The sequence below is a fragment of the Loxodonta africana genome, chromosome 14 (assembly GCF_030014295.1).
Source record: "Loxodonta africana isolate mLoxAfr1 chromosome 14, mLoxAfr1.hap2, whole genome shotgun sequence".
Classification (NCBI taxonomy): Eukaryota; Metazoa; Chordata; class Mammalia; order Proboscidea; family Elephantidae; genus Loxodonta; species Loxodonta africana.
This window is the reverse complement of record NC_087355.1, coordinates 7,305,940-7,378,028: the sequence shown is the minus strand read 5'-3', so window position 1 is coordinate 7,378,028 and position 72,089 is coordinate 7,305,940.

The following is a 72,089-nucleotide window of genomic DNA, read 5'->3' as shown; positions in this document are numbered from 1 at the left end:
TCGGTTCCCCCACTCCCTCTCTGACCTCATGTCCTACTGCTCCCTCTCTTGCTCCCTCAGCTGTAGCCACAGTGGCTGCCTTGCAGTTCCTCATTCACCCCAGGGCTGTTCACTCCTAACTGCCATTAGGGACATGACCTTGGGACCAATTGTTTCACCCCACTGAGCATCCATTCCCTCTTCTGCAAAGTGGGGGCAGTTATAACTCCTGCATGGCAGTGTGATTGACATCACAGGCAATAACATGTGTGGAACACCTGGCACGTAATATATTCTCAACAAGTATTATAATATTGGGAGTGCCCTGTTGGCACAATGGTTAAGCGCTCGGCTGCTAATTGAAAAGTCGGCTTTTGAACCCAGGAATCTTTCTACAGAAGAAAAATGTGGCCGTCTGCTTCTGTAAAGATTTACAGCTATGGAAGCCCTCTGGGGCAGTTCTACTCTGGCCTATAGGATTGCTGTTGAGTCTGCATCAACTCGATGGCAGTGGGTTTGGTTGTTTGGTTTATCATAATATTTATTTAAAAAAAACTGTCTTTTCTCCATTTGATGGACTTTGGGCCCTTGTCAAAGGTCAGGTGACCATAGGTGGATGTATTTACATCTCGGTTCTCAATTCTGTTCCATTGGTCAGTGTATCTGTCGTTGCACCGGTACCAGGCTGTTTTGACTACCATGTCTGTACATTAAGTTCTGAGGTCAGGTACTGGGAGTTCTCCTACTTCAATAAAAAAAAAAAAAAAAAATTTTTTTTTTTTTTTTTTCTATTGATAGTGCTTTATTTATCCGGAGCTTCTTCCCTTTCCATATAAAGTTAATGATTAGTTTTTTCAGTCTCTTTAAAGAATGTTGTTGGTATTTGGATCAGGATTGCATTGTATTTATAAATCGTTTCGGGTAGAACTGTCATTTTCACTATGCTGAATCTACCTACCAGGAGCATGGTATGTTTTTCCATTTATGTAGATCTCTTTTGGTTTCTTGCAGTAGTGTTTTGTAGTTTTCTTTGTATAGGTCTTTCACATCCCTGGTTAGATTTATTCCTAAGTATTTTATTTTTTAAGGGACTATTATAAATGGTACTGTTTTTCTGATTTCCTTTCCATCATTCTCTTTATTGGTGTATAGGAATCCAAGTGATTTTTATGTTTCTCTTGTATCCTGCTACTCTGCTGAATCTTTCTGTTAGTTCCAGTAGTTTTCTTGGGGAGTCTTTTGGGTTTTCTATGTATAGTATCATATCATCCACAAATAGGAACAGTTTTACTTCTTCATTACCAACTTGGCTGCCGTTCATTTGTATTTCTTGCCTTATCGTTCTAGCTAGGACTTCCAGCACAATGTTAAATCAGAGTGGTGATAAAGGGCATCCTTGTCTTGTTCCTGTTCTCAAGGGGAATGTTTTCAGCTTCTCTCCATTAAGAATGATGCTGGTTGTTGGTTTTGTATAGATGCCCTTTATTATGTTGTGAAAGTTCCCTTCTATACCTATTTTATTGAGAGATTTTATCAGGAATGAGTGTTGGACTTTGTCAAATGCCTTTTCTGCATCAATCAAGATGATCATGTGATTCTTTTATTTCTGTGGTGAATTACATTGATTGATTTTCTAGTGCATACCCGGTATGAATCTTGGTCATGGTGTATTATTTTTTTGATACGATGCTCAATTCTATTGGCTAGTTTTGTTGAGAATTTTTACATCTATATTCATGAGAGGTATTGGTCTGCAATTTTCTTTTTTTGTGGTGACTTTGCTTGGTTTTGGTATCAGGGTTATGCTAGCTTCATAGAATGAATTTGGAAGTATCGCTTCCTTTTCTATATTCTAAAATAGTTTGAGTAGTACTGGTGTAAGGTCTTCTCTGAATGTTTGGTAGAATTCTCCAGTGAAGCCATCTGGGCCAGGGCTTTTTTTGCTTGGGAATTTTTTTTTTTACTACCTTTTCAGTGTCTTCTGTCATGGGTCTCTTCAGATTTTCAGCACTGTTTTGTGTTAGTTGGGTAGGTAGTGTGTTTCTTGAAATTCATTCATTTCCTCTAGGTTTTCAAATTTGTTGGAGTATAGGTTTTCAAAATACTCTGTTATGATCCTTTTTATTTCAGTTGGTTCTGTTGTAATGACTCCCATTTCATTTCTTATTTGGTTTATTTGCATTCTCTCCTGTTTTTCTTTTGTCATTTTGGCCAGTGGTTTGTGGATATTGTTAATCCTTTCAAAGAACCAACTTTTGGTTTTGTTGATTCTTTCTATTGTTTTTCTATTCTCTATTTCATTTATTTCTGCTTTGATCTTTATTATTTCCTGTCTTCTGGTGGCTGTCGATTTCTTTTGCTGTTCTCTATTTGCTGAAGTTTGTAGCTAATGTTTTAATTTTGTCCCTTTTTTCTTTTTTGATGCATGCATCTATTGCTATAAATTGACCTTTCAGGGCTGCTTTTGTTGTTTCTCAAAGGTTTTCGTATGACTTGTTTTCGTTCTTGTTTGATCTAGGAATTTTTAGATTCCATCTCTGATTTCTTCTATTACCCAGTGGTTTTTAAGCAGGGTATTATATTCAGTTTCCATGTAATTGAATTTTTTCCTTGTGCTTCCTGTTGTTAATTTCTATTTTGTGTTGTGGTCAGAGAGGATACTTTGTATTTTCTCAATGTTTTGGATTTTGTTGAGGGTTGCTCTGTGGCCTATAATGTGGTCTATTATGGAGAATGTTTCATGTGCATTGGTAAAGAATGTGTACTTTGAAGCTGTTGAGTGGAGTGTTCTATATATGTCTATGAGGTCAAGTTGGCTGATTGTCTCCTTTAGATATTCTGTATCTTTGCTGATTTTCTTTCCAGATGTTGTCTCTTACCAAGAGTGGTGTGTTGAAGCCTCCTACTGTTGCTGTGGAACAGTTAATTTCTCTTTTCAGTGCTGTTAGAGTTTCTTTTATGTATTTTGGAGCCCTGTCATTGGGTGTGAAGATATTTATTATGGTTATGTCTTCATGATGGGTCATCCCTTTAATCATTATATAGTGCCTTTGTCTTTTATGTTGGATTTTGTTTCAAGGTGTATTTTTACATGAGATTAGTATTGCCACTCCTGCTCTTTTTTGGTAGCTTTTTGCTTGAGTTTTTAAAAAAGAAATTTACATCTTTGTTTCTAAGGTGTGTCTTTTGTAAACAGCATATTGATGGATTCTGTTTTTTTTAATCCATCTGTCACTCTGTCTCTTTATTGGGTGCATTTAGGCCATTTATGTTCAGTGCAGTTATAGATAGGTGTGAGTTTATTGCTGCCATTTCGTAGTGCTTTTCTTGTGGTGCAGTTATTTTCTCCTCTTACTCTGCTGTATTGAATTCTTTTTGTTTCTTGGTTTTCTTTTTTTATTTTTGTTAATTTCATTTTCACTGAGAGTTTGTTTTTCTTCTTTATTTTGATGAGTAGATTTGTTAACTTTCTTTGTGGCTACCTTGAAATTTTGTTATCTTGCTAGGTTTCAACCAGTCTTTTATTACTTTGTATCTCTTTGCCTTCCTCTCCATTAGAGAATTCTATACTTACACCATTTATTCCCTCTTTTATTGTTCTGATGTTGTTGTCATTTACAGATTAAACTCTCTGGTTCAATGTTGCAAACCTTTTGGTTTTGAATAGTCCTTGAGAGTTCATTTAGTAGGTTGGGATCTGGCTGGCGTGCTTTTGCATCCTAGATTCAGGCTGTCATCTGATATTTGCTCTCAAAACGGAGGACTCCCTTTAATAATTCTTATAAGTTTGGCTTGTTTTTTACATTATTCCCTTAATTTCTGTTTATCTTGAAATGTCATAATTTCACCATCATATTTGAATGAGAATTTTGCGGGATATAATATTCTTGGTTTGTATTTTTTTTTCAAGGTTTTATATGACATTCCATTGCCTTCTTACCTTCATGGTTTCTGTTCAGTAATCAGAGCTTTGTCTCATTGTTTACCTTCTGTATGTGACTTTTCATTTTTCTTGAGCTGCTCTCATAATTCTTTCTTTGTCTTTGGTTTTGGCAAGCGTGATTATGATATGCCTTGGTGATTTTCTTTTGGGATCTATCCTATATGGGCTTCATTGAGCTTCTTGGATGGTCAGCCTTTCATATTTTATGATATTTTTGAAGTTTTCTGTCAACAATTCTTAAATGATCCTCTCTGTGTTTCTTGTTTTCTCCCCCTGTTCTGAAACTCTGATCACTTGCAAATTTTTGCTTTTGATTGTATACCACATCCTTTTCAGGGTTTCTTCATTATTTCTTCTGATTTTTCTTCAAACAAATTTGTATCCAATTATGTTTTCAATTTTGCTGATCCTGTCTTCCACTGTTTCAAACCTGCTCCTCAGACCTTCTATGACACTATTTCTGAAATCTTATTAATCCTCTAACAAGGATCTCTAATTGTTGTTTTTGTATGATTTCTATTTATTTTGACATTTTGTTCCTGTATTATTTTCTCAAATTCTTTCATTGTTTTGTCTGTATTTTTCCTGAATTTGTCTTGTTTTTCCTCACCTCATTTTTGTCTGCTTTTTACTTGAACTCTTGGGTAACTGTTAATATTAGAGATTTGAATTCCCTATCAGGTAGCTCTAGTCCTTTTCTCCTACTGGAAAGTCATCTGGTATTTTATTTTGGACGCCTACTGGAACCATCTTGTCCTGCTTTTTTAAATATGTTTTGATATTGTCTGCTGTCTTCAAGACACTGAGTACTTCTTTTCTCTGTTTATTGATTGTAGGTCTGTTTGCTTCATCCTGCATTTTTGTTTTATTTGGTTATGTCTGAGCAGGCAGGCTGTGCATTCTTTGTTGTTTGCTCATCTGTGGACATGATACTTTTTATCTGCTTTTCCAATGGGCAGGGCCAGTTGCTCAGCTATGGTGCAGTAGGGTAGGTCCAGCTGAAGGGGAAGGGCTGGGAAGGATTGTTTGTGGTATGTACGGGCCTGACAGGGCAGGCTGAGGACCAGTGCAGGGCAGGTTCTGGTAGGCTGTGCCTATGCTGCTCAGGGGTGTGATGTTAAGCACATGGTACAGGAAGGAGGAAGGGGGGAGGTTGTGATGTGTGGAGCTGAGATGGGTACAGATAAGAAAAGGGAGAGAAATAGAATCCAAAAAAACTTTAAAAAGTGCTGAGGAAGCTAGCCATTGGAGTGGAGAGATGAGAAACCAAGAAGTGGAGAAAAACAAAGAGAAAAGTGTAAATAAATAAAATTTTTTTAAAAAGAATGAAGAGGCAGGGCAAAGATGGCTGACTAGGTAGAAGCTACCTCGGATCCCTCTTGCAACAAAGACTCGGAAAAACAAGTGAATTGATCACATACATGACAATCTACGAACTCTGACCATCAAACACAGATCTAAAGAGTTGACCTGAGTGACAGAGACTGAGAACGAACAACCACAGGGAAGCAGCGACTGTTTTCGGAGCCTGGAGCCAGCATCCCAGGCAGGAAACCTTGGCGCCGGGCTTTGGACTGGGTGCAGGGCAGCTGAGCACGGCATCCTGAGACGGTGCAAACACGGGACGCAGCCCTAGCCCCCAGAAGTGACCTCGGGGGAAGCCCAGCCAGTGCACGCAGGCAGTGCAGCGACGCGGCTGACAGGAGGAGAAGTCACTGGGAAGCGGCAACTGGTTTTGGAGCCTGGAGTGCGGTCTCCCAGCTGAGGAACCTTGGCACTGGGGGCTTTGGACTGGGAGCGGAGGAACTGACCGTGGCTTCTGAGACAGCGCAAGCACGGGACGCGGGCCTGACCCTCGGGGACAATCTCGACCCAGCCAAAGCACGCATGCTACACACCCCTCAGGAATCTCAGATAAAACAGTCATCGCCAAACAAGATAAGTAACTTTGTCTATATTCTGGGGTGCTACTCTCTCCTATTTATCTGAACCCTCCCCTCCCCTTCCCAGGCGGCTTCATTAACATTGGAATTTCCTGAGACAGAGAGTGAAGTGCACTGCGGGTTTTCTTTTCTTCTTTTTTTTTTGGTCTTTTCCTAACCCATTCTCCTGGCCTGAGAGAAGCAGCTACAAAAAACCCAGGGACCAAAAATCATTCCCTAATTGGACTAAAAATACAGAACCAGATCCAGCCAAACGTATGTGATCCACAGTCTTGGGCTTTCAACCCTACAGGGAACAAGGTGCCTATTTTAATGCAAAGGCAATTCTGATAGGGATCTGACTGTAATTGTTTTAGTGGATTACTGGAAAGACAAGTTTATCAGGTCTGATATCTCTGCATATTCAACAGAGCCCTCACTGACCCACAACAGGGAACTGAGGGCTGAAGCTCCCCCCAGACCACCTAGCCTCCTGCCTTAGGGGTCTAATGAGGGTGACACCTACCAATCTGTAGAGGTACATGCATTGGGGGCCTAACGTATAGCTGCAGAGCCCACCCACCAAAGTGCTTTAGGAATAAAGACACACCTACCTCACTGGCACTTGGGGGAAGCCTGTCAGGATCCTGCCCCCCTGCAGTGTGAACCCCTGCTGCTACTAGAATCTGGTGCACACAACTATCACCACTACTCCTCTAAGTGAATAGGTGACAGTCTACACCCCACACTTGGTGACCCAAAATCAGATTATACTCAAGAATAGTGAATAGACTCTTAGGCTTATATATCTGGTAACAGCCCAAACCAGCTGGTAATAGGACATAAGTGATTCAAGGGCTAAAACAATCAAGACAGCATAATCTAGTAGCCCATCTATGTATATTGAAAGAAAACAAAACAAGATAAGACTCAGTGAGCAAATATAGAACACTACAATATCTTAGAGATGGCTCGGAGACAGCAGTTGATATCAAACCACATAAAGAAGCAGACCATGATTGCTTCTACAACTCCCCAAACTAAAGAATCAAAATCTTTCCCAAATGAAGATACAATCCTGGAATTGCCAGATGCAGAATATAAAAAACTAATTTACAGAATGCTTCAAGACATCAGGGATGACCTCAGAAATGAAATAAGGCAAACTGTAGAAAAAGCCAAGGAACACACTGATAAAGCAGTTCAAGAAATCAAAAAGATTATTCAAGAACATAGTGGAAAAATTAATAAGCTGCAAGAATCCATAGAGAGACAGCATTCAGAAATCCAAAAGATTAACAGTAAAATTACAGAATTAGACAACTCAATAGGAAGTCAGAGGAGCAGACTCGAGCAATTGGAATGCAGTGTGGGGGATCTGGAGGACAAGGGAATTGACACTAATATAGCTGAAAAAAAAAATCAGATAAAAGAACTTAAAAAAATGAAGAAACCCTAAGAATCATGTGCGACTCTATCAACAAGGATAACTTGCGTGTGATTGGAGTTCCAGAACAGGGAGGGATAACAGAAAATACAGAGACAATAGTTGAAGATCTGCTGGCAGAAAACTTCCCTGACATCATGAAAGACGAAAGGATATCTATCCAAGATGCTCATCAAACCCCATATAAGACTGATTGAAAAAGAAAATCACTAAGACATATTATCATCAAACTTGCCAAAACCAAAGATAAAGAGAAAATTTTAAAAGCAGCTGGGGATAAAAGAAAGGTCTCCTACAAAGGAGAATCAATAAGTTCAGACTACTCAGCAGAAACCATGCAGTCAACAAGGCAATGGGATGACATATATAGAGCACTGAAGGAGAAAAACTGCGAGCCAAGGATCATATATCCAGCAAAACTCTTTCTCAAATACGAAGGTGAAATTAAAACCTTTACAGATAAACACAAGCTTAGGAAATTTGCAAAAACCTAACCAAAGCTACAAGAAATACTAAAGGAAATTGTTTGGTCAGAAAACCGATAATATCAGATACCAGCACAACACAAGGTCACAGAATAGAACATCCTGATATCAACTCAAATAGGGAAATCACAAAAACAAATTAAGATTAATTGTAAAAAAAAAAAAACACTCAAAACGGAATCACTGAAGTCAATATGTAAAAGATCACAATAATCAAAAAGAGGGACTAAATACAGGAGGCATAGAACTGCCATATGGAGAGGGAAACAAGGCAATATAGGACAATACAAGTTAGGTTTTTACTTAGAAAAATAGCGGTAAATATTAAGGTAACCACAAAGAGGTCTAACAACTCCATAACTCAAAATAAAAACCAAGAAAAACATAATGACTCAGGAAACATAAAGTCAACTACTATGAAAATAAGGAACACACAATTTACAAAGAAAACGTCTCAGGACAAAAAAGTAAGTGGAAAAATGAAATTGTCAACAACACACATAAAAAGGCATCAAAATGACAGCACTAAACACATACTTATCTATAATTATGCTGAATGTAAATGGACTAAATGCACCAATAAAGAGACAGAGAGTCTCAGACTTGATAAAGAAACACGATCTGTGTATATGCTGCCTACAAGGGACACACCTTAGACTTAGAGACACAAACTAAAACTCAAAGGATGGAAAAAAATATATCAAGCAAACAATAAGCAAAAAACAAGAGGAGTAGCAATATTAATTTCTGACAAAATAGACTTTAAACTTGAATCCACCGCAAAGGATAAAGAAGGACACTACATAATGATTAAAGGGACAATAGACCAGGAAGATATAACCATATTAAATATTTATGCACCCAATGATAGGGCTGCCAGATACATAAAACAAACTTTAACAGAACTGAAAAGTGAGATAGACACCTCCACAATTATAGTAGGAGACTTCAACACACCACTTTCGGAGAAGGATAGGACATCCAGTAAGAAGCTCAATAGAGACACGGAAGACCTAATTGCTACAATCAACCAACTTGATCTCATAGACTTATACAGAACACTCCACCCAACAGCTAAAAGTATACTTTTTTTGCTAGCGCACATGGAACATTCTCTACAATAGACCACATATTAGGTCATAAACAAACCTTTGCAGAATCCAAAACATCGAAATATTACAAAGCATCTTCTCAGACCACAAGGCCATAAAAGTGGAAATCAATAACAGAAAAATTATGGAAAAGAAATCAAATACTTGGAAACTGAACAATACCATCCTGAAAAAAGACTGGGTTATAGAAGACGTTACGGAGGGAATTAAGAAATTCATAGAATGCAATGATAATGAAAACACTTCCTATCAAAACCTCTGAGACACAGCAAAAGCAGCGCTCAGAGGTCAATTTATATCCATAAATGCACATATACGTAAAGAAATAAGAGCCAAAATCAGAGAACTGTCCCTACAACTTGAACAAATAGAAAGTGAGCAACAAAAGAAACCTTCAGGCACCAGAAGAAAACAAATAATAAAAATTAGAGCTGAACTAAATGAATTAGAGAACAGAAAAACAATTGAAAGAACGAACAAAGCCAAAAGCTGGTTCTTTGAAAAAATTAACAAAATTGATAAACCATTGGCAAGACTGACTAAAGAAATACAGGAAAGGAAACAAATAACCTGAATAAGAAACAAGATGGGCCACATCACAACAGACCCAACTGAAATTAAAAGAATCATATCAGATTATTATGAAAAATTGTACTCTAACAAATTTGCAAACCTAGAAGAAATGGATGGATTCTTAGAAAAACACTACCTACCTAAACTAACACAATCAGAAGTAGAACAACTAAATAGACCCATAACAAAAAAAGAGATTGAAAAGGTAATAAAAAAAAGTCCCCCCACCAAAAAGCCCTGGCCTGGAGGGCTTTACTGCAGAGTTCTACCAAACTTTCAGAGAAGAGTTAACACTACTACTACTAAAGGTATTTCAAAGCATAGAAAATGACGGAATACTACCTAACCCATTCTATGAAGCCACCATATCCCTGATACCAAAACCAGGTATAAAAAAAAATAGACACCACAAAAAAAGAAAATTACAGACCTATATGCCTCACGAACATAGATGCAAAAATCCTCAACAAAATTCTAGCCAATAGAATTCAACAACATATCAAAAAAATAATATACCACGACTAAATGGGATTTATACCAGGTATGTAAGGCTGGTTTAATATTAGAAAAACCATTAATGTAATCCACCATATAAATAAAACGAAAGACAAAAACAACATGATCTTATCAACTGATACAGAAAAGGCATTTGACAAAGTCCACCACCCATTTATGATAAAAACTCTCAGCAAAATAGGAATTGAACGAAAATTCCTCAAGATAATAAAGGGCACTATACAAAGCAAAGCCAACAGCCAAAAAAAAATCTAAATGGAGAGAGCCTGAAAGCATTTCCCTTGAGAACGGGAACCAGACAAGGATGCCCTTTATCACCGCTCTTATTCAACATTGTGCTAGAGGTCCTAGCCAGAGCAATTAGGCTAGACAAAGAAATAAAGGGCATCTGGATTGGAAAGGAGGAAGTAAAATTATCTCTATTTGCAGATGACATGATCTTATACACAGAAAACACTAAGGAATCCTCCAGAAAACTACTGAAACTAATAGAAGAGTTTGGCAGAGTCTCAGGTTATAAGATAAACATACAAAAATCACTTGGATTCCTCTACATCAACAAAAAGAACATCAAAGAGGAAATCACCAAATCAATAGCATTCACAGTAGCCCCCAAGAAGATAAAATACTTAGGAATAAATCTTACCAAAGATGTAAAAGACCTATACAAAGAAAACTACAAAGTACTAGTGCAAGAAACTAAAAAGGACCTACGTAAGTGGAAAAACATACCCTGCTCACGGATAGGAAGACTTAACATAGTAAAAACATCTCTTCTACCAAAAGCCATCTATACATACAATGCACTTCCGATCCAAATTCCAATGACGTTTTTTAATGTGATGGAGAAACAAATCACCAACTTCATATGGAAGGGAAAGAAGCCTCGGATAAGTAAAGCATTACTGAAAAAGAAGAAAGAGGGAGGCCTCACTCTACCTGATTTTAGAACATATTATACAGCCACAGTAGTCAAGAGAACCTGGTACTGGTACAACAACAGGCACATAGACCAATGGAACAGAATTGAGAACCCAGATATAAATCCATCCACATATGAGCAGCTGATATTTGACAAAGGCCCAGTGTCAGTTAATCGGGGAAAAGATAGTCTTTTTAACAAATGGTGCTGGCATAACTGGATATCCATTTGCAAAAAAATGAAACAGGACCCATACCTCACACCATGCACAAAAACTAACTCCAAGTGGATCAAAGACCTAAACATAAAGACTAAAACGATAAAGATCATGGAAGAAAAAATAGGGACGACCTTAGGAGCCCTAATACAGGGCATAAACAGAATACAAAACATTACCAAAAATGACGAGGAGAAACCAGATAACTGGGAGCTCCTAAAAATCAAACACCTATGCTCATCTAAAGACTTCACGAAAAGAGTAAAAAGACCACCCACAGACTGGGAAAGAATTTTCAGCCATGACATCTCCGACCAGCGCCTGATCTCTAAAATCTATATGATTCTGTTAAAACTGAACCACAAAAAGAGAACCCAATCAAAAAGTGGGCAAAGGATATGAACACGCACTTCACTAAAGAAGATATTCAGGCAGTGAGAAAATGCTCTCGATCGTTAGCCATTAGAGAAATGCAAATTAAAACTACAATGAGATTCCATCTCACTCCATCAAGGCTGGCATTAATCCAAAAAACACAAAATAATAAATGTTGGAGAGGCTGTGGAGAGATTGGAACTCTTATACACTGCTGGTGGGAATGTAAAATGGTACAACCACTTTGGAAATCTATCTGCCGTTTTCTCAAAAAGTTAGAAATAGAACTACCATGCAACCCAGAAATCCCACTCCTCGGAATATACCCTAGAGAAATAAGAGCCTTTACGCCAACAGATATATGCACACCCATGTTTATTGCAGCTCTGTTTACAATAGCAAAAAGCTGGAAGCAACCAAGGTGTCCATCAACGAATGAATGGTTAAATAAATTATGGTATATTCACACAATGGAATGCTACCCATCAATAAAGAACAGTGACGAATCTGTGAAACATTTCATAACATGGAGAAACCTGGAAGGCATTATGCTGAGTGAAATTAGTCAGTGGCAAAAGGACAAATATTGTATAAGACCACTATTATAAGATCTTGAGAAATAGTATAAACTGAGAAGAACACATACTTTTGTGGTTACGAGGGGGGGAGGGAGGGTGGGAGAGGGGGTATTTACTCATTAGTTAGTAGATAAGAACTACTTTAGGTGAAGGGAAGGACAATACTCAATACACGGAAGGTCAGCTCAACTGGACTGGACAAAAAGCAAAGAAGTGTCCGGGATAAAATGAATGCTTCAAAGGTCAGCGGAGCAAGGGCGGGGGTTTGGGGACTATGGCTTAAGGGGACTTCTAAGTCAATTGGCAAAATAATTCTATTATGAAAACATTCTGCATCCCACTTTGAAATGTGGCGTCTGGGGTCTTAAATGCTAACAAGCGGCCATCTAAGATGCATCAATTGGTCTCACCCCCCTGGATCAAAGGAGAATGAAGAACACCAAGGTCACACGATAACTATGAGCCCAAGAGACAGAAAGGGCCACATGAACCGGAGACTTACATCATCCTGAGACCAGAAGAACTAGATGCTGCCCGGCCACAACCGATGACTGCCCTAACAGGGAGCACAACAGAGAACCCCCTGAGGGAGCAGGAGAACAGTGGGATGCAGACCCCAAATTCTCATAAAAAGACCAGACTTAATGGTCTGACTGAGACTAGAGGAATCCCGGTGGCCACGGTCCCCAAACCTTCTGTTGGCCCAGGACAGGAGCCATTCCCGAAGACAATTTATCAGACACGGAAGGGACTGGACAATGGGTTGGAGAGAGATGCTGATGAAGAGTGAGCTACTTGTATCAGGTGGACACTTGAGACTGTGTTGGCATCTCCTGTCTGGAGGGGAGATAGGAGAGTAGAGAGGGTTAGAAACTGGCAAAATCATCACGAAAGGAGGGAGCGGGCTGACTCATTAGGGGGAGAGTAAGTGGGAGTATGGAGTAAGGTGTATATAAGCTTATATGTGACAGACTGACTTGTAAACTTTCACTTAAAGCACAATAAAAATTATTTTAAAAAAACAAAAAGAGAAAGGATGAAATGCCCCCTGGGATCCCACCAGTGACTGGGAGGTGGCTGCAAAGCCACGCAGTACAGCCCGGCTAGAAGGGGCAGAGTTGGCATGTAGCAACAGGTATTCAGGAGACAGGAAAGAAAGGAAGTAGAGGGAGATGAGAAACGAGGAAAGACAATAATAATAATAATAATAATTTTTCTTTTAAGAAAGGAGAAGAAAAAGAAAAGTCCCCAGGGGTCCCACTGGCACGGTTGTGAAGATCTGGGAAGTGGCTCCAAAGCTGTGCAGTACAGCCCAGCTAGAAGGGGCAGAGATGTTGCACAGCGCCAGGTATTCAGGAGACAGGAAAAGAATGTAAGTAGAGAGATGAGAAACAGAACTGAAGAAAGACAAAAAGGAACAATGACAAAAAAAAAAAAAAAAGAAAATACGCCCCCAGGGATCCCAACAGCTCATTTGTGCAGTCTGAGAAAGTGGCTCACAAGCCACGTAATACAGGCTGGCTAGAATGGGCTCCCCAGCCTTAAATAGAAAAAGCAAACAAACAAACAAAGGCCCCGGGGATCCCACCAATATGGCAGCGTGGAACCGGCAGCAGCTCCTCAGCTAAGGGGGCGCTTCACAGCCTATCAAGAAAAAACGTAGATGGTACATGGAGCCAGGTGTTAGAGAGAAAGGAGGGAGAGGAGGTGAGAGGCAGGGAACAAGCCAAAAGAAGCAAAAAAAAGCAACAAGTATGAACTTCCGATCCAAATTCCAACTACATTTTTTAATTTGTTGGAGAAACAAATCACCAACTTCATATGGAAGGGAAAAAAGCCCCGGATAAGTAAAGCATTACTGAAAAAATACAAAGTGGGAGGCCTCACTGTTCCCGATTTTAGAACATATTATACAGCCACAGTAGTCAAAACAGCCTGGTACTGGTACAACAACAGACACATAGACCAATGGAACAGAATTGAGAACTCAGATATAAATCCATCCACATATGAGCAGCTGATATTTCACGAAGACCCAGTGTCAGATAATTGGGGAAAGATAGTCTTTTTAATAAATGGTGCTGGCATAACTGGATATCTATCTACAAAAAAATGAAACAGGACCCATACCTCACACCATGCACAAAAACTAACTCCAAATAGATCAAAGACATAAACAGAAAGTCTAAAACAGTAAATATCATGGAAGAAAAAATAGGGACAATGTTAGGAGTGCTAATACAAGGCATAAATAGAATAAAAAGCATTACTAAAAATGACGAAGAGAAACCAGATAACTGGGAGCTCCTAAAAATCAAACACCTATGCTCATCTAAAGACTTCACCAAAAGAGTAAAAAGACCACCTACAGATTGGGAAAGAATTTTCAGCTACGATATCTCTGACCAGTACCTGATATCTAAAATCTACATGATTCTGCTAAAACTCAACCATAAAAAGACAAACAACCCAATTTAAAATTGGGCAAAAGATATGAAGAGGCACTTCACTAAATACGACATTCAGGAGGCTAACAGATACCTGAGGAGATGCTCTCGAGCATTAGCCATTAGAGAAATGCAAATTAAAACTACAATGAGATTCCATCTCACTCCAACAAGGCTGGCATTAATCCAAAAAAACACAAAGTAATAAATGTTGGAGAGGCTGTGGAGAGATTGGAACACTTCTGCACTGCTGGTGGGAATGCCAAATGGTACAACCACTTTGGAAATTGATTTGGCTCTTCCTTAAAAAGCTGAAATAGAACTACCATACGATCCAGCAATCCCACTCCTTGGAATATATCCTAGAGAAATAAGAGCCTTTACACGAACAGATATAAGCACACCCATGTTTATTGCAGCACTGTTTACAATAGCAAAAAGATGGAAGCAACCAAGGTGCCCATCAACGGATGAGTGTATAAATAAATTATGATATATTCACACAATGGAATACTACCCATCGATAAAGAACAGTGATGAATCTGTTAAACATTTCATAACATGGAGGAACCTGGAAGGCATTATGCTGAGTGAAATTAGTCAGTTGCAAAAGGACAAATATTGTATAAGACCACTATTATAAGAAGTTGAGAAATAGTTTAAACTGAGAAGGACACATTCTTTTGTGGTTACGAGAGGGGGGAGGGAGGGAAGGTGGGAGAGGGTTTTTTACTGATTAGATAGTAGCTAAGTCCTGCTTTAGGTGAAGGGAAGGACAACACTCAATACAGGGGAGGTCAACAGAACTGGACTAAAGCAAAAGCAAAGAAGTTCCCTGAGTAAACTAAATGCTTCCAAGGTCAGCAAAGGAGGGGCAGGGGTTTGGGGACTATGGCTTCAGGGGACATCTAAGTAAACTGGCAAAATAAAATCTATTAAGAAAACATTCTGCATCCCACTTTGAAGTGTGGCATCTGGGGTCTTAAACACTAGACAGCAGCCATCTGAGATGCATCAATTGGTCTCAACCCACCTGGACCAAAGAAGAATGAACACCAAGGACACAAGGCTACATGAACTAGAGACTGCATCATCCTGAGACCAGAAGAACTAGATGGTGCCCAGCCACAACTGATGACTGCTCTGACAGAGAACCCCTGAGGGAGCAGGAGAACAGTGGGATGCAGACCCAAATTCTCATAAAAAGGCCAGACTCAATGGTCCGACTGAGACTAGAAGGACCCCGGCGGTAATGGCCCCCAGACCTTCTGTTGGCGCAGGACAGGACCCATTCCCCAAGCCAACTCTTCAGACATGGATTGGACTGGACAATGGGATGGAGAGGGATGCTGGTGAGGAGTGAGCTTCTTGGATCAGGTGGACACTTGAGACTGTGTTGGCATCTCCTGCCTGGAGGGGAGATGAGAGGGTGGAGGGGGTTAGAAGCTGGCGAAATGGTCATGAAAGGAGAGACTGGAAGGAGGGAGTGGGCGGACTCATTAGGGGGAGAGTAAATGGGAGTATGTAGTAAGGTGTATGTAAGTTTATATGGGAGAGACTGACTCGATATGTAAACTTTCACTTAAAGCACAGTAAAAATAATTAAAAAAAAAAAAAAAAAGAATACTGCTTTAGATACCAGAGATCTAAGTGCCATGCCTAAATTTTGCCAACTGGATGACTTTGAAGTGAGGCTTTCCCCTCTCAGGATCTCAGTTTTCCCATAAGTAAAATGAGACGTTTGGGCTGTGTGACTGCGAAGGACCTCACAGCTCTGATGATCAGTCAGCCACCACATTACTGTACCATGGCATTCCCTTGCCCCTAGGGTGTCTTATAGTGCTTTCTAGTGTTGCAGTGAGATATGGAGGGCGATGTTGGACAGTGTTCTAACCTCTGGAGTGGGGCCTAGCAGCTGCCTCAGACGTAAATCGCTTTGCCGTGGCTTCTTTATTGCTGATGCTGGAAGCTCCTGACAGCTGAAGTTACGCTCCTGAAGGAATGTGCAATGCTGCCCCTCCTTGATCATCTGGATGGGGGGATTTGAAGAGAATCACAGAGATTGCTCCTCACCACTGATAACCTGTGAAGTACTCCCTGCCTTGCCTAGGAATCATTCTGCCTACGGTTCTAGGTTTGGAAACTCACACTTTAGGTTAAGCGTTGTCCTTTCCCTACATTGCTGGAATAAATTGCAAATGTCTCTAGTGGAGATAATATAGTTCGTTGCTATTTTGTTGTTGTTGGGTGCCTTCGAGTCGATTCCAACTTGTAGCAACCCCGTGTGACGGGTCAGAACTGCCACATAGAGTGTCTTGTGTGTGTGTGTGTGGGAAACCCTGGTTGCGTAGTGGTGAAGAGCTATGGCTGTTAACTAAAAGGCTGGCAGTTTGAATCCACCAGGCACTGCTTGGAAACTGTATGGGGCAGTTCTACTCTATTTTATAAGGTCGCCATGAGTCAGAATCAACTCATCCGCAAGGGGTTTGGTGGTGTGTGTGCATGTGCATTAGGTAAAAGTTTACAGAGCCATTTAGATTCCCATTTGATAGTTTGTACATAAAGTATTTCATGGCCTCGGTTTCATTCCCCACAATGTGTCAGCACTCTCCCCATTTCCGCCCTGGTTTCCCTGTTTCCTTTCATCCTGATTTTCTACCCCTTCCTGCCTTCTTATCTTTGCTTTGGGGCAAATATTGCCCTTTCGATCTCATATAATTGATTGTTCTAAGGAGCACATTCCTCTCGAGTGTCATTGTTCACAAAAAAAAAAAAAAAAAAAGGGCAACAAGCAACACCAAAGTGGCACTGAAGGAGCCATCCAGTGTGGGCAGTGAATCCATGCAGCACAGAGCCGGTGCCTCCCAGGCTGCGGTCACTCAGCCCGCCGGGAAGCAGTGGTGGCCGAGCAGGGGGAAGAAGAGAGGGTGGCGGGAAAGCATATATCTCTGGTTACCAGGTACTCTGTCTCTGACTGGGAGCTGTGTGACACTGCTTTTCTGTACACTGTCTGCTGATCTCGACAGGATTCCAAGATGGCGAATCTATCCGGCGTTAGTTAATAGGGGACCTGCACTCATATCTCTCTTCACTCTCTGTCAGTTTTTAGTCCATTCTGTTCTTGGTTGAGTTCTTTATCTCCTCATTTGACACTGTGGATTCCAGGATTGATGTTTTTCTCTGTTTTACTTAGTTGCTTCTGTCTGTAGTGCCATGTTGGCTCCCCTCCCTGTCATATTTATTTATTGTAAAATTATTAGTTCTCTTCATATTGGGAATAAAACACTGCTCACTCACATTGATAGTTTGAGAAGCCAAAAAAATTTGAAATTAGATAAAAAAATAATTTAAATGATTTGCTTTGGCAGATTTTTGAATCCTCTTCTGTAATAATTCAGATTATATCATTTTCCTCCTAAGATATACTTTAGTTGCTCCTTCCAAGCCCCCTCAAAATTTCCATATGCAAAAATGTGAAGGCACCATTTATAGGGTGTGCCAAGTAACCTTCCTGAATCTGACTCATACATTCTGTGATTGTAGTACCTGTAGATACATGTACTACACTTGCCTTCACTTCTGGGGAGGAGCCCTGGTGGTGCAGTGGTTAAAGCATTTGACTGCTAAAGGAAAGGTTGCTGGTTTTGAACCACCAGAGGCTCTGTGGGAGAAAGGTGTGGCAGTCAGCTTCCATGGAGATTTACAACCTTCGATAACCTATGGGGTTGCTATGAGTTGGAACTGATAGAAGGGGAATTTTTTGGTTTTTGTTTCACTTCTACGCTTTCATACATAAAAAAAAAAAATACACGTGATAAAGGTAGCCTAAACTTACTTATGAGTCCTATAGACAATTCCTAATAAAACTGATTATTAAGTACTAATTCCATGAATATGTTGGGTTAACAGATAATTACTGTTGCTGATGATTAATTTTAGCTTTGCTTCTTTCATGTATTGAAAGACATATTTAAGGAAGTTATAAAAAGTCATTGAGGTTTTATTTAAATAATTTTAATCCTCAAGTTTGGTTTTCATTACACCATTAAATATTTAAAGTCAGCTAATAAATGCTTGTATTACGACCACTAGCACCTAAGTAAGTTGGACTCATTTGTCAAGCAAAGTTTCTAAAAGTCACATGGGAGCAGTACAGTAAAGCATATAATCAATAGCAAGAATATTTTCATAATTATGACTGTCTGTATATGGAAGGAATTTATATCACTGTTCCTATTTTGCCAATTCACATGAACCATGCAGTTTAGTTGTGCCTGAAAACTCTTCAGAAGAATTCTGTGAGGAGAGCAGTCCTACTGACACAAAAGTTCCACCTGAATCAAAGAAGCAACTCTGCACTAACAAGAATTTTTTTTTTTAATTTTTATTCTGGTTTAAGTGAAAGTTTACAAATCAAGTCAGTTTCTCACACAAAAACCCATACACACCTTGCTACACACTGCCAATACTCTCCCCCTAATGAGACGGCCGCTCTCTCCCTCCACTCTCTCTTTTCCTGTCCATTTCGCCAGCTTCTAACCCCCTCCACCCTCTCATCTCCCCTCCAGGCAGGAGATGCCAACACAGTCTCAAGTGTCCACCTGATCCAAGAAGCTCACTCCTCGCCAGCATCCTTCTCCATCCCATTGTCCAGTCCAATCCATGTCTGAAGAGTTGGCATCAGGAATGGGTCCTGTCCTGGGCCAACAGAAGGTCTGGGGGCCATGACCTCCGGGGTCCTTCTAGTCTCAGTCGGACCATTGAGTCTGGCCTTTTTATGAGAATTTGGGTCTGCATCCCACTGTTCTCCTGCTCCCTCAGGGGTTCTCTGTCAGAGCAGTCATCAGTTGTGGCTGGGCACCATCTAGTTCTTCTGGTCTCAGGATGATGCAGTCTCTAGTTCATGTAGCCTTGTGTCCTTGGTGTTCATTCTTCTTTGGTCCAGGTGGGTTGAGACCAATTGATGCATCTCAGATGGCTGCTGTCTAGTGTTTAAGACCCCAGATGCCACACTTCAAAGTGGGATGCAGAATGTTTTCTTAATAGATTTTATTTTGCCAGTTTACTTAGATGTCCCCTGAAGCCATAGTCCCCAAACCCCTGCCCCTGCTTTGCTGACCTTCGAAGCATTCAGTTTACTCAGGGAACTTCTTTGCTTTTGCTTTAGTCCAGTTCTGTTGACCTCCCCTTTATTGAGTGTTATCCTTCCCTTCACCTAAAGCAGGCCTTAGCTACTATCTAATCAGTAAAAAACCCTCTCCCACCTTCCCTCCCTCCCCCCTCTCGTAACCACAAAAGAATGTGTCTTTCTCAGTTTAAACTATTTCTCAACTTCTTATAATAGTGGTCTTATACAATATTTGTCCTTTTGCAACTGACTAATTTCACTCAGCATAATGCCTTCCAGGTTCCTCCATGTTATGAAATGTTTAACAGATTCCTCACTGTTCTTTATCGATGGATAGTATTCCATTGTGTGAATATATCATAATTTATTTATACATTGATCCGTTGATGGGCACCTTGGTTGCTTCCATCTTTTTGCTATTGTAGACAGTGCTGCAATAAACATGGGTGTGCTTATATCTGTTCGTGTAAAGGCTCTTATTTCTCTAGGATATATTCCAAGGAGTGGGATTGCTGGATCGAATGGTAGTTCTATTTCTAGCTTTTTTTTTTTTACGAAATCGATTTCCAAAGTGGTTGTACCATTTGGCATTCCCACCAGCAGTGCAGAAGTGTTCCAATCTCTCCACAGCCTCTCCAACATTTATTATTTTGTGTTTTTTGGATTAATGCCAGCCTTGTTGGAGTGAGAAGAAATCTCATTGTAGTTTTGATCTGCATTTCTCTAATGAGTAATGATTGTGAACATCTCCTCAGGTATCTGTTAGCTACCTGAATGTCTTCTTTAGTGAAGTGCCTCTTCATATCTTTTGCCCATTTTTTAATTGGGTTATTTGTCTTTTTGTAGTTGAGTTTTTGCAGTATCATGTAGATTTTAGAGATCAGGTGCTGATCAGAAATGTCATAGCTAAAAACTTTCTCCAGTCTGTAGCTAGTCTTTTTACTCTTTTGATGAAGTCTTTGGATGAGCATAGGTGTTTGATTTTTAGGAGCTCCCAGTTATCTAGTTTTTCTTCTGCATTCTTAATAATGTTTTATATACTGTTTATGCCATGTATTAGGGATCCTAATGTTGTCCCTATGTTTTCTTCCATGATCTTTATCACTTTATATTTTATATTTAGGTCTTTGATCCATTTTGAGTTAGTTTTTGTGCATGGAGTGAGGTATGGGTCTTGTTTCATTTTTTTGCAGATGGATATCCAGTTATGCCAGCACCATTTGTTAAAAAGACTGTCTTTTCCCCATTTAACTGTTTTGGGGCCTTTGTCAAATACCAACTGTTCATATGTGGATGGATTTACGTCTGGATTGTCAATTCTGTTCCCCTGGTCCATGTATCTGTTGTTGTACCAGTACCAGGCTGTTTTGACTGCTGTGGTGGTATAATAGGTTCTAAAATCAGGTAAAGTAAGGCCTCCCACTTTGTTCTTTTTCAGTAATGCCTTATTTATCCGTGGCCTCTTTTCCTTCCATATGAAGTTGGTTATTTGTTTCTCCATCTCATTAAAGAATGTCATTGGGATTTGGATTGGAATTGCATTAAATGTATAAATCGCTTTTGGTAGAATAGACATTTTTATAATGTTAAGTCTTCCTATCCATGAGCAAGGTATGTTTTTCCCTTACGTAAGTCTCTTTTGGTTTCTTGCAGAAGTGTACTGTAGTTTTCTTTGTATAAGCCTTTTACATCTCTGGTAAGATTTATTCCTAAGTATTTTATCTCCTTGGGGGCTACTGTAAATGGCATTGATTTGGTGATTTCCTCTTCGATGTTCTTTTTGTTGGTGTAGAGGAATCCAACTGATTTTTTTATGTTTATCTTGTATCCCCATACTCTGCTGAACTCTTCTATTAGTTTCAGTAGTTTTCTGGAGGATTCCTTAGGGTTTTCTGTGTATAAGATCACATCATCTGCAAATAGAGATACTTTTACTTCTTCCTTGCCAATCTGGATGCCCTGTATTTCTTTATCTACTCTAATTGCTCTGGCTATGACCTCCAACATAATGTTGAATAAGAGCAGCGATAAAGGGCATCCTTGTGTGGTTCCCGATCTCAATGGGAATGCTTTCAGGCTCTCTCCATTTATGGTGATGTTGGCTGTTGGCTTTGTATAAATGCCTTTTATTATGTTGAGGAATTTTCCTTCTATGTTGCTTCTATTTTTCCTTCCTATTTTGCTCAGAGTTTTTATCATGAATGAGTGTTGAACTTTGTCAAATGCCTTTTCTGCATCAATTGATAAAATCATGTGATTCTTGTCTTTTGTTTTATTTATGTGGTGGATTACATTAATTGTTTTTCTAATGTTTAAGCATCCCTGCATACCTGGTATGAATCCTACTTGGTCATGGTGAATTATTTTTTTGATATGTTTTTGAATTCTATTGGCTAGAATTTTGTTGAGGATTTTTGCATCTATGTTCGTGAGGGATATAGGTGTATAATTTTCTTTTCTTGTGGTGTCTGCACCTGGTTTTGGTATCAGGGATATGGTGGCTTCATAGAATGAGTTAGGTAGTATTCCGTCCTTTTCTATGTTCTGAAATACCTTTACTAGTAGTGGTGTTAACTCTTCTCTGAAAGTTTGGTAGAGCTCTGCAGTGAAGCCGTCTGGACCACGGCTTTTTTTTTGGTTTGTACCAACAAGAATTGATAACGAAATTACTAGCAAAGACTGACCAAAAATTAACAATGCTTCTCTGCAGAAGTCTGTGATGAGCTTTGGATCTCCTAATATCAGTTTAGCTGATATTAGAAGCTCTTATGAGTCTTCATTAGGCATTATTAAGTTCATTTCACTGTAAATGTATTTTTCCCAAAACTTTACACATCTACCTTATATACAGACATGAATTAAAAAAATACCTTAATTAATTCAGTAAGCCTTTGCTGTGTGTTAGACATCAAGGGTACATCATCATTGTTTACACTGATAGATTATTAGTGAAGACCTGGATAATTATAATCAGGTGTCATTGAGGAAGTGTAGGTAATTAGGGAAGTACACAGCAGGAAATATCTAGGGAGATGGAAAAAAAGAACCGTGTTGTTGAATCAATTCCAACTCATAGTGACCCTATAGGACAGAGTAGAGCTGCCCCATAGGGTTTCCAAGCAGTGGCTGGTGAGTTTGAACTGCAGACCTTTTTGATTATCAGCTGAACTCCTGACCATTAGGCCACCAGGGCTCTCATCCATCTACAAAAAAAGCAGAAAGGAGAATAAGCATATAATATTTTCTGCAAATAATGAATGCCTTATATGTTTGTTTGCCAACTGCTCCCTCCCCCAGGAGGTATTTTCATAACCCCTGATATGCCAATTTATTTCACATGTTGTTGTAAAAAATTAGCAGAGTATGTGCTTATTAAAATGTCTTCTGGGGGGAAGGAGCAGTTTCCAGACAAACGCAAAGGGTGGGTGTTATTTTAATAAAAACATGGTAATTGCTTTTCAAAGGGGATTTTAATCTGAACAACAAAGCACCCATATCATGGGAGTTTAATCCTCTGGATCAAGTGAAAGGAAATCCATTGTGAATCTTTGAATTTATGTGTGGTTCTTGGGTTTTTAATATTTCTCAGGCTCTCCAATAAATGGTTTCTTAAAAAACAGTGAATTACCTATGTGTCAGGGTTGTATCCTCTCACCATACATAGCTGTATGCTGAACAAATAATCTGAGAAGCTGGACTATATGAAGAAGAATGGGGCATCAGGATTGGAGGGAGACTCATTAACAACCTGCGTTATGCAGAAGACACAACCTTGCTTGCTGAAAGTGAAGAGGACTTGAAGCACTTACTAATGAAGATCAAATACCACAGCCTTCAGTATGGATTACACCTCAACATAAAGAAAAGTCCTCACAACTCTACCACTAAGCAACATCATGATAAATGGAGAAAAGACTGAAGTTGTCAAGGATTTCGTTTTACTTGGATCCACAATCAACAGCCACGGAAGCAGCAGTCAAGAAATCAAAAGACACATTGCATTGGGCAAATCTGCTACAAAGGACCTCTTTAAAGTGTTGAAAAGCAGAGATGTCACCTTGAAGACTAAGGTGCGCCTGTCCGAAACCAGGGTATTTTTAATTGCATCATATGCATGAGAAAGCTGGACAATGAATAAGGAAGACCGAAGAAGAGTTGACGCCTTTGAATTGCGATGTTGGCGAAGAATATTGAAAACACCATGGACTGCCAAAGAACGAACAAAGCTGTCTTGGAAGAAGTACAGCCAGAATGCTCCTTAGAAGCAAGAATGGCAAGAGTGTGTCTTATATACGTTGGACATGTTGTCAGGAGGGATCAGTCCCTGGAGAGGTACATCATTCTTGGCAAAGTATAGGGTCAGCGGAAAAGAGGAAGACCCTCAATAAAGTGGATTGACACAGTGGCTCCAACAGTGGGCTCAAGCATAACAACAATTTTAAGAATGGCTCAGGACCAGGTAGTGTTTCGTTCTGTTGTGCATAGGTCGCTGTGTCGGAAATGATTCGACGGCACCTAACAACAACAACAACAACCATGGTATATCATGGATACTTTCAATTTAAATAAGAGATAAGCCTTACACAGTGATAACTATGTGCTAGGCATTGTTCCACATGCTTTACAACATGAACCTTTTTTTTTCTTTTTTTAATTTTTATTAAGCTTCAAGTGAACATTTAGCATTCCAATCAGTCTGTCACATGTAGGTTTACATACATCTTACTCCCTTCTCCCACTTGCTCTCCCCCTATTGAGTCAGCCCTTACAGTCTCTCGTTTCGTGCCAATTTTGCCATCTTCTCTCTCTCTCTATCTTCCCATCCCCCCTCCAGTCAAGAGTTGCCAACACACTCTCCCGTGTCCACCTGATTTAATTAGCTCACTCTTCATCAGCATCTCTCTCCCCCCCACTGACCAGTCCTTTTCATGCCTGATGATTTGTCTTCGGGGATGGTTCCTGTCCTGTGCCATCAGAAGTTCTGGGGAGCATTGTCTCTGAGATTCCTCTAGTCGCGATCATACCATTAGGTGTGGTCTTTTAATAAGAATTTGGGGTCTGTATCCCATTGGTCTCCTGCTCCCTCAGGAGTTGTCTGTTGTGCTCCCTGACAGGACAGACATCGGTTGTGGCCGGGCACCAACTAGTTCTTCTGGTCTCAGGATAATGTAGGTCTCTGGTTCATGTGGCCCTTTCTGTCTCTTGGGTTCTTAGTTGTCGTGTGACCTTGGTGTTCTTCCTTTGCCTTTGCTCCAGGTGGGTTGAGACCAATTAATGTATTTTAGATGGCCGCTTATTGGCATTTAGGACCCCAGGCGCCACAATTCAAAGTGGGATGCAGAGTGTTTTCATAATAGAATTGTTTTGCCCATTGACTTAGAAGTCCCCTCAAACCAAGTTCCCCAGACCCCAGCCCCTGCTTCGCTGACCTTTGAAGCTTTCATTTTATCCCGGAAACCTCTTTACTTTTAATCCAGTCCAATTAGGCTGACCTTCCTTGTTTTGAGTGTTGTCTTTCCCTTCACCCAAAGCAGTTCTTATCTACAGATTGATCAATAAAAAGCCCTCTCCCTCCCTCCCTCCCTCCCCCCTTTGTAACCACATAAGTATGTGTTCTTCTCCGTTTTTTCTATTTCTCAAGATCTTATAATAGTGGTCTTATACAATATTTGTCCTTTTGCAACTGACTCATTTCGCTCAGCATAATGCCTTCCAGATTCCTCCATGTTATGAAATGTTTCAGAGATTCGTCACTGTTCTTTATCTATGTGTAGCATTCCATTGTGTGAATATACCACAATTTATTTACCCATTCATCCGTTGATGGACATCTTGGTTGTTTCCAGCTTTTTGCTATTGTAAACAGAGCTGCAATAAACATGGGTGTGCATATATCTGTTTGTGTGAAGGCTCTTGTATCTCTAGGGTATATTCCGAGGAGTGGGATTTCTGGGTGGTATGGTAGTTCTATTTCTAACTGTTTAAGATAACGCCAGATGGATTTCCAAAGTGGTTGTACCATTTTACAATCCCACCAGCAGTGTATGAGAGTTCCAATCTCTCCGCAGCCTCTCCAACATTTATTATTTTGTGTTTTTTGAATTAATGCCAGTCTAGTTGGTGTGAGATGGAATCTCATCGTAGTTTTAATTTGCATTTCTCTAATGGCTAATGATCGAGAGCATTTTCTCATGTATCTGTGGGCTGCCTGAATATCTTCTTTAGTGAAATGTGTGTTCATATCCTTTGCCCACTTCTTCATTGGGTTGTTTGTCTTTTTGTGGTTGAGTTTTGACAGAATCATGTAGATTTTAGAGATCAGGCGCTGGTCTGAGATGTCATAGCTGAATATTCTTTCCCAGTCTGTAGGTGGTCTTTTTACTCTTTTGGTGAAGTCTTTAGATGAGCATAGGTGTTTGATTTTTAGGAGCTCCCAGTTATCTGGTTTCTCTTCATCATTTTTGGTAATGTTTTGTATTCTGTTTATGCCCTGTATTAGGGCTCCTAGGGTAGATCCTATTTTTTCTTCCATGATTTTTATCGTTTTAGTCTTTATGTTTAGGTCTTTGATCCACTTGGAGTTAGTTTTTGTGCATGGTGTGAGGTATGGGTCCTGTTTCATTCTTTTGCAAATGGATATCCAGGTATGCCAGCACCATTTGTTAAAAAGACTATTATTTCCCCAATTGACTGACACTGGTCCTTTGTCAAATATCAGCTGCTCATACGTGGATGGATTTATAACTGGATTCTCAATTCTGTTCCATTGGTCTATGTGCCTGTTGTTGTACCAGTACCAGGCTGTTTTGACTACTGTAGCTATATAATAGGTTCTGAAATCAGGTAGGGTGAGGCCTCCCACTTTCTTCTTCTTTTTCAGTAATGTTTTGCTTATCCGGGGGTTCTTTCCTTTCCATATGAAATTAGTGATTTGTTTCTCTATCCCCTTAAAGTATGACATTGGTATTTGGATTGGAAGTGCGTTATATGTATAAATGGCTTTTGGTAGAATAGACATTTTTACTATGTTAAGTCTTCCTATCCATGAGCAGGGTATGTTTTTCCACTTAAGTATGTCCTTTTGAATTTCTTGTAGCAGAGTTTTATAGTTTTCTTTGTATAGGTCTTTTACATCCTTGGTAAGATTTATTCCTAAGTATTTTATCTTCTTGGGGGCTACTGTGAATGGTATTGATTTGGTTATTTCCTCTTCGGTGTTCTTTTTGTTGATGTAGAGGAATCCAAGTGATTTTTGTATGTTTATTTTATATCCTGAGACTCTTCCAAACTCTTCTATTAGTTTCAGTAGTTTTCTGAAGGATTCCTTAGGGTTTTCCATGTATACGATCATGTCATCTGCAAATAGTGGTAGCTTTACTTCCTCCTTACCAATCTGGATACCCTTTATTTCTTTGTCTAGCCTAATTGCCCTGCCTAGGACTTCAAGTACGATGTTGAATAAGAGCGGTGATAAAGGGCATCCTTGTCTGGTTCCCATTCTCAAGGGAAATGCTTTCAGGTTCTCTCCATTTAGGGTGATATTGGCCGTTGGCTTTGCATATATGCCCTTTATTATGTTGAGGAATTTTCCTTCAATTCCTATTTTGGTTAGAGTTTTTATCATAAATGGGTGTTGAACTTTGTCGAATGCCTTTTCTGCATCTATTGATAAGATCATGTGGTTTTTATCTTTTGTTTTATTTATGTGATGGATTACATTAATGGTTTTTCTGATATTAAACCAGCCTTGCATACCTGGTATAAATCCCACTTGATCAGGGTGTATTATTTTTTTGATGTGTTGTTGGATTCTATTGGCTAGAATTTTGTTGAGGATTTTTGCATCTATGTTCATGAGGGATATAGGTCTAAAATTTTCTTTTTTTGTAATGTCTTTACCTGGTTTTGGTATCAGGGAGATGGTAGCTTCATAGAATGAGTTGGGTAGTATTCCGTCTTTTTCTATACTTTGAAATACCTTCAATAGTAATGGTGTTAAGTCTTCTCTGAAGGTTTGGTAGAACTCTGCAGTGAAGCCATCTGGGCCAGGACTTTTTTTTGTTGGAAGTTTTTTGATTACCGTTTCAATCTCTTTTTTTGTTATGGGTCTATTTAGTTGTTCTACTTCTGAATGTGTTAGTTTAGGTAGGTAGTATTGTTCCAAGAATTTATCCATTTCTTCTAGGTTTTCAAATTTGTTAGAGTACAATTTTATGTAGTAATCTGATATGATTCTTTTGATTTCATTTGGTTCTGTTGTGATGTGGTCCTTCTCGTTTCTTATTCGGGTTATTTGTTTCCTTTCCTGTTTTTCTTTAGTCAGTCTAGCCAGTGGTTTATTAAATTTGTTAATTTTTTCAAAGAACCAGCTTTTGGCTTTGTTAATTCTTTCAATTGTTTTTCTGTTCTCTAATTCATTTAGTTCAGCTCTAATTTTTATTATTTGTTTTCTTCTGGTGGCTGATGGGTTCTTTTGTTGCTCACTTTCTATTTGTTCAAGTTGTCGGGACAGTTCTCTGGTTTTGGCTCTTTCTTCTTTTTGTATGTGTGCATTTATCGATATAAATTGGCCTCTGAGCACTGCTTTTGCTGTGTCCCAGAGGTTTTGATAGGAAGTATTTTCATTCTCGTTGCATTCTAAGAATTTCCTTATTCCCTCCTTGATGTCTTCTATAACCCAGTCTTTTTTCAGGAGGGTATTGTTCATTTTCCAAGTATTTGATTTCTTTTCCCTAGTTTTTCTGTTATTGATTTCTAGCTTCATTGCCTTGTGGTCTGAGAAGATGCTTTGTAATATTTCGATGTTTTGGATTCTGGAAAGATTTGTTTTATGACCTAATATGTGGTCTATTCTAGAGAATGTTCCATGTGCGCTAGAAAAAAAAGTATATTTTGCAGCAGTTGGGTGGAGAGTTCTGTATAAGTCAATGAGGTCAAGTTGGTTGATTGTTGTAAGTAGGTCTTCCGTGTCTCTATTGAGCTTCTTACTGGATGTCCTGTCCTTCTCCAAAAGTGGTGTGTTGAAGTTTCCTACTATATATGTGGAGGTGTCTATCTCACTTTTCAATTCTGTTAAAATTTGATTTATGTATCTTGCAGCCCTGTCATTAGGTGCGTAAATATTTAATATGGTTATGTCTTCCTGATCAATTGTCCCTTTTATCATTATATAGTGTCCTTCTTTATCCTTTGTGGTGGATTTAAGTCTAAAGTCTATTTTGTCAGAAATTAATATTGCTACTCCTCTTCTTTTTTGCTTATTGTTTGCTTGATACATTTTTTTCCATCCTTTGAGTTTTAGTTTGTTTGTGTCTCTAAGTCTAAGGTGTGTCTCTTGTAGGCAGCATATAGATGGATCGTGTTTTTTTATCCAGTCCGTGACTCTCTGTCTCTTTATTGGTGCATTTAGTCCATTTACATTCAGCGTAATTATAGATAAATAAGTTTTTAGTGCTGTCATTTTGATGCCTTTTCATGTGTGTTGTTGGCCATTTCATTTTTCCACATGCTTTTTTGTGCTGAGACGTTTTTCTTAGTAGCTTGTGAGATCCTCATTTTCATAATGTTTAACTTTGTGTTTATTGAGTCGTTACATTTTTCTTGAGTTATGGAATTGATATTCCTTTTTGTGGTTACCTTTTTATTTACCCCTATTTTTCTAAGTAAAAACCTAACTTGTATCCTTCTATTTCGCCTTGTATCACTCTCCATCTGGCAGTTCAATGCCTCCTATATTTAGTCCCTCTTTTTGATTATTGTGATCGTTTATCTATTGATTTCCATGACTTCCTGTTGTGTGTATTATTTTGTTTATTTATTTATTTTTTAGAATTAGTCTTAATTTGTTTGTTTTTGTGCTTTCCCTATTTGAGTTGCGTTGATATCAGGACGTTCTGTTTTGTGACCTTGTATTGTGCTGGTACCTGATATTATTGGTCATCAGGCCAAACAATCTCCTTTAGCATTTCTTGCAGTCTTGGTTTAGTTTTTGCAAATTCTCTAAACTTGTGTTTATCTGTAAATATCTTAATTTCTCCTTCATATTTCAGAGAGAGTTTTGCTGGATATATGATCCCTGGTTGGCAGTTTTTCTCGTTCAGTGCTCTGTATACGTCGTCCCATTCCCTTCTTGCCTGCATGGTTTCTGCTGAGTAGTCTGAACTTATTCTTATTGATTCTCCCTTGAAGGAAACCTTTCTTTTCTCCCTGGCTGCTTTTAAAATTTTCTGTTTGTCTTTGGTTTTGGCAAGTTTGATGATAATATGTCTTGGTGTTTTTCTTTTTGGATCAATCTTAAATGGGGTTCGATGAGCATCTTGGATAGATATCCTTTCGTCTTTCATGATGTCAGGGAAGTTTTGTGTCAGGATTTCTTCAACTATTTTCTCTGTGTTTTCTGTCCCCCCTCCCTGTTCTGGGACTCCAATCACTCGCAAGTTATCCTTCTTGATAGAGTCCCACATGATTCTTAGGGCTTCTTCATTTTTTTTCATTCTTTTATCTGATTTTTTTTCAGCTATGTTGGTGTTGTTTCCCTGGTCCTCCAGAAGTCCCAGTCTACATTCTAATTGCTCGAGTCTGCTCCTCTGACTTTCTATTGCGTTGTCAAATTCTGTAATTTTATTGTTAATCTTTTGGGTTTCTACATGCTGTCTCTCTATGGATTCTTGCAACTTGTTAATTTTTCCACTATGTTCTTGAATAATCTTTTTGAGTTCTTCAACAGTTTTATCAGTGTGTTCCTTGGCTTTTTCTGCATTTATCCTAATTTCATTTGTGATATCTTTAAGCATTCTGTAAATTAGTTTTTTATATTCTGTATCTGATAATTCCAGGATTGTATCTTCATTTGGGAAAGATGTTGATTCTTTTGTTTGGGGGGTTGGAGAAGCTGTCATGGTCTGTTTCTTTATGTGGTTTGATATGGACTGCTGTCTCCGAGCCATCACTGGGAAACTAGATTTTCCAAGTAGTCGGCTAAAAAAAAAAATGCAGTCAGATCCGTATCTGAATTCTCCCTCTGGCTCCGGGTATTCGGATGTTAATGGGGCCCCCTGGGGAGGGTCGGGGACGGATCTGAGAGCTAGGAGTGTAGCACCACAGAATATAGAGCTGAACACCGCGTTCACGCTCCGCCCCCCTTCGCCAAAATCCGGGCGGGACGGGTCCCCGGCTAGGACACTGCTTTCCTTGCTCGGAAACCAGTCACTTCCTCCTGGGGACTTCTCCCTCCGGTGCGCGGCACCGCTCGTGGGCACTGGGTGGGCGTTTCCCACACGAACGGGTGGGCCCGCCCCCAGGGTCTATTCAGGCGATTATAATTGGGCCCCACGGTCACGCCCCACCCATGCGCGCGCCCAAATCCCAGCGGGACGACTTCCGGGTTGGGACGCTGCTTTCCCCATTCTGGAACCAGTCACTTCCTCCCGGGGACTTCTCCTTCCGCTGCGCCACACCTCTCGCGCAAACTGGGTGGGCATCACCCGCACGGTCAGGTGGGCCCGCCCCCTGGGTCAATTCAGGGTAATAAAAATGGACCCTGCGCTCACGCCCTGCCCGCGCGTGCGCCCAAATCCCAGCAGGACGGCACCCCGTCTGGGATGCTGCTTTCCCCGCTTCGGGACCAATCACTTCTTCCCGGGGACTTCTCCTTCCGGTGCGCCACACCTCTCGCGCGAACTGGGTGGGCGTCACTCGCACGACCAGGTGGGCCCGCCCCCTGGGTCAATTCAGGGTAATAAAAATGGACCCCGCGCTCACGCCCCGCCCGCGTGCGCCCAGATCCCCGCAGAATGGCTCCCCGTCTGGGATGCTGCTTTCCCTGCTTTGAGACCAGTCACTTCCGGGGATTTCTTCCTCCAGTGTGCCGCGCCGCACGCACGGACTGGGTGTGCGTCCTTCCGCACGAACGTGTGGGCCCCGCCCCGGGGTCACTTTAGGGAAATATAGTTGACCCCCCCCCGGCTCGTGCCCGTCGGCTTCTCGCCTAACTCCTGGCGGGATGGCACCCCAGCTGGGACGCTGTTCTCCCCACTCCCAGATCAGTCACTGCCTCCCGGGTGCTTCTCCCTCCGGCTGCGCCTCTACGCCACCTGCGCCAACCAGCTAGACTTCCTCCCGGGATGGGTTCGGGGGGGAAGGGGTGGGCCCCCTTTCTGTGCCGTCTGCCCCCCTGGGCTCTGCCCCAGATCGGGCTCTGAAGGTCACCTGCCTGGTACGCTGGCTCCTGGTTCTGAAAACGGTCGCTGTCTGCCCGTATTTGTTCGTTTTCCGTCTCTAAGTCTGTGCTTGTTCAGAGTTCGTAGATTGTTATGTATGTGATCGATTCCCTTGTTTTTCCGAGTCTTTGTTGCAAGAGGGATCTGCGGTAGCATCCACCTAGTCCGCCTTCTTGGCCTCGCCCTCCAACATGAACCTTTTTGATCCTCAGTGTAAAAATAACTATCATGTGGTAAAAAAAAAAAAAAATCCTGTCTGTGGTAGGTATTGTATTTATCTCCATGTTACAAATGGGGAAACTGACAACTCAAGGTCACACAGTAAGTGGCAGTGATATGACCTTTACAGCAGCCCTAGTAGCTCCTTGACATCTGTTGTATTTATCAGGATAGCAACAATGAGCTCAAACATAAACAATGAATGTGAGCACGACACTGGACCTGGAAGTGTTTCATTCTGTTATACACGAGGTCACTATGAGTCGGAGCCTTCTAGATTGGCACCTAACAATGACAACAGCTTTTAGAAAGGAAAATCTCCAGTCATCCCGGTGTAATACTCCCAACATTTTCCCCTGGTTCCCCAGAAGGGCCAGTACTTAGAAGACATGTAGTTATCTATCAGGTTAGACAAGTACATGGCAAGGTTTTCCTACTAGTCTTCAACAGGAAGCATCACTTAGACAAGGGATTTATGCTGACCACTGCTTCACCAAGATAATATGGTGGGGCTGTGGTTGTATGAGGTACCTGTCAGAGTCATCTGGAGAACTTTTCACAGGTCATAAATTTTACTCACTGAAGGAGCCCTGGTGGCCCAGTGGTTAAAGCATCTGGTTGCTAATCAAAAGATTGGTGGTTTGAACCCATCAGCTGCTCCTCAGGAGAAAGATGTGGCAGTCCGCTTCCATAAAGATTTCAGCCTTGGAAACCCTATGGGGTTGTCCTACTGTGTCCTATACGTAGGATTGCTATGAGTTAGAATTGACTCAATGGCAAACGGTTTAGTTTTTTGGGTTTGGTTAGAGAGGATTGGGGTGAGGCCCAACTACATATCTTTTTCAAAAGCTCTCTGAGGTCACTTCTAAAGCAGGCATCTTCATCTTCCTCCTTCCTCCAAGGTGAAAGCTACTGCTTTGGATAATCAGTTTATTAAATTATGTCTATATAGCATGTTTCAGTATTCTGTCCAAAATCATTGTCCTGTCTAGTTGGGACTGAACTTTTAGTAGCTTGTCCTCAGATCCCTCATGAACTCTTAAAGCAGTTTTACCTCCACCAACATTACTAGAGAGTGAAGCTGTGCTATTGATTTTAGGTTTTAATAAATTTTAAATAGAATAGTTTTGAATATTTTTTGTAATTCTTGTAATGTTTTAATTAGCACAATATGTCCCACTTTTTTGATAAGTAATCGTGATAAAAATTGTTTTGATACTTGTTTTAAATTTTTTATTGTGGTAAAATACATAACAAAAAAGCTTGTCATTTTAACCATTTCTAAGTGTACAATTCAGTGACATTAATGACATGCACCATATTGTACTACCAGTCATTAATAGTAATTTGGTATAAAATTGTAAGTTTATAAATTAAAGGAGCCCTGGTGCCCCTAACGGTTAAGCACTTGTCTGCTAACTGAAAGGCTGGCGATTGAAACCGACTTTGGCTCCACAGACAAAGTCCTGGCATCCTGCTTCTGTAAATAAAGATTACAACCACGAAAACCCTATGGAGCAATTATACTCTCTCACATGGGGACACTGTGTGTGAAAAATCGACTGGACAGTACCTAGCAACAACAGCAACAAGTATTGGATTAGTATATTCATTGCATTTTTCATGTTTTTTTTCCTCCATTATTTAAGAAGAAAAGAACAAATACCTTTAAAAATAAAGAGGGTCTCTTTTGGTGGCATGCTTAGATCAGAAGTATTTAAGAAAATGCCAGGAAATCTACCTCTGACAGGAGGAGAAACACCTAAAAAACACAAATTTCTTGGGGCCCGACTTCCACCTGTTCTAAAGAAGACCATTAATATAAATTTTCCTATAGTTTTGCCCATAGTTCATGTGTATTCACTGGGTACATAGTCCTTCCAAAGTCCTAACACAGTGAGGATTTCAGTTAAAGAGTTTTTTTTTTTTTTTGACAAAACAAAAAAGTTATGAAAAGTCTAAAGGAAAGCTTGTTGATTTGGACACTGGAAAATAAAAATCTATGTTGTTAACTATGGTTCTAATACAGCCCAGGCACAGATAAGCCATGGAGCCTTTCCATTAAATAACAAAGCTTTTTTAGGTTCCCTGCCAGCCACTTGCACAGGGACACATAAGTGACCCTGCAATTACAGTAAAAACTTACCACTAAAAATAATTTGGGTGTATCTAAAAACAAAACCCATTTCCTTTTAATCAATTCTGACTCATAGTGATCCTATAGGACAGAGTAGATCTGCCTCATAGGGTTTTCAAAGAGTGGCTGGTGGATTTGAATGGCCAACCGTTTGGTTAGAAGCCAAGCTCTTATCCACTGCGCCACCAGGGCGCCAAAACAAAACCATATAGGCTTTTGCATTATTTTGCTTTAGAGTTATGAGACTATTTTAAAGTCTAAGTGTTGGGTGAAAAAGAGAAACCTTGTATGACAGAACACCTCTATAATACATCATCAGCTATTTAGAACCTTTTATTACCTATGTCTAGGTTATGTTGTCCTCTCTTGTTTTTAGATAGACTTCTCTAAAGGTCTGGCTCCATAGCTCACCTTTGTCTAGGGCCTGTGAAGTCTCTGCTTCCTTTTCACATCAAAGGAATGGTGAGGGATGGGTAGTTTCCCTCCATTGTCCAGGGACTTAGAAGTGAACAGTCCACCTTCCATACAGACTAAAGGAGGTTGGACACCCACTAGAGATATTTCTTCTGATTGGGACCAGAGCATGCTTGCCCCTCACTCATCAGGAGGCTCCTTCCGTCCTCCTCTCTGAAGTTCCTCTATTAGAACCTGCTTGCTGCTTTTCTTTTCTTTCTTTTTTCTCTAATAAGTGGGAATGACAACCATCTCTACCTTAGTCTTCACATACAAGGAAGCATGGCTAAAGCATTTGTTCCTTCATGATTTGAAAAAAAGAAATTCGCCTTAATTAACTAAAAAAAAACAAATTTTAATTAACTAGGCAGTAAAAAACCACACAATAAAGTTGAAAAACAGGACTTTCAAAGACACATAAGGAAAAAACAAGAACTCATACTCCACAGATATGAGGTTACACTATGAATGGCTCTGACTTGTTAACGACATTATTATTTAACGTAATATTATGCGTGCTTTTATGTTCTGAAGTGTTGTTAATTTTGTTTTTTGTCTTTTTTCTACAGCTGCCAATGGACCAGGTTCCACATGTATCCAGTAAAGGCCATGGAAACACTCACTCCCTGTACAACAACAACAGGGACAGCTCCTGTGGAAAATCTAAGAGTCCCTGAAGATTTTTTCAGGTAACGTCCTCCCTGCCCCATTTCTGTTGTTATGACATCAGATACATCATTACACATTTTATATCCATTAGAATAAGTGTGTACTTAGTTTTTTTTTTTTTTTAGTTTTTATGCATTTGATGTTGTATTGCTTGTGGAACTTAACTACGAAGTTTGTTGTTGTTGAGTGCTGTTGAGTCAATTTTGATTCATAGATATCCTATAAGACAGAGTAGAACTGACCCAGAGGGTCTCCTAGGGAGCAGATCACCAGGTCTTTTCTCCCACAGAGCTACTGGCAGGTTCAAATTGGTGATCATTTGGTTAACAGCTGAGCACTTAACTGTTGCACCACCAGGGCTCCTTTTAATGCTAAGCTTACCCCCTGAGAATACACACAACTTGCCCTGATATTTGCCTATACCATCAACTTTATTTATGCCAAGAAATATGGAAGACAGCTTCCTGGCCAACTGACTGGAAAAGATCCATATTTATGCCTATTCCCAAGAAAGGTGATCCAACCAAATGCGGAAATTATAGAACAATATCATTAATATCACACACAAGCAACATTTTGCTGAAGATCATTGAAAAACAGCTACAGCAGTGTATCAACAGGGAACTGCCAGAAATTCAGGCTGGTTTCAGAAGAGGATGTGGAAGCAGGGATATCACTGCTGATGTCAGATGGATCCTGGCTGAAAGCAGAGAATACCAGAAGGATTTTTACCTGTGTTTTATTGTCTATGCAAAGGCATTTGACTGTGTGGATCATAACAAATTATGGATAACATTGCAAAGAATGGGAATTCCAGAACACTTAATTATGCTCATGAGGAACCTTTACATGGATCAAGAGGCAGTTGTTTGGACAGAATAAGGGGATACTGATTGGTTTAAAGTCATGAAAGGTGTGTGTCAGGGTTGTATCCTTTCACCATACCTATTCAATCTGTATGCTGAGCAAATAATCCGAGAAGCTGGACTATATGAAGAAGAATGGGGCATCAGGATTGGAGGAAAACTCATTAACAACCTGTGTTATGCAGACGACACAACCTTGCTTGCTGAAAATGAAAAGCACTTGAAGCAGTTACTAACAAAGATCGATCACCACAGCCTTCAGTATGGATTGCACCTCAACATAAAGAAAACAAAAATCCTCACAACTGGACCAATGAGGAACGTCATGATAAACGGAGATAAAATTGAAGTTGTCAAGGATTTCATTTTACTTGGATCCACAATCAACAGCCATGGAAGCAGCAGCCAAGAAATCAAACGACACATTGCATTGGGGAAATCTGCTGCAAAAGACCTCTTTAAAGTGTTGAAAAGCAAAGATGTCACATTGAAGATTAAGGTGGGCCTGACCTAAGCCACGATATTTTCAATCGCTTCATATGCATGTGAAAGCTGGACAATGAACAAGGGAGACCAAAGAAGAATTAACACCTTTGAATCGTGGTGTTGGTGAAGAATATTGAATATACCATGGACTGCCAAAAGAATGAACAAATCTGTCTTGGAAGAAGTACAGCCAGAATGCTCCTTAAAAGCAAGGATGGCGAGACTGCATCTTACATACTTTGGACATGTTGTCAGGAGGGACTAGTCCCTGGAGAAGGACATCATGCTTGGCAAAGTACAGGGTCAGCGGAAAAGAGGAAGACCCTCAACGAGGTGGATTGACACAGTAGCTACAAGCATAACAATGATTGTAAGGATGGTGCAGGCAGAACTGGGCAGTGTTTCATTCTGTTGTGCACAGGGTCGCTATGAGTTGGAACCAACTCGATGGCACCTAGCAACAACAACAACAACATCAACTTTATTGAGATACCTCTTTTTCTTTTACTTCTTTTTCTTCTTCTTTCCCACGTGCAGAAGAGTAGCTGTCTAGTGTTCTTTCTCTTCCATCTTAAAAACTCCCTTAAGTAATTTTTTTTTTTCAGAGAAGGTGTGGTGTTTATGAATTCCCACAACTTTGCTTATTTGGAAAGGTATTGATTTCATTGTAATTTTGAATGACAGCTTTGCTGAGTAAAGAATTCTTGGTTGATAAATCTTTTCCTTCAATGCTTTATATATGTCATTCCATCCTGATGGTGCTGTGTTAAGAGGTTACCTGCTAACCCAAAGTTTAGCAGTTCGACCCCACTCCATGGAAATCCTTTGGGATTTCCACAGTGTTCTGTAGGATCGCTGTGAGTCGGAATCAACTAAATGGCAATCAGTTTGATTTAGGTTTCCTCCTGGCCTCCAGGGAATCTGAGGAGAAATCTGCACTAATTCTTATCAAGGAACCTTATAAGTTATATTGTGCTTTTCTTGTGTTGCTTTCAGACTGTCTCCTTGTCTTTGCTTTTCAAAAATTTTATTAAAAATATATATTTGTGTAGACTTCTTTTTGGGGTTCACCTGGTGTGATGGATTTAATTTTGTCCCCACCAAAATGTGTTTGTCAGTTTGGCTTGGCCATGATTCCTAGTATTGTGTGGTCATCTCCCATTTGTGATTGTAATTTTATACTAAATGGGATTATGGTGGGACTGAAACACACTTACTAAGGTAGCATCCTTGATCCAATGTAAAGGGAGTTTCCCTGGGCTGTGGCCTGTACCACCTTTTATTTTATAAGAGATAAAAGGAAAGGGAAGCAAGCAGAGAGTCGGGGACCTCATACCACCAAGAACGCAGTAGTGGAAGTAAAGCGAGTTCTTTGGACCCAGTGTCCCAGCATAGAAAAATCTCCCAGTCCTGGGGAAGACTGATAAGAAGGCCGAGAGAGAGAAACCTTCTCCCGGAGCCGATGCCCTGAATTTGGACTTTTAGCCTACTTTGCTGTGAAGAAATATATTTCTCTTTGTTAAAGCCATCCACTTGTGGTGTTTCTGTTATAGCAGCTCTAGATGACTAAAACACAATTTGGTACCTGGAGTGTACCTGCTCTAACAGATACGTAAAATGTGGAGTGGTTTTGCAACTGTGAATGGATAGGGGAGCAGCACCAGCAGAGGACCAGCAGCAGCAGAGAACCTGCAGTGACAAGAAAAGCAGCAGTAGTGGAGAACTAGAAGCAGCAGAACCAGGAGACCATCGCGAGACAGTGGTGGAGTCAACCCATGGAGAGAGAAAGCTGAGTGCCTGTGTGCAGGAGGCTTCCTTGCAGAGTGAGATGCCTCTGGATACTTATCGGTAGAACTACGGAACTTTGCAACACTTGCACCAGCACGGCAGATGTGGGCATGGGTCCTGAGGAGCCAAGAAGCCAAGAAACAAGGAAGCAAAGATGAAGAGACAAGGAACACAAGAAGTCGAGCTGCCTCTGTCTCAAAATGTACGGTCAGGACCTCTGGAGCTTCAAAGGGTGGAGCCGTGGCTTCTGGTGTTTCTAAAGGTGGAGTTGCCTCTCAGATGGACTAGGAGAATGGTGTACATAAAGTTGAGGGAGTAGAGTTGCTGTCCCATTGGGCCTGGAATGTGGAGCTGAAGCCCAGGGGCGAAGGTGCTCCACTCAGAATCTCTAGAGTGTGGCCAACACTTAGAGTCTAGAGCGCAGGGCCATTGTGGAAATTGTCTCAGATAACAGAGGATTATTTTCAAAGCCTCAAGGGCTAATGTAATGTGTTCTGCTGACTCCCTTGGTGCCTGTTATCCCTTCTTTCCTCCAGATTCTCCCATTTATAATGGAAATGTCTAGCTTGTACCTGTTCTGCCACGTATCTTTGGAAGCAGAAAACTTGTATTCTAGATTTCACAGATGAAGAGGAATTTTTGGATTTGGGACTTGAAATTAAGACCTTTGCTACGATATGATGGAATGAATAAGTTTTGCATGGTGCAAGGATGTGATTTTTGGGGGGCAAAAGGGTAGAATGTCATGGATTGAATTATATTCCCCAAAAATGTGTGTATCAATTTGTCTGGGCCGTGATTCCCAGTATTGTGTTGTCATCCTCCATTTTGTGATTGTAATTTTATATTAAAGAGGATTAGGGTGTGATTGTAACACCCTTACTAAGGTCACAGCCCTGACCCAATCTAATGGGAGTTTCCCTGGAATGTGGCCTGCACCACCTTTTACCTTATAAGAGATAAAAGAAAAGGGAAGCAAGCAGAGAGTTAGGAATTTAATACCACCAAGAAAGCAGTGTCAGGAGCAGAATGCATCATTTGGACCTGGGTTCCCTGTGTGGAGAAGCTCCTAGTCTGGGGGAAGATTGATGAGAAGGCCAACACAGAGAGAAAGCCTTTCCCTGGAGCTGACACCCTGAATTTGGAGTTTTAGCCTACGTTACCCTGAAGAAATAAATTTGTCTTTGTTAAAACCATCTACTTGTGGTGGTTCTGTGATAGCAGTGCTAGATAACTAAGACAACTGGCTTTGTGGAATAGCTGGCATGACTCCTCATTCAGGTTGGGGAATTCTCCGTCATTATATCTTGGAAAATTCTCTTTCTTACTTTCTGGAAATCCAAAAATCCTAATGTTGGATTTCTTAATTGAGTGCCACAATTCCATTCAATTTCGTTCACTTTTCTTTGTTTTTTTTTTTCTCTTCTTCTTCTTGAGGTTTGATGTGTTCAGTTACCCTGTCTTCTAGTTCACTTATTCTGTTTTCTGTCTGCTTGAATATAAGTTTGAATCCCTCTCTTACATTCTGCAATTCAAATAGTTAATTCTTCAACCCCAGTATTCCTTTTATTAAAAAAATATTTTCTGTCTTCTTCCTTTGAGTTTCTCATTTTGTTTCCTGATTTCCATTAGTTTGTTCCCTGTGTGTCCTTTGCTTTCTCTGGTATATTTAACATTGTTGTTTGGAGGTCCTCTATTTTTCACACAAACTTGGCCTCCATAGAACTAATTTTCGCTTTTTTATGTTTTTTTTTTTAATTCTGACATTTTCTCGTGTTCTTTTTTTGTGTGTTTTGTTGTAGTTGAGGCATTTGAGTATTTCTTGAATTAATTCTGAGACAGAATCTTCTCTTTCTCTTGATCATGTGTTTTTTCCCCCCTTTTCTCCTTATTAGCTTGCTTTTCTCCAATATCTTCTCAAAATTGCTCTTGCTATTAAGTCTTCCAGCACTGATTCAATATTTCTGGGGACTCGTGTCCCCTTCCCTTCTTCTGTGGGAGGGAGCCAGGCACTTCCTTTTTTTGTTTTTCATGGACTGTGCTTGATTTTTCCAGCTTGTATGCTTGCAGGATAGGAGGAAACCCTCTAAAGAGATGTAGAGAGTTTCCTTAGACACCCAGTTTTAGGTTTCTGTGCAGAGTCTTCTCTGCCCATGGTATCCTCACATGTGGCTGGCTGTCTTCAGAGTCCAGGTCTCACTGTGTATCACCCTCTGCTCCCTCTCAGGAACTACATAGCCCCCAGATTTGACATGTCCCTTCATCTCCCATTAGGTCTAAGTGCAGTAGTTTCACTACCATCAGTGCCCTCCCAGGGGGGTATCTGCCTGTAGAGCCCTGTGCTGCATGATGTTCCCTTCAGGATTTCCACTGCACCAAGCTATCAGTGCGCCAAAGCACCCTTTTCTAGGACCAGCTTCCTAGGGTTCCCTGGCTGCGGTGCTCCAACTCCTGCTTGGATGTTTGAAAACTCCAAGACTCACCGCAGTCTGTACTGGCATTGAAAAGTGAGATAAACAGTTCCACAATAATAGTAGGAGACTTCAACATGTCACTTTTGGTGAAGGACAGGACATCTAGAAAGAAGCTCAATGCAGACACGGAAGATCTGAATGCCATAACCAATGAACTAGGCCTCACAGACATATACAAAACACTCCACCCAACAGCAGCCAAGCATACTTTCTTTTCCAGCGCACATGGAATGTTCTCTAGAACAGACCACATATTAGGTCATAAAATAAGCCATAGAAGAATCTAAAACATCGAAATATTACAAAGTATCTTCTCTGTTCATGGGCCATAAAGGTAGAAATCAATAACAAAAAGCAGGGAAAAGAAATCAAACACTTGGAAACCGAACAATACTCTGCTCAAAATCGACTGGGTTATAGAAGAAATTAAGGATGGAAGAAAGAAATTCATACAATCCAATGAGAATGAAAACACTTCCTATCAGAACATTTGGGACACAGCGAAAGCAGTGCTCAGAGGTCAATTTTTATCAATAAATGGACACATACAAAAAGAAGAAAGAGCCAAAATCAAAGAATTATCCCTACAAATTGAATAAATAGAAAGAGCAACAAAAGAAACCCTCAGGCAACAGAAGAAAGCAAATAATAAAAATTAGAGCAGAATTAAATGAAATAGAAAACAGAAAAACAATTGAAAGAGTTAACAAGACCAAAAGCCAGTTCTTTGAACAAATCAACAAAATTGATAAACCACTTGCCAAACTGACAAAAGAAAAACAGGAGAGGAAGCAAATAACCTGAATAAGAAATGGAATGGGTGATATCACAACAGACCCAACTGAAATTAAAACAATCATATCAGATTACTATGAAAAATTGTTCTCTAACAAATTTGAAAACCTAGAAGAAATGGATGAATTTCTAGACACTGAGTACCTACCTAAACTAACACAAACAGAGGTAGAACAATGAAATAAACCCATAACAAAAGAATAGATTGAAAAGGTAATTAATAAACTCCCAACAAAAAAAGGCCCTGGCCTGGACGGCTTCACTGCAGAGTCTACTGAAATTTCAGAGAAGAGTTAACACCACTACTACTAAAGGTATTTCAGAGCACGGAAAAGGATGGAACACTCCCAAACTCATTCTAAGAAGCCAGCATATCCCTGATACCAAAACCGGGTAAAGACACCACAAAAAAAAAAAAAAAAAAAAAAATTACAGACCTATATCCCTCATGAACTTAGATGCAAAAATCTTCAACAAAATTCTAGCCAATAGAATTCAACAACATAACAAAAAAATAATTCACCGTGACCAGATGGGATTCATACCAGGTACGCAGGGATGGTTCAACATTAGAAAAACAATTAATGTAATCCATCATATAAATAAAACAAAAGACAAGAATCACATAATCTTATCAATTGATGCAGGAAAGGCATTTGACAAAGTTCAACACCCATTCATGATAAAAACTCTCAGCAAAATAGGAATAGAAGGAAAATTCCTCAGCATAATAAAGGGCATTTATACAAAACCAACAGCCAACATCATCCTAAACGGAGAGAGTCTCAAAGCTTTCCCCTTGAGACTGGGAACTGACAAGGATGCCCTTTATCTGTATTCTTATTCAACATTGTGCTGGAAGTCCTAGCCAGAGCAATTAGGCTATATAAAGAAATAAAGCACATCCAGATTAGTAAAGAGGAAGTAAATCTATCTCAGTTTGCAGAGAACATGATCTTGTATGCAGAAAACCCTATAGAATCCTCAAGAAAACTACTGAAAGGAATAGTTCAGCGGAGTATCAGGATATAAGATAAACATACAAAAATCAGTTGGTCTCCTTTATACCAATAAATACAACATCGAAGAGAATATCACCAAATCAATATCATTTACAGAAGCCCCCAAGAAGGTAAAATACTTAGGAATAAATCTTACCGGAGATGTAGAAGACCTATACAAAGAAAACTACAAGACCCTACTGCAAGAAACCAAAACCTACATAAGTGGAAAAACATACCTTGCTCATGGATAGGAAGACTTAATATTGTAAAAATGTCTATTCTACCCAAAGTGATCTATAGATACAATGCAATTCCGATCCAAATTCCAAAGACATTTTTCAGCAAGATGGAGAAACAAATAACGAACTTCATGTGGAAGGGAAAGAGGCCCCAGATAAGTAAAGCATTACTGAAAAAGAAGAAACAAGTGGAAGGCCTCACTCTTCCTGATTTTAGAACCTATTATACCACCACGGCAGTCAAAACAGCCTGGTACTGGTACAACAACAGACACACAGACCAATGGCACAGAATTGAGAATCCAGACATAAGTCCATCCACATATGAGCAGCTGGTGTTTGTCAAAGTCCCAAAATCAGTTAAATGGGGGAAAAGACAGTCTCTTTAACAAATTGTGCTGGCATAACCGGATATCCAGCTGCAAAAAAATGAAACAAAACCCGTATCTCACACCATGCACAAAAACTAACTCAAAATGGATCAAAGACCGAAATATAAAATCTAAAATTATAAAGATCATGGAACTAAAAATAGGGACAATCCTAGGAGCTCTAGTACATGGCATAAACAGTATACAAAACATTACTAACAATTCAGAAGAGAAACTAGGTAACTAGGAGCTTCTAAAAATCAAACACCTATGCTTATCCAAAGACATCACGAAAGGAGTAAAAGGATTACCTACAGACTGGGAAAAAGTTTTTAGCTATGACACTTCCAATCAGCATCTGATCTCTAAAATCTACATGATATTGCAAAAACTCATCTGCAAAAAGACAAACAGCCCAGTTAAAAAAATGGGCAAAGTATATGAACAGGCACTTCACTAAAGAATGCATTCAGGTAGCTAAAAGATACATTAGGAAATGCTATCAGGATCCTTAGCCATTAGAGAAACGCAAATCAAAACTAAAACCAGATTCCATCTCACTCCAACAAGGCTGGCATTAATCCAAAAAACACAAAATAATAAATGTGGGAGAGGTTCTGTAGAGACTGGAACACTTACACACTGCTGGTAGGAATGTCAAATGGTAAAACCACTTTGGAAATTGATTTGGCTCTTCCTTAAAAAGGTAGAAATAGAACTACCATTCGATCCAGCAATCCCACTCCTTGGAATATATCCTAGAGAAATAAGAGCCTTTACACGAACAGATATAAGCACACCGATGTTTACTGCAGCATTGTTTATGACAGTAAAAGATAAAAGCAACCAAGGTGCCCATCAACGGATGAATGGATAAATTATGGTATATTCACACAATGCAATACTACACATCTGTAAAGAACAATGATGAATCCGTGGAACATTTCATAACATGGAGAAATCTGGAAGGCATTATGCTGAGTGAAATTAGTCAGTTGCAAAAGGACAAGTGTTGTATGAGACTATTGCAAGAAATCGAGAAATAGTTTAAACAGAGAAGAAAATATTCTTTGATGGTTATGAGAGCGGGGAGGGAGGGAGAAAGAGGGGTTTTCACTAATTTGATAGTAGATAAGAACTACTTTAGGTGAAGGGAAAGACAACACACAATACAGAAGAGGTCAGCACAACTGGATTAAACCAAAAGCAAAGAAGTTTCCTGAGTAAACTGAATGTTTTGAAGGCCTGCATAGCAGTGGCGGGGGCTAGGAGGCCATAGTTTCAGGGAACGTCTAAGTCAACTGGCATAATAAAACCTATTACGATAACATCCGGCAACCCACTTTGGAGAGCAGCGTCTGGGGTCTTAAAGGCTAGCAAACAGCCATCTAAGATGCATTAGTGGGTCTCAATCCACCTGGAGCAAAGGAGAATGAAGAACACCAAAGACACAAGGGAATTATGAGCCCAAGAGACAGAAAGGGCCACATAAACCAGAGACTATATCAGCCCGAGACCAGAAGAACTAGATGATACCCAGCTACAACCGATGACTGCCCTGACAGGGAAAACAATAGAGAACCCCTGAGGGAGCAGGAGAGCATTGGGATGCAGACCCCAAATTCTCATAAAAAGACCAGACTTAATGGTCCCACTGAGACTAGAAGGACCCCAGAGGTCATGGTCTCCAGACCTTCTGTTAGCCCAAGACAGGAAACATTTTCAAAGCAACTCCTCAGAGAGGGACTGGACTGGACTATGGGATAGAAAATTATACTGGTGAAGAGTGAGCTCCTTGGATCAAGTAGACACGTGAGACTATGTAGGAAGCTCTTGTCTGGAGAGGAGATGAGAGGGTACAGAGGTCAGAAGCTGGCTGAATGGACACAAAAATAGAGAGTGGAGGGAAGGAGTGTGCTGTCTCCTTAGAGGGAGAGCAACTAGGAGTATATAGCAAGGTGTATATAAGTTTTTGTATGAAAGACTTACTTGGTTTGTAAACTTTCACTTAAAGCACAATAAAAAAAAAAAAAACAACCTTGTAGCACCTGAATCCCTTGATAACTGCACAGTAAGTTTTGGAGAACCTCTCTGTATTAGGATCTAACTTTTGTAATTTTGCCATCCCTTCTTCAACGCGAAAAAAGACTTGAGCTAATTCTTTCCTCAAAACTTTTTCAGTACTGGTGTTTTTAGGTCCTGGTCTTCTTCCTCTAATTCTATTATCTGATGCTCTATTTTCATAAGGCCTTTGTTGGTTTTTTCTTCGGCATGGGAGTTCAGTAAGTCTATAACATTGTTTTCACTGATGTCTAACTATAGTTGATTCCCCACATCATACACAGCTTGCCTGGCTTTGGTGACATCATCAGATATAATCCCCTGAAAAGCTTGTTTTTCTTTGATGCATAACCAGCATTTGCATTGGATTTACTTTTTGGAGGCATAGTTACAAGGGTAAATAGGAGGAAAATTTTAGACAAATCTGCAAAGTTACACACTCCACACAGTGTTAGTGGCAATGTGATCTGACTTTAAAAGGTGGAAGGTGTTCTCATTCCTTGAGCTGACAAGCCACTGAAGATGCAAAATGTTTTCATGACATTTTCACAAAGCAGTGTGTGGGTTAGTTATTATGAACCATTGTATTTAACTCAAATTTTTAAAAGGCTTGCTTTATGGCAGCTTGTTCATAAGTACCAGTTGTCCATCTTATATATACATGTTTACGTGTATATATGCATATATTTCTACATATACATGTATATGTGTATATATGTACATATAAACCAAAAAAAAATTGCCGTTGAGTCAATTCCTACTCATAGCAACCCTATAGGATAGTGTAGATCTGCCTCACAGGGTTTCAAAGTAGCAGCTGGAGGATTTGAACTGCCAACTTTTTGGTTAGTAGCCAAGCTGCACCACTAGGGCTCCATATATATATATATACTAACTGGCATCCCCTTTGTCAACGGACCCTAATTTGATAGTCAACTCTTTGGGAGCTTTCAATCTTAAGCCTCATATTTGTTCTTTTCTTTTTGGGGTAATTGATTATGCAAGATACATAAAGAACAGCATAGAGTATGTAACAAGAACTAGCCTAATCTGCAAGTGTAAAATAGACTCATTCAATGTCTGTGCTTTCTCAAAGACAATGAACAAAAACCAAAGTTTGATAAACACAAGTGCTTGTCATAATTTCCAGTTGAAGCTTTTTTTTTTCTCTAGGGTCACCTTTCTCCTAATAAAAAAACAATCTCAAAACAAATTTTTTTCTTGATCTAACTTTACATATGGCTGCCCACTTACAGACTTGGAAAAAAAGTCTTCAGAAACAACTTATCCAATAAGGGTATAATCTCTAAAATCTATAGAAAACTGCAAAAACTCAAAAGCAGAAAGAGAAAGAACCCTATCATAAAATGGACAGAGTACATGAATACAACTTTAATTAGAACACCTAAGCAGCCAATAAATACAGGAAAAGACGTTTGCAATCATTAGCCATTGACCTGTTGCCCTCGAGTTGACTCCAATTCATAAAGACCCCATAGAACAGTGTAGAACTGCCCAATAGGGTTTCCAAGGAGTGGCTGGTGGATTTGAACTACTAAAAACAGTGACACAAACAGATATATGCACACCTACGAATACTGGGGAACTGGAAAGAACAATGATGAGTCTGCAAAACATTGTAACAGACGGATCTAGAGGGCATGATACTAAAGTGAAATAAGTCAAGCATATAAGGACAAATATTGTATAATCCTTCTTTTATAAGAATACAAGAATAAATATACTTGGAGGTAGGTATGAGTTGGAATCAACTCGACTGCAATTTTTTTTTTTTTAATGTTCTTTAGTGGTTACCAGGGATAGGAGGAAAGAGGGGAAAGTACACTTTAGTCCTTAGAGATTTGTTTGTTTTCATGAAGGGGAAGGTGGCACTGGATGTGAATATAGTGAGCACAGCACAACTAAAGTAAAATGAGTGTTTGAGCACATATGGATGGGTATAGACATATTGGTATACAGGTAGCTACAGGTGAGTACATAGCTGAGAAAAGAAGTATCTATCCTCCCCAAAACCCAAACGTATCTGTAAGTACATGTAAATACAAATATGTGGTTTCAGGCACATACATTCATTGAAGACACAAATATGAATACCCTGCAGACATAAAACAAACACCTTCCAAGATCCGTTTTCTGGGTTTGAAAGCTTAGGACCATAGTCTCATGGGACAACTCAGTCAATTGGCATAACATAGATGCCTGAAATCATGATCTGCATCCTAGTAAAGTGAGAGGCATCTGGGGTCTTAAAAGCTTTCGAGCGGCCATATAAGACACTATTACAGGTCTCCACACACCACGAGCAAAACAGTGAGAAGGTAACCAAAAGCTCCAAGAAGAAACAAGTCTATAGGAGCCACAAACGCATCTTCCAGAAGAATTTGATGGTGTCCAGCTACCACAAGTGACCAGACCAGGGTCACAATAGATGTTCCAAAATAAAATTGGGGAAAAACGTGTAGCAGAATTCAAATTCTTATTTAAAAAAAAAAAGGCCAGACAAACTGGAACAGTAGGCAACGGAAGACTCCCTGACACTATCACCCTGAAACACTTTAAACCTACAACAGAGCCTATTCCCAAAGATCATCTTTTAGTGAAACTGCAGAGTGGCACATAAAATAAATGATATTAACCATAAGATCAGTAGTCTACTTAAAAACCATCAGTATAAAACCAAAATGTTAACAATTACTCAAAACCAATGACGAGATCAGTGGGAAGTGAAACTAGAGTACTGGAAGCAGAACAAACAGAAGACAATTAAAAATAATGTTGACACCTCGTGAGAAATGCAACTAATGTCACTGAACAATTTGTATGGAAATTATCAAATGGGAAGCTAACTTAGTATTTGAACTTTCACCAAAAACTCATTAAAATACTATTAGAGAGAGAGAGTAATGTTGTCCTAAACTAAAAAGACCAGTTGTTCCAGAATTAAAAAAAAAAAAAAAAAGTGAAAGGAAGAGTTAAGTGACTAGTCACAGCAGGGTGGAAAATTTAAAGGTTATTGAAGAATGAGGTGAGTCAGGGAGACACTGATGAAGGTAAAAGAAATATTTTAACACATTATTAATAGAAGTTGGGTAGACCAATAGGAACTCCTGCTACTACTCCAGATTTAAGGAGCCATTAGCAAGTCCTCTCCATAGTGGAGAAATTTTTAAAAGCCAAAACACAAAGGTCATAAAGAAGCCCCACCTGGAATTTCCTGAGGCTATGGTACCAAGATAAGGATGAACAAGGGGGCCAAAATTTCCTTTTTGACCCAAAGCCAGGGACACAAGGCCATGTGCATATAAATGAGTAAAACCATTTGAAATTTTAACAAGGCCTGAGGCTAGATTATGAGCCCTGGTGCCAAAGTGGTTAAATCAAAAATTTAGTAGTTCAAGCCGAACAGTGGCTCCACAGGAGAAAGACCTGGCAGTTTGGTTCTGTAAAGATTTCAGCCTTGGAAGCCCTATGAAGCAGTTTGACTCTGTCCTAGAGGGTCATGTGAGTTGGAATCAACTTGATGGCAACAGATTTGGGTTTGATTTGTTTGAGATTAGACTGGGGGGATATGCGTACACAACAGTTAATGGATGTGATGGTTAAGATTGTGTGTCAACTTGGATGGGCCATGATTCTCAGTGTTTTGGCAATTGTATAATGTTGTGATCACTTCCCTGTTGAGTTTTGATGTATGATCACACACACGATGGAATCTGCTATGATTGGAACTGGCGGGGTTGGGGCCTGTGGAAGCTCACCACTCCCTCAGCCTTCATCTTTCCACCCTCTGCTGCTTAGTCCTTCTTGCTCTCCTTGTCAAGATTTTTGCTTCTTCTGGCTCCTGCAGCTGGCTCCTGCACTGACGCCTGGTTCTGGGGACTTGAGCTAGCAGCTTACCTGTGGTCTTGCCTTCCAATCTTGAGATTCGTTGATCTTCACAGCCTGTAAGCAACAGCTCTGTTCTCTGGCCTGATGATCTTCTTGTTCCCTAGCCCCGCAGTTATACGAGTCAGAAGCCTCCTTCCTGCCCCTTGTACTTGGGACACAACAGCCTCTTAAAAGCGTGTTAGCCATTTCCTTAATACAAATATGTCTCTCTCTCTCTCTCTATATATATATATATGTATATATTTATATGCTTTACTGGCTTTGTTTCTCTGGAGAACCCAGTCTAAGACAATAGATAAAGGTGAGCATTTGTATAAAAATTGAAATGTTTAAATTGACTTTATGTGACGTGCTCCTACTTTAAGTGAGACAACTGCATAAAATAATCTTAAAAGCTAAAATATCCAGTTTGGGGAGCCAACATGACACTACAGGCAGAAACAACATGCAGTCCTTCCACAGCAAAGACCCGAAAAACTAAGTAAAACAGACAAAGATCAATTCTGGAACACTTAGCGTCAAATGAGGAGATAAAGAACTCAACCAAGGACTGAATGGAATAAGAAACTGACAGAGAACAGAGAATGAGGAGAGATACTAGTGGAGGTTGCAAATGAGCTAACACATCACAGATTTGCCATCGTGGACACCTGTCAAAGATCGGTGGGCAGGGAATACAGAAAAGCATCTTCACAGAGCTCCCGGCAGGAGAGAGAGCACCTAGCTCCCTCAGCACTTTTTATTTTTTGACCCTTGTTTTTCTCTCCTCTCTTTTGTCTTTCCCATACCTAACTTAGCTCCAAACATCAAAACCTTCCCACTCCCTCCTGCCTATCTGCACTGTGCACTGAATATCGCACCCCTGAGCAGCACAGGCACAGCCTACTGGTACCTGTCCTGCACTGACCCCCAGCCCGCCCTGTTGACCCCATTACATGCCACAAATAACCCATCCCAGCTACTTCCCTTCTGCTGGACCTGCCTACATAACAACAGCTGAATGACTGGCCCTGTCCCTTGGACAAAGAGGTGATAAGTATCAAGGCTAAGATGAGTAAACATCAAAGAACGCACAGCCCACCTGCTCAGGCATAACCAAAAAAAAAAAAAAAAAAGGCATGATGAAACAAACAAATCTGCAATCAATAAACAAATCTGCATTCAATAGAAAACTACTATTGAATATCCCAAAGACAGCAGACGATATCAAAACATAAAAAAAGAATGGTTCCAGTAGTCATTCCAAATAAAACAACAGATGACTTTCCAGTAGAAGAAAAGGCACTGGAGCTACCTGATGGGGAATTAAAATCTTTAATAATCAGAACTATCCAAGAGTTGAAACAAAAAGCAGACAAAAATGAGGAAAAAATAGACAAACTCATGGAAAAGGCAGACAAATTTTATGGAAGACACAGACAAAAAAATGGAAAAATTCTGGAATTACAGGAACAAAATGCCAAAATAAATTCACAACCAGGAATCATACAAAAACAACAATTAGAAATCCAAAAGATAAACAAGATTTCAGAAATGGAAGGTGTCATTGAAGGGCTGAGAAGCAGGTCTGAAATGACGGAAGACAGGTTCAGCAAAACTGAAGACAAACATTTGGATACACCTTTGAGGAAAAGTCATAAGAAAGAATGAAGAAAAACAAAGAAACCTGAGAATGATGTGGGATACAATCAAAAACAAAAATTTGCAAGTGATCAGAGTACCAAAACAGGGGAGAAAATGGAAAACAGAGAGGATCCTTGAAGAATTGCTGACAGAAAACTTCAAAAATATGAAAGATTGACCATAAAGGAACTTCAAAGAAACCCATATAGGATAGATCTCAAAAGAAAACCACCAATGCATATCATGATCACACTCAATAAAACCAAAGACAAAATCCTGAGAGCAGATTGAGAAAAATGAAAAGTCACATACAGAGGAGAAACAATAACACTAAGCTCTGATTATTTGGTAGAAACCATGCAGGCAAGAAGGCAATGGGATGACATATATAAAACACTGAAAGAAAAAATCACTAAACAAGAATAATGTATCTTTCAAAACTCTCATTCAAATATGATTGTGAAATTAGTACATTTCCAGATAAGCAGAAATTAAGGGAATATGTAAAAACCAAGCCAAACTTACAAGAATTATTAAAGGGAGTCCTTCAGTTTGGGAACAAACAACATCAGCCCACAGCCTGAATCTAGGATGCAAGATGGCACCAGACAGATATCAACCTAGGAAATGAACTCTCAAGGACTATCCAAAATCAAAAGAATTACAACAGGGAACCAGAGAGGTTAATTTGTTAATGACAACAATGTCAAACAATGAAAGAGAGAATAAACGATGTAGGTATGAAACTCTGTAATGGAGAGGAAGGCAAAGCAATACCAAGTAATAAAAAAAAAAAAAAAAAGTAATAATAGACTGGTTCAAACCTGGGAATATAAGGATAAAATTTAAGGTAACCACAAAGAAAGTTAACAAACTCCTCATCAAAAGAAGGAAATAAAACATAAAGTCTCAGTACAGATACAAAAGAAATGGAAAAAAAAATCCACAAATAAAAGGAATTCAACACAGGAGAGTAAGGGGAACAATGAAAACATCAGCATCACAAAAAAGCACCACAAAATGACAGCAATAAATTCACACCTATCAATAATTACACTGAATGTAAATGGCCTAAATGCACCCACAAAGAGACGGAGAGCGATAGAATGGATTAAAAAAATAGGATTCTGTCAATATGCTGTCTACAAGAGACACACCTTAGAAACAGTTTTATTAAAACTCAAAGGATGGAAAAAACATGTCAAGCAAAAAACTAACAAAAAAGAGTAGGAATGGCAATACTAATTGTGATGGTTAAGATTGTGTGTCAACTTGGCTGGGTCATGATTCTGTATTTATAGACAATCACTTCCATGAGTGAATCTGCTGTGCATAGTCAATCAGTTGAAAGGGAGTTTCCTTGTGGGTGTGGCCTGCATCCGAATATAAGCAGATGTTCCGGCTTTTTTTGCTCACTCTGGATCCTGCAGCTGCCTCCTGTTCATCTGACCTCTAGCTCTTGGGACTTCAGCTATCAATTTATTTGCAGATCTTGGGATTTGGATCCTGTGGGTGCATCCTGTTCATTTAACCTCTGGCTCTTGGGGCTTGAGCAATATATCAGCTTACCTAAAGATCTTAGACTTTGTTGATCTTCACAGCCTGAGAGGAAAAACCCTGCTCTCTGACCTGCCAATCTTGGGTTCGCCAGACCCTGTGGTTATATGAATCAAAAGAAGCCTCTATTCCTGATCCATGGACTTGGGATGTTCCAGCCTCAACAATGGCTTGAGCCGTTTCCTTGATATAAATCTCTCTCTCTATGTATTTATAAGCTTTACTGGTTTTGCTTCTCTGAAGAGCCCAGCCTAAGACATTTGGTACCCAGAGTGGTTCTAGAGAAACAAGGGTGTAAGGATGAGTTTTCTAAATTGGTCTTCAAGTCTGGTTAGTCTTAAAGATGTTGATGACTTTGCTTCCAGCAGTAAAGCTGGCGCTGCTAAAACATGGTGTGATGTGGTGATACAATTATGCAAAATATCACCACCAGTAGATCAGGTATCATTGAAAGATGAGGCTCTGGTTGAACACATGAGTGATATTGTACTACAGTTGTGTCAGAATGAGAAGTATAAGGAAGCTGGCCGGTTGGTCCTACTTTCGCTAGACGAACTAATGAAACAAAGACATGTGCTCAGGCTTTAGAATCAAAGCTAAAGTGCCATGTAAATGACCTTAAGGCTTCCACTTGTGCTTTGAAAAAAAGCCTTATGTCTTGTAGTAATAGAGCTGAAATTGCAGAAAACAAAACCCAGAGCCTTATTGTAAGGGTGGCTGAATTACAACACCAGCACAATTGCCAACCTCGAGAGGTGTCTGAAGTTAAAGTAAGGACATTGATTGGGAAGAAATGGGATTCTGAATCTTGGGATGGGGACATATGAGCAGATAATCAGGAATCTAGAGACACTGAACCCCTAAATTCCATTGAATCACTCCTGCTAGTAGAACCATTCCCATATGAAGAGATTGCTTCATGTTTGCCTGCTAAACCATCCTGCCTAGAAAAACCATTAGCCTTTCCATTCCCATCTAATGAGATTAGCCCTAATCCAGCTGCCTCTAAAGAGCTGTTGCCTGAGTCATTGCCTGGGGCATCGCCTGAGGCAGATGCTTTACAAGACAATGGTGAATGTCCTCGAAACAATTCCAAACTATGGATTCTGGCTTACAGATTTATAACTAGATTCAAGTCCCAGGGAGCCTCATAAGATGAAGTACAAATTGTGACCCAGGAGGAGGCAGGCAACACTCCAAAAGAACTGCACAAATTTTCTAACACGTACAAACAGAAACCTGGAGAATATGTGGGGGAATGGCCATTAAGTGTGTGGGATAATGGTGCAAGGAACATAAAGATGGATCAGTCTGAGTTTATTGATATGGGTCTACTAAGCACGGATTCTTCATTTAATGTTTCAGGTCGAGAAGTTAGGAAAGCATCTAATAGTTTACTTGATTGGGTTGCTGAAGCATGGATTATGAGGTGGCCTACATTAAATCAAGTTGAAGTACCAGATCTGCCTTGGTATACTGTAGAAGAAAGTATCCAAAGGCTTAAGGATATTAACATGCTAGAGTGGATTTATCAGGTTAGACCCATAGACCCACACATGGAGTGCCCAGAGGGCACACATTTACTCACAATGGTGAGGAACAAATTTGTAAAGGGAGCTCCAGCATTCTTGAAGACTGCTGTGATTACTATTTTATGTAAATCAGATTTGACACTGGGAAATGCACTAACTGAATTAAGACACCTAACGAGAATGGGGCTGATTGGAACCCATGGTAGTGGGGGCAAAGCGGCTGCACTCAATCAGCAAAGGCAAGGTGGGCATGGTTACAGTATGGACAGTGGAGTCAAAGCAGTAATCAGAATAGTCTGACTCGTTTGGACCTATGGCATTGGCTACTTATTCATGGTGTCCCCAGGAGTGCAATAGATAGGAAATGCACTAAATATTTACTTGATCTGTAAAAACAGATGAATTCTAGGTCAAGTGAACAGCAGTCTAACTCAAATAACCAGAATAGGGAGTCATGGTCCCTCAATCAATACCCAGATTTGAGTGAGTTTAAAGATCCGCAACCCTTATGGTCTCATGGGATTGACTGAAGAAGAGAAAACCCATTCCTGGTTAACAGATGGTTCTGCACAATATGCCGGTCCCACTCAAAAGTGGACAGCAGCAGCAGTACAGCCCCTTTCTGGGATCTCTCTAAGGACAATGGTGAAGAGAAATGCTCTCAATAGGCAGAGCTCTGAGCAGTGCACCTGGTTGTTCACTTCACTTGGAAGGAGAAATGGTCTGATGTGAGACTGTACAATGATTTATGGGCTCTGTCAAATGGTTTCACTGAATAGTCAGGGACAGGGAAGGAACATGATTGGAAAACTGGAGACAAGGATTTATGGGGAAGAAGTATGTTGGATAGACCTCTCTAAATGGGCCCAGTAAGTGAAGATATTTCTGTCTCATGTGAATGCTCACCAAAGTGTGATCTCAGCAGAGGATGATTATGACAATTAAGTGGATAGGTTGATGCATTCTGTGGAAACCAGTCATCCTCTTTCCCCAGCTACTCCTGTCATTGCTCAGTGGGCTCATGAACAAAGTGGCCATAGTGGCAGGGATGGAGCTTATGCATGGATTCAGCAACATGGACTTCCACTCACCAAGGCTGACTTGGCTATAGCCACTGCTGAATGCCCAATCTGCCAGCAGCAGAAACCAACATTGAGTCCTCGATATGGCACCATCCCTTGAGGTGATCAGCCAGCAACTTGGTGGCAAGTTGATTACATTGGACCACTTCCATCATGGAAAGGGCAGCATTTTGTCTTTACTGGAATAGACACTTACTCTGGATGTGGATTTACCTCCCCTGCATGTAATGCTTCTGCCAAAACTACCAGCTGTGGACTTACAGACTGCCTTATCCTCTGCCATGGTATCCCACACAGCGTTGCCTCGGATCAAGGGACTCACTTTGCAGCAAATGAAGTGTGGCAGTGGGCCCAAGCTCATGGAATTCACTGGTCTTACAGTGTTCTCCAACATCCTGAATCAGCTGGTTTGATAAAATGATGGAATAACCTCCTAAAGACACAATTACTGTGCCAGCTAGGTGCCAATACCTTGCAAGGTTGGGCAGTGTTCTCCAGGAGGCTGTATATGCTCTAAACTAGCATCCAATATATGATGCTGTTCCTCGCATAGCCAGGATTCATGGGTCCAGGGATCAAGGGGTGGAAACGGGAGAGGCACCATTCACTATTATCCCTAGTGAGCCACTCACAAGATTTTTGTTTCTTGTCCCCGTGACCTTATGCTCTGCAGGTCTGGAGGTCTTAATTCCAAAGGAAGGAATGCTCCCACCTGGAGACACATTACTGATTCCACTGAACTAAAAGCTAAGAATGCCACCTGGCCACTTTGGGCTCCATATGCCTCTGGATCAACAGGCAAAGAAAGGAGTTACCATACTGGCTGGACTGGCTGATCCTGATTACCAAGAGGAAATCAGATTGGTATTGCGTAATGGAAGTAGAGTATGTCTGGAATGCAGGAGATCCCTTAAGGCGTCTCTTAGTACTACCGTGCCCTGTGATTAAAGTCCATGGGAAAGTACAGCAACCCAATTCCAACATGACTACTAATGACCGAGAACTTTCAGGAATGAAGGTTTGGTCACACCACCAGGCAAAAAACCACGACCAGCTAAGGTGCTTGCTGAGGCCAAAGGGAATATGGAATGGGTGGTGGAAGCAGAAAGTTCTAAATACCAGTTACAGCTACGTGGCCAGTTGTAGAATTGAGGGCTGTAATTGTTATAAGTATTTCTGCCTTGTACGTGTGCATCATATATTTTTGTTTTCTTCACTCATAAAGTGTAAGATGCAAATGGGGCTAGTGCTTCTAGGATTGTATTTGTGTTAGTTGTATCATGTTAGGTGCAAATATGACTTTATAATTGTCTTTATTCAGAGATTGTTTATGCTTTAAGGAGATGTGTACATGTGCCAGGTTGACAAGGGGTGCACTGTGATGGTGAAGACTGTGTGTCAACTTGGCTGGGCCATGATTCTACGTGTTTATATGTGATCACTGTCATGATTGAATCTACTATGAGTAGCCAATGAGTTGAAAGCGAGTTTCCTTGGGTGTGTGCCCTGCATCTAAGTATAAGGAGGCATTCTGACTTTTTTACTCATTCTGGATTCTGCGGCTGCCTCCATGCGTCTGATCTCCAGCTTTTGGGACTTCAGCTATCAGCTTATCTGCAGATCTTAGAATGCGTCAATCTTCACAGCCTGAGAGTGGGAGCCCTGCTCTCCGACTTGTCAATCTTGGGTTCACCAACCCCTGTGGCTACGTGAATCAAGAGAAGCCTCTATCCCAATCCACAGACTTGGGATGTTCCAGCCTCTACAATCGCGTGAGCCATTTCCGTGATACAAATCTCTCTCTATATATTTATACACTTTACTGGTTTTGGTTCTCTAGAGAGCCCAGCCTAAGACACTAATCTCAGATAAAATATACTTTAAAACAAAATCTACCATAAAAGACAAAGAACAGCATTATATATTGATTAAAGCAACAATCCATCATGAAGACACAACTATGCACCCAATAACAAGAATCCAAAATACAAAAAAGAAACTCTAACAGCACTGAAGAGAAATTGACATTTCCACAGTAATGGTAGATTTTAACACACCACTCTCGGTAAAGGACAGACATCTAGAAAGAAACTCAACAAAATACAGAAGAGCTAAAGGGCACAATCAGTCAAATTGACCTCATAGACATATACTGAATATTTCACCCAACCGCAGCAAGGTACACATTCTTTTTCAACGCACATGGAACGTTCTCCAGAATAGACCACATCTTAGGCCACAGGGAAACCCTCAACAAAATCCAAAACTTTGAGGTAATACAAAGTACACCATCAAGGTACAAATTAAAACTAGAAGAGCAAGAAAAAAAAAATTACATGGAAACTGAATAATACTGTGCTAACAAACCACTGTGTAATAGAAGAAATCAGAGATGGAATCAAGAAACTCCTGGAATCAAATGAGAATGAAAACGCATCAAATCTAAACCTCTGGGACATAGCAAAAGCAGTCCTCAGAGGTCAATTTATAGCAAGAGATGCACACGTCAGAAAAGAAGGGACAAATCAAAACGTTAGCTACACAGTTTGAACAAATAGAAAAAGAACAGCAAAACAAGTCCACAGCCACCAGAAGAAAAGAAATAATAATGATCAGAACAGAAATAAATGAAATAGAGAAGAGAAAAACAATAGAATCAACAAATCAAAAGTTGGTTCTGTGAAAGGACTGACAAAGCACTGGCCAAATTTACAAAATAAAACAGGAGAGATCGGAAATAACCCAAATAAGAAATGAAATGGGGGATATTACAACAGACCCAACTGAAATAAAAAGGATAAAAGATTATTTTGAAAAACTATACTCCAACAAATTTGAAAACCTAGAGGAAATGGATGAATTTCAAGAAACACACTACCTACCCAGCTCACACAAAACAGTGCTGAAAATCTAAACAGACCCATAACAGGAGAGATTGTAAAAGAAAACAAAAACAAAAACAAAAAAACTCCCAATCAAAAAAGCCCTGGCCCAGGGGGCTTCACTGGAGAATTCCACCAAACATTCAGAGAAGAGCTTATACCAGAACTACTCAAACTATTTCAGAACATAGCAAAGGAAGCAATACTTCCAAATTCATTCTATGAAGCTAGCATAACCTTGATACCAAAACCAGGCAAGGACACCACAAAAAAAGAAAATTACAGACCAATATCTTTCGTGAATATGGATGCAAAAACTCTCAACAAAACTCTAGCCAACAGAATTCAGCATTGTATCAAGAAAATAATACATCATAACCAAGTAAGATTTATACCAGGTACGCATTAGAAAATCAACCAATTTTATTTACTGCAGAAATAAAAGAATCACATGATCAAGTCAATTGAAGCAGAAAAGGCATTTGACAAAGTTCAACATGCATTCCTGATAAAAACTCTCAACAAAATAGGCATAGAAGGGAAAATTCCCAACATAATAAAGGGCATCTATATAAAACCAACAGCCAGCATCATACTTAATGGATAGAAGCTGAAAACAATCCCCTTGAGAACAGGAACAAGACAAGGATGCCCTTTATGCCCACTCCAATTTAACATTGTGTTGGAAGTCCTAGCTAGAGCAATAAGGCAAGAAACAGAAATAAAGAGCATCCAATTTGGTAATAAAGAAGTGAAACTGTCCCTATTTGCGAACTATGTGATACTATACATAGGGAAACCAAAAGACTCAAGGAGAAAAATACTAGAACTAACAGAAAGGTTCACCAGAGTAACAGGATACAAGATAAACATACAAAAATCCGTTGAATTCCTATACACCAACAAAGAGGATGATGAAAAGGAAATCAGGAAAACAATACCATTTTTCAAGTCCTAAAAAAAATAAAATACTTAGGAATAAATCTAACCAGGAATGTAAAAGACCTATACAAAGAAAACTACAAAACGCTACTACAAGAAACCAAGAGATCTACATAAATGGAAAAGCACAGTATGCTCACGGATAGGTAGACTCACCGTAGTCAGAATGACAATTCTACCAAAGCAATTTACAAATACAATGTGATCCTGATCCAAATACCAACAACGTTCTTTAAAGAGATGGAAAAAACTTATCATGAACTTTATATGAAAAGAGAAGTAGTCCTGGATAAATAAAGCACTATTGAAGAAGAAGAATAAAGCAGGAGGACTCACACTACCTGACCTCAGAATTTTTGGGGACGGTAGTCAAAACAGCCAAGTACTGGTACAAGACAGATACATCTACCAACGGGACAGAATTGAGAACCAAGATGTAAATACATCCACCTATGGTCACCTGATCTTCAACAAGGCCCCAAAGTCCATCAAATAAAGAAAAGACAGTCTTTTTTAACAAATATTATGATAAACCAAAAAACCAAACCACTGCCATTGATTTGATGCAGACTCGATAGCAACCTATGAAGGACAGAGTAGAACTGTCTCACAGAGTTTTCACAGCTATAAATCTTTACAGAAGCAGATGGCCACATCTTCCTTCCGCCGAGAGGTTGGTGGGTTCAACCACTGTAGTATCACCACTGCTGAGTGTTCAACTTGACAACAGTAGGATGCGAACCCTGAGTCTCCATATGCATCATTCCCCAGTTGGCCCCTGATGTGGGGACAGGTTACGTACATTGAAGCCCTTTTATCATGGAGGTCACAGTTATTTATCATCTCTGGAATACATTGTTATTCTACGTATGATTTTTCCTTTCTTGCCAGCCTTGCTTCTACTTGTTTTTAGGTTCTGTTGAGTTGGCTCCAAATCATAGCGACACTATGTACAAAAGAAAGAAATATGGTCTGGTCCTGCGCCATCCTCATGATCATTGTTATGCTTGAGCTGACTGTTGCAGCCACTGTGTCAATTCATCTTCATGAGGCTCTTCCTGTTTTTCCCTGACCCTCTACTTTACCAAGCATGATGTCCTTCTCCAGCAACTGGTCCCTCCTGATAACATGCCCGAAGTATGTGAGGTGAAGTCTTACCATCCTCGTTTCTAAGGAGCATTCTGGCTGTACTCCCAAGACAATTTGTTCATTTTTCTGGGAGTCCATGGTACACCCAACATTTTTGCAACACCATAACTCAAAGGCATCAATTCTTCTTTGGCCTTCCTTATTCATTGACCAGCTTTCAAATGCATACAAGGCAAATGAAAACACCGTGGCTTGGGTCAGGTGCACCATATTCCTTAAAGTGACATCTTTGCTTTTTAACACTTTAAAGAGGTCTTCTGCAGCAGATTTTCCTAGAGCAATGCATCCTTTGATTTTTGCTTCTACCAGCAACAGTATATGTGCTTCATCTACGCCACAGAATCACACACAACACCACTTATAACCCAGAAAATGATCTTACAGCAAAGGCGGTGGGGCAATGGGCTCATGCCATGAGTTTTACTATATGCCCCATCTCCCAGAAGCAGGTGGCTTGATGAAATGTGAAGTCATGGTTTGAACACCATCTCAGGGACAATACCTTGTGACGTTGGAACACTCCCTCAGCATACAGTATATGCCTTAAACCAACTGCCAATGTATAGTGTCATTTCCCTAATAGACAGAATACATTGGTCTAAGAACCAAAGGGAGGAAATGGGGCTGCCTTCCTACTATTATCTATTACCATTACTATTACTGTTGTTGTTGTTAGGCACTGTTGAGATGGTTCCAACTCATAGCAACTCTACATACAACAGAATGAAACACTGCCCAGTCCTGCGCCATCCTCACAATCACTGCTATGTTTGAGCCCATTGTTGCAGCCACGGTGTTAATCCATCTAGTTGAGGGTCTTCCTCTTTTTCACTGATCCTCCACTTTACCAAGCAAGACGTCCTTCTCCAGAGACTAGTCCCTCCTGATAACATGTCCAAAGATGTGAGACGAAGTCTTGCCATTCTCACTTCTAATGAGCATTCTGGCTATACTTCTTCCAAGGCATTACTATTATCAACGGTCATGGATTGAATTGTGTTCCCCAAAAATGTGTGTCAACTTGGGTAGGTCATGATTCCCAATATTGTGTTTGTCCGCCATTTTATGATCTGATTTTCCCATGTGTTGTAAATCCTACCTCTGTGATGTTAATGAGGTGGGGTTATTGGCAGTTATGTTAATGAGACAAAACTCAATCTAAAAGATCAAGTTGTGTCTTAAGTCAATCTCTTTTGAGATATAAGAGAGAGTGTGGGACATCCTACCACCAAGAAAGTAGTGCCAGAAGGGAGCAGAGTGCATTCTTTGGACTTAGGGTCCCTGCGCTGAGAAGCTCCTAGACCAGGAGAAAATTGATGACAAGGACCTTCCTCCAGAACCCGCAGAGAGAGAAAGCCTTCCCCTGGAGCTGGCGCCTTGAATTCAGACTTGTATCCTCCTAGGTTGTGAGAGAATTAATTTCTCTTTGTTAAAGCCATCCACTTGTGGTATTTCTGTTGTAGCAGCACTAGATAACTAAGACACCTACCAAAGTTTTGCATTTCATTTCACAACCTTTGTCGGTTTATAGGGCCAGGTACCCAAGGCAGAAATATTTCCATCCATAAACACACAGCCCTGTGAACTGGGAGCTGAGATTGCTCCCTGCTAGTTTAGAGTTTCTCGTGTTACAACATCGACAGGAAGAGGAGATCACCCTCCTGGATGGGGTGATTGATTCTGATTGCCAAGGGGAAATTGGAATGGTGCTACATAATAGAATCATTGATGACTATGTCTAGATCCAAGGTGACTGTTGTGTAAAATAACAATGGTCAGTGGGAGGTGGACTGGCAAACCTAATAAAGACAAGTGCTTAGTAGGAATGAAAGTTTGGGTCCCCCTGAACAGGTTGAAAAGGAGCCTTGGTGGTGTAGTGGTTAATGATATGGCTGCTAACCAAAAGGTCTGCAGTTTGAATCCACCATCTGCTCCTTGGAAACCTTATGGGGCAGTTCTACTCTGTCCTATAGTGTTGTTATGAGTTAGAATCGAAGGCAACAGGTTTTTTTTTTTTGTATCAGTCAGAATTGACTCAACCTCAACGGGTTTAGGATTGTTTTTTTTTTTTTCTTTAGTTTTACCAGGCTTTTTTTTTAACCCTCCTACAAGCCGAGATGCTCAGAGAGTAGAAGAATGGGAACAATGAATGAGGAGGCTATAGCAAAGCAATGAATACCAAATAAGCCCTCATGACCAGTTACAGAAGTGTGGACTATAGCATCTATGTTTTATGATAATTGTTTGTAACTCCCCTTTTCTATTTATTTGTATGAAGATCATGGGTGGTGGTAGATATTAAGATTTAGCTTTCAAGTCAGATATGACTGAGTTGACTTCATCCCCAGGTAATACAGGAAGCTGATGGACTTTGCATTTTCCCCATTTGTTTGTTTGTTTTTAATTATTTTATCCAAATGAAAGAAAAGACTAGATGGACTGTGCTGATTGCTTTCCATTTGCCTCTCCAGATCCACTTTCCACCTTTCTCTGCCTTGCTCTGTACCGGGGAGGTGTTCACTCAGGGATGCAGCACCTGCGTTCGTTTGCCCTCAAGCTTTCGAATGACTGAGCCAATAGGACACATCTACAGGAACTTGAAGGGTAGAATGGGAGACAGGCAGGGGTTCTAGCTGTTTCATTCTGGTTTTAAACCCTGCTGAAAATCTGCATTTCTAACAAGTTCACAGGAGATGCTAATGCTGTGGTTAGGAACCAATTCTGAGAACCACTAGTAGAGCCAGACCCAAACCAAACCCACTGCCATCAAATGAGTTCCAGCTCACAGCAATCCTACAGAACAGAGTAGAACTGCCCCGTAGGGTTTCCAAGGCTATAAATCTTTACAGAAGCAGACTGCAACATCTTTCTTCAGAGGAGCAGCTGGTGGATTGCAACCACTGACCTTTTGAATAGCAGTTGAGTGCTTAACCACTGCATCACCAGGGCTCCTTTACTATTAGAGCCGTGGGCCTAAAATTTATGATACATAAGAATCACTCGGAGACCTTGTTAAGACATAGATTCTTATTCAATCTATCTGAGGTGGAAATGCAAATTCTCAGCAGGGGTTTGCCCAGAAAGAACCAGTTCAAAGCCTTGGAGAGATGCTGCCTTACCAGTGGCAGTAACTGTGTTTCTCTACCTATGTCCGCTGCTCCTGTGAGGCAGCCTCTGTCACTGCCACAGCTCTTGCTGAAGTCAACAAGGGTTACACCCAGATTTCAGATTCTCAGCCTCCAGAAATGTGAGATAAAAAATTTCTGTTCTAAGAACGAACACATTTGTCTTGGAATAAATATACCCAGAATATTTCTTAGAAGTAAGGATAGTGAGACTGCTTCTTACATACTTTGGACATGTTGTCAGGAGGGATCAGTCCCTGGAGAAGGACATCATGCTTGGTAAAGTAGAGGGTCAGTGGAAAAGAGGAAGACCCTCATCAAGATGGATTGACACAGTGGCTGCAACAATGGGCTCAAGCATATCAAGAATTGTAAGGATGGTGCAGGACTGGGCAGTGTTTTGTTCTATGGTATATAGGGTTGCTATGAGTTGGAACCAGGTTTTTTTTTTTTTTTTATGAGTTGGAAATGACTCGACAGCACTGAACTGTAGTTACCCTGCAGTATATGACTTATCAAGATGATAAAAGCATCAATAGCCACCAATCTTGCGAGGTCTTCTTCCAAACTAGAGGTAACACAATTTTGGTTTTATCCGACCTAGATTCACAAATAGATGGCACTCAGGATACAGTTGAATCAACTCAGTCTAGTCAGTATTCAGAGATTAATCTGGGTCCCAATCCTCTAAAAATGGTGTTCCAAAAGAGATACGAGGCAATGTAGATCTAACTGTTTATTGTAAAACACTAACTCTAAATTTGCTTCCATCAGCAAGGAAATACCTGGAACAAAGGCTGAATTTTGTTCCTTGATCTTGCACATTAACCAGACATGGAAACTTTAACCACATGATACAACACTGTTATCTGAAATTCAGTCTGTCATTCTTTGCACGTCAGATTTGAATCTGGAAGTGTCCTTGAAGGAAGCAACACAATCGAGTGTCTAGAACCATGTAAAACTGTGATGGAAAATATCAAGTTTTGGACTGTGATTCCTTGACATAATGATCTAAAATCATTGTATGCACTTTAAGGAATGGTTTCTCACTTTAAGACAGTGACAGGGAGTATGGCCCATTGGTTATAGCAGGAGAATGTATCTAGAGTATTAAAAACAAACTGAACTTAGACATATTAAAATAATCTAAAACTATAAAACAAAAACAAAAAAAACACTTTGCCATTGAGTTGATTCTGACTATAGGACAAAGCAGACCTGCCCACAGGGCTTCTAAAGCAGTAATCTATACATACGTATGTTCTGTGACCACAATGCGTCAATGATGGAAAACAAAACAAAACCAGAGCAAAGCGAAATGACAACAAAATACCACACAAAAAAACAATCCTCTGTAGACATTCTGAAGTTCAAAAATTGCAAAAATTGGCACAACAGGTGTCAGACTTCGTCTAACTTCAAGAGGGGCAGAGAATCATCAACATCAGCCCAAGGCTGATTCTTCTGAGGTGTGGGTCAGACATGACTGCTCCTTCCAACCTTTTTTTTAACCAATTCTGACACCAGCTGTCCCTCGCACAGCACTCTCTACTTCTCCCTCGCACAGCACTCTCTACTTCTCTGCTGGGTTTGATAAGTCACTGCAATGGCCACACGGAGCTCACAGACCATAATCATGATTATGGGGTTTATTATGGAAGTAACCATTACATTTTAGGCTCAAGGACACTCAGAATACAGTTTTTCCATCAAGATAGCCTCTTCCCAACCGTGCTCACGGACACGACTCTCCCTGGCCCTAGGCCTCTCCACAAAGGCATTCGGCTTTCTCTTTGTGAGTCGGGAAACCCATCACACTGTCTCCTACTGCCAGGTCTCTGCTTCTGGATCTCTCCTGCCACAGTGTGTCACCATCTTCAGGGTTACAGCTAGCTCTCTTTCTGTCTCAGTTTCCTGCTTACAGGAGCTTCTCAGATCAGGGATCTCGAGTTCAAAGGATGTGGTCTCCTCTGCTCCTGGCTGTTCCTCCTTGGTGGTGGTTGGATCCTCCTCTTTGCTCTGGAGTTGGCTCTCTTTTAAGGATAAACTGACCACTACCCTTGGTGGACCACAATTAGCCTATCACACAGTCTAGCCCAATCATCTGGGTGGGAGTTACAAGGCCATGGCTAGAAAGGCCACACAAGAGTAATCAATGCAGGCCTCCCATGGATTTTCTAGCCATGGTTCTTTCATATTTGCAGGATAACTTCCCCCTCCCAGTCTTTTTGCCAGCACAAAACAGTCATTAATAATTAGTCTTTCAATAGGGCAGAGTCCACAGGGTGAGGTTAAACAGGTACCAGCCATTCAGGTCTGCTGCAGGTGTTCTTCTGATCTGGTAAGGTTCTCTGAAAGTTACCTTATCTTCACCTTTTCTGCCCTCTAATAAACTTAACTGAGAGAAGATTATTCCCTTGCTCTGATCCTCACGAGGTATCAGCATAGCAAAACCTTTAAGGGGGTTTAAGTTCAGCGACAGCATTCAAGTCCAGCAGTGCCTCTCCCTTAGTTCACACTTTCACACTCACAGATTCTACAATTACAGATTTTACAATCACAATTAACCGTGTTAACAATCAAAAATCATGGCTGAATCACATAATCCTATCAGCATCTTCCCCACCCTCTCTTCTCCAGACCTATCAGGAGAAGACTACATTTGTAGAAAGAGAAGATGGAAAAGCTCATATCATCAGTGAGAACAAGGCCAGGGGCTGATTGAGGAACAGACCATCAGTTGCTCATATGAAAGTCCAGACTGAAACTGAAGAAAATTAGAACAAGTCAACAAGAGCCAAAGTATGATCTTGAGTATATCCCACCTATATTTAGAGACCACCTCAAGAATTGATTTGATGTGTGGAACTCTAATGACTGAAGACCAGATGAGTTGTGGAGATGGAAAACCAAGAGGGAAGAACAGGCTCCGCATTTCTCAAGCTGAAAGAACTGAAGAAAAAATTCAAGACTCGAGTTGCAATAGTGAAGGATTCTATGGGGAAAATATTAAATGACTCAGGAAGCATCAAAAGAAGATGGATACAGAGAGCCACTATCCCAAAAAGAACTGGTCAACCTTCAACCATTTCAGGAAGTGGCATATGATCAAGAACTGATGGTACTGAAGGAAGAAGTCCATGCTGCACTGAAGGAATTGGTGAAAAAGAGCCTCCAGGAATTGACGGATTACCAATTGAGGTGTTTCAACAAACGGATCAGCACTGAAGTGCTCACTCGTCTATGCCCAGAAATTTGGAAGACAGCTACCTGGCCAACTGACTGTAAGAGATCTATGTTTATGCCTGTTCCCAAGAAAAAGGTGATCCCACTGGATGCAGAAATTATTGGACAATTCCATTAATATCACATACAAGTAAAATTTTTCTGAAGATCAATCAAAAGCAGCTACAACAGTATATCAACAGGGAACTGCCAGAAATTCAAGCTGGATTCAGAAGAGGACACAAAACCAGGGAAATCATTGCTGATGTCAGATGGATTCTGGCAGAAATCAGAGAATACCAGAAAGATGTTTGTCTGTGTTTTATTGAGTATGCAAAGGCATTCGACTGTGTGGATCATAACAAATTATGGACAATACTGCGAAGAATGGGAATTTCAGAACGCTTAACTGTTCTCATGAGGAACCTGTACAAAGATCAAGAGGCAGTCCTTCAAACAGTACAAGGGGATACTCTGTAGTTTAAAGTCAGGAAAGGTGTGTGTCTGGGTTTTATCCTTTCACTATACCTATTCAATCTGCATGCTGAGCAAATAATACGACAAAGGTGACTATAAGAAGAAAAATGTGGCATTGAGGTTGGAGGAAGACTCATAAACAATGTGGGTTATGCAGATGACACAAACTTACTTGCTGAAAGTGAAGAAGACTTGAAGCACTTACTGATCACAGCCTTCAGAACGGATTACTCCTCAACATAAACCCACTGCTGTTGAGTCAATTCCGACTCATAGCGACCCTATAAAAGAAAACAAAAATCCTCATAACTGGACCAATAAGCCACATCATGATAATCGGAGAAAAGATCGAAGTTGCCAAGGATTTCATTTTACTTGGATCCACAATCAAAAGATACATTGCATTGGGCAAATCTGCTGCAAAGGACCTCTTTGGAGTGTTGAAAAGCAAAGATGTCACTTTAAGAGACCAAGATGCACCTGACCCAAGGCACGGTGTTTTCAATTGCCTCCTATGCATGTGAAAGCTGGAGGATGAATAAGGAAGTCTGAAGAACTGATGCCTTTGAATTGTGGTGTTGGAGAAGAATACTGAATATATCATGGACTGCTAAAAGTATGAACAAATTTGTCTTGGAAAAAGTACAACCAGAATGTTCCTTAGGAGCAAGCATGGTGAGACTACATCTAATATACTTTGGACCTCTTAGCAGAAGGAATCAGTCCCTGGAGAAGAACATCACATACTACTTCTTTTGACTATCTCAGGCCTGAAGAACAAAATTTCATGTTCCAAATTAATTTTTTTTTACTTGTTAATTTTCAAATGTAGCCCTGGTGATACAGTGGTTAGAAGCTTGGCTGAATCCAAAATGTTGGTAGTTCAAATACACCAGCCTGTCCTTAGAAACCCTACTGGGCAGTTCTACTCTGTCCTATAGTGTCGCTATGAGTTGGAATCAACTTGACAGCAACAAGTTTGGCTTGGTAGGTAAAGATGGAAGGGCTGGATGAAGGAGAAAAAAGGACAATGGACAGCAGGTGAAATATGAGAATTCAGAGAACTGTGGAAATTTAATTCCTGAATATTCTTTCTTTCTCTGCACTATAATTGTAAGGGCTTTTCTCACATACAGCATATATAAGTAAATCACTGCAATATTTAAAACACTCAGGTTTTTGTAAAATTCATTCTCTGAATACTCTTGGAGGCCCCATTAATTTGTCCCTTAAAAACAACTGAGAATTAAAAAGAAGGATACATAAAAAAATAAGTAAAGGGACTACTGTCATTTGCAAGTAATGTTCTTTTCCTGCTCTCAACAAGCCACACACTTGGGAGTTGCTTTTCCAGGGCCAATGTTCATAGACCATCCACTTTCTCTTACCACCCTTAATTATTTAGAAAAGGCAAGGCCATTCTGTGTTCCAAACATTAAATTTTCTCTCCAAAAAGCCAGCTGGCGCTTGGGGAGCACTCCACATTCTCAGCTATCAGCACTTCCACTAACCCTACAGATGAGGAGCACTGAATTACTCATTGTAAATAAATAAATTTACTCATTGTAGAAAACACTTCTTAAAACCAGGCATTTCCCTGTAACCCACCCACACCATTCCACCGCGTCTGCTGTCCCATGAACCACCTCATACCAGCTGTGCAGGGATGGTTCAACATTAGAAAAACAATTAATGTAATCCATCATATAAATAAAACAAAAGACAAGTACCACATGATCTTATCAATTCATGCAGAAAAGGCATTTGACAAAGTTCAACACCCATTCATGACAAAAACTCTCAGCAAAATAGGAATAGAAGGGAAATTCCTCAACGTAATAAAGGGCTTTTATGTAAAGCCAATAGCCAACATCATCCTAAACAGAGAGAGCCCGAAAACATTCCCCTTGAGAATGGGAATGAGACAAGGATGCCCTTTATCACCACTCTTATTCAGCATTGCGCTGAAGTTCCTAGCCAGAGCAATTAGGCTAGAAGAAGAAATAAAGGGCATACAAATTGGTAAGGAAAAAGTAAAAGTGTCTCTATCGGCAGATGTATGATCTTATACGCAGAAAACCCTAAAGAATCCACAAGAAAACTACTGGAACTAATAGAAGAGTTCAGCAAAGTATCAGGATACAAGATAAACATACAAAAATCAGTTGGATTTCTCTATACCAACAAAGAGAATGTTGAAGAGGAAATCACCAAATCAATACCATTTACAATAACCCCCAAGAAGATAAAATACTTAGGCATAAATCTAACCAGAGACGTAAAAGACCTATACAAAGAAAACTGTAAGACACTACTGCAAGAAACCAAAAGAGACCTATATAAGTGGAAAAATATACCTTGCTCATGGATAGGAAGATGCAACTTTGTGAAAATTTCAATTCTACCCAAAACAATCTACAGATACCAGGCAATCTCGATTCAAATCCCAATGACATTTTTTAAAATAATTTTTATTGAGCTTTAAGTGAACGTTTACAAATCAAGTCAGTCTGTCACATATAAGCTTATATACACCTTACTCCATACTCCCACTTACTCCCCCCTAATGAGTCAGTCCTTCCAGTCTCTCCTTTTGTGACAATTTTGCCAGTTTCTAACCCTCTCTACCCTCTATCTTCCCTCCAGACAGGAGATGCCAAGACAGTCTCAAGTGTCCACCTGATACAAGTAGCTCACTCTTCATCAGCATCTCTCTCCAACCCATTGTCCAGTCCCTTCCATGTCTGATGAGTTGTCTTTGGGAATGGTTCCTGTCCTGGGCCAACAGAAGGTTTGGGGACCATGACCGTCGGGATTCCTCTAGTCAATGACATTTTTTAATGAGATGGAGGAACAAATCACCAACTTCATATGGAAAGGCAAGAGGCCCTGGATAAGTAAAGCATTACTTAAAGAGAAGAACAAGGTGGGAGGCCCAACACTACCTAATATTAGAATGTATTATACTGCCACAGTAGTGAAAACTGCCTGGTACTTGTACAACAACAGATACATAGACCAACGGAACAGAAATGAGAATCCAGATGTAAATTCATCCACCTGTGAGCAGCTGCTATTTGACAAAGGCCCAAGGTCTGTTAAATGGGGAAAAAGCAGTCTCTTTAACAAATGGTGCTGGCATAACTGGGTATCCATCTGCAAAAAATGACACAAGACCCATACCTCACACCATGCACAAAAACTAACTCAAAATGGATCAAAGACCTACATATAAAATCTAAAACAATAAATATCATTGAAGAAAAAATAGAGACAATGCTAGGAGCCCTAATACATGGCATAAACAGAATACAAAACATAACGGACAATGCACAAACACCAGAAGAGAAAATAGGTAACTGGGAGCTCCTAAAAATCAACACTTACGCGCATCAAAGACTTCACCAAAACAGTAAAAAGGCAACCTACAGAATGGAAAAAAAATTTTGTCTACAACATATCTGATCAGGGTCTAAGCTCTAAAATCTACATGATATTGCAAAACTTCAACAAGAAAAAAAGACAAATAACCCAACTGAAAAATGGGCAAATGATATGAACAGGCACTTCACCAAAGAAGGCATTCAGGCACCTAACAGATACCTGGGGAAATGCACACGATCATTAGCCATTAGAGAAATGCAAGTGAAAACGACAATGAGATATCATCTCATCCCAACAAAGCTAGCATTAATCCAAAAAACAAAAAGTAGTAAACGTTGGACAGGTTGTGGAGTGACTGGAACACTTACACATTACTGCTGGTAATGTAAAATGGTAAAACCACTTTGGAAATCAATTTGGTGTTGTTTTAAAAACTAGAAATAGAAGTACCATATGATCTAGCAATCCCACTCCTTGAAATATACCCTAAAAAATAAGAGCCATCACACGAATAGATATATGCACACATGTTCACTGCAGTAGCGTTCGCAATAGCAAGATAGAAACAACCTAGGTGCCCATCAACAGACGAATGGATAAGCAAATTATGGTATATACACACAATGGAGGACTACACAATAGTACAGAACAACGATGAATCCGCGAAACATCTCATAACGTGGAGGAATCTGGAAGGCATTATGCTGTGTGTAATTAGTCTGCTGCAAAAGGACAAATACTGTATGAGACCACTATTATAAGAACTCATGAAAAGGTGTGAACACAGAAGAAAACATTCTTTAATGGTTAAGAGGGTGGGGAGTGAGGGAGAGGGGAATTCCCTAACATTGTGAAAATGTCAATTCTACCCAAAACCATCTACAGATACAATGCAATCCCGATTTGAATTCCAAAGACAGTTTTTTAACTGTAATAGTAGACAAATATCATCTTAGGTGAAGGGAAGGACAATACACAATACAGGGGAAGTCAGCGCAACTGGACTAAACCAAAAGCGAAGAAGTTTCCTGAACACAACCAAATACTTCAAGGGACAGAGTAGCAGGGGCGGTAGTCTGGTGACCACGGATCTGGGGGACATGTAGGTCAATTACGGAAACCCTGGTGGTGTAGTGGTTAAGTGCTACGGCTGCTAACCAAAAGGTCAGCAGTTTGAATCTGCCAGGTGCTCCTTGGAAACCCTGTAGGGCAGTGGCTTTGGCTTTTGGTAGGTCAATTGACATAAGAAAGTTTATTAAGAAAATGTTCTGCATCCTATTTTGGTGAATGGGATCTGGGGTCTTAAAAGCTTAAAAGCAGCCATCTAAGATCAAGAGATGAGAAGTTTGGGAGAAACAGCTGCCCATCACACTCTGTTATTCCCTGAACTCAGATTTCTCTTCCCAATAAAATGGTAACCTCTTTGAAGGCAGGGAAAAGTTTCAATCATTTTTATTACATAATTATTATAAAGTTTCCCCCAATCCTCCCAACACCTCCAAAAGCTGCCATGTTTATTTTGTCTTTTGTAGGTTCAAACTGGGCCCTCGAAAATGAACAATGTCAGCAATGATGTCAAACAAAGGTTATGGAAGCCTTTGTGCTTACTCACTCCTGTGGGAGAGCGACTTAAGCTACCAACTCACAGAGAGTGATTCCTAAGTCGGAGTTCCCAACTCATGAGAGCTTGGAACAGAGGGATAAACATCCTTCGGGGGACCTTTTTTTTTTTGGTTTACCTTCACCCAGTCAGGATGAAATGGCAATACGGGAAT